Source organism: Gymnodraco acuticeps, unplaced genomic scaffold, assembly GCF_902827175.1.
Source record: "Gymnodraco acuticeps unplaced genomic scaffold, fGymAcu1.1, whole genome shotgun sequence".
NCBI classification, from domain to species: domain Eukaryota; kingdom Metazoa; phylum Chordata; class Actinopteri; order Perciformes; family Bathydraconidae; genus Gymnodraco; species Gymnodraco acuticeps.
The window spans coordinates 1,290,326-1,351,273 of record NW_022991443.1 but is presented as its reverse complement, the minus strand read 5'-3'; the positions used below and the strand labels follow the sequence as shown (position 1 = coordinate 1,351,273).

Here is a 60,948-nt window from a genome sequence, read left to right as displayed (position 1 = left end):
CATTGATTGATTATTTCTTTTTTTCAGAAAAAGGTGGAACACATTGTCTAGTTTTTATTTGTTGGACTTTAGGATGATCAAGTGGTTCCTTTTTAAATACGTTGGGTCAGATTTCAATGCTTCTGTACTTGTATTTGATCAGGATATTTTGGTGCTGATCCTGGAGCTATAAATAGCAAACAATCTGGCAGACGGTGCCGAGGGCTCAGCGCTCCGCAGCACCACCGTCTTCGTTATCGCATCACTGACGTGGGCTTACTCGCCCCGCTATCATCAAGCCTGGATTATGTCCATCTTCCAAATTACTTTTCGGAGACAAATCTATTCCTCAATCTCAGGCAGATGGCCATCTGGCCCGCGTCATAATCGCCCCGTTTTCCCTCGTCTCCTTGTGACCATCTCCTCCGACAGATGTTGAACTGCATCAGACTCGCTGATTTACGAGGGCAGCCAGTCAAAAACTGAGCTGAGAGACGGCCATTCAGGAATCCTCTCCACCTGTTTCTGGTCAAATGTGGACCGCTATTACAATCTATCGATAAATCATCTTAAAATCTGTGGATGCTGCTCAGACGACTGTGCTCAAACGTGATCTCTTCCACCATAATGATTCTTTATAAAAGTATGAATTTGAAGAATCTCATATGTTACACAAATGTTAAGAATTATTGAAATAATGAAAATATGGTGATTTGAAGGACAGACATTTTCATGATTGAGTTTATACTCAAAGTGGGACCAGCTGTAGGCCATCCAATGACAGACAGGGCTGATTAATTTGTTCAAATGATGACCTCAAATTCTCACAGAGCACAGAACAGCTGATTTGCATATGCAGAAAATCATATGCCGTACAAACAAACAAATACCTTTTTTTAAAAGCTGAAATTATCATGATAAAACCTTTTGGAGGAAAGGGCTTGTTTGCCCTTCACCTGTGCCTCAGGGTCCTTCAGCAGGCTACGTAACGGTCCCTGCGATCACTCAGCGGCCACATTAATAACCGCCACAACTGGAGAGACCGAATGCCTCAAAACAGTCTGAGGCTCAGGCTCAAATGAAAGATGGAGAAAGAGGAATAGCGAAGGTGAATTCTGGCAAGGAGCAGACAAACAGCTTAGCTTTGACCTCTTCACAGGTCCCGTACAGTTCTGTTCTATTCAGGCCAGGGGAACACTCCTAATTTTCCTTCATCCAGAGCAAAAACAACTTTGATTTCCAGAATTTGGAAAAGTGGTAAAAGTTGAGGGGGAACAGCACGATTTAGAGGGATTACAGACACATCCTGAGTCAAGGCACTTACGCTGAGAAAGAAAGGAAGTGGGGGGAGAAAGGGGGGAGAGTCCTGAGCGAGAGCATTATGCTGTGGAGTCATCCTCTCTACGGAGGGTAAGCTTTGACTCGGTCCAGCAGGAGAAAGGGGGTCGGCTCGCAGCATGCAGCCCAGGCAGGGTGCACTGATGCTGGGTGTAGTCAGAGACTCACTCCCTCCTCCCCCAGAGGGATTCAGGCGCTGATGAAGCGACACCTCCGCTGAAACTGAAGCAAACACAAACAGACAGGAAGACAAGTGGAGTTAATGGCTGGTGTCACTTTGAATCATGAAATCAGGACAGGGTGTACATCAGGATATGGAGCTCAAAGCAGCATTTATATAGCATGCAGTAGCTACACACTAGATCAAATCCAAAGTTTGGATTTCAAATGTAATTTGATTTTAAATACGTTTTAGATTGACTTGAAATGCTGTTAAGCAGTCAGAAATGTAGCTCTGTTGTGATTGGTTAACGGCTTAGAGATGCCCTGCCCATTAGCCTATCGGGTTATAATGTGTTGTAGCGCTAGCAAATAGAAGCGTGAGTGTTACTTGGAGATATACAGTATCATATATAACTTCCAAGTGAACAGAGGAGTCCAATAAAGGCGTTTCAGGCAGGGGGGAGTTGGTGGGAGAGAAACTGCCAATGGTGGGAACTTTGGGATGTTTGCCTTTGCAGACCATTTACATGCACAGAAATAATAATTAATAATAATTCCTTACATTTATTATAGCGCTTTTCCAGATGCTCAAAGCGCTTTACAAATACACATTACACGTATCATACATGCAATGGTCATGTACTGTGGACAATACCCACAGGAACAAGTTCAGGTGAAGTGTCTTGCCCAAGGAAATGTGTATATCACAGCTCAGGAAAGGGAAAACTCCAAAAAGCAGTATAGGGCCCCTTTAAAACCATATTGTATGGCTCTTTATGGGCCATACAATATATAAGAAAAACACTTTTTTTTAACGCAATGACATGTAAAAAGGATGAAAACAATATGCATATTTTAATGCCCCATAAATAACTTGAATTCCTGCCTCACAATGTATGCCTTCACAGACCATTCAAGTCACAGTTTAAATCAATATCTGTCCAAAATGCCATCATTTTATGAAATGATCCTATAAGTTACCAAATGATTATCAGTTCGTACTTAAGTCTAAGAGGATGTTTGTGCCAAATTTACAAAAAATCCCTTAAGGCATTACTGAGATACTGGAACACATACTGTAGTTCTAATACTGTGGACATTGCTGTTATTTTGTCCTCATCGGCCCCCCATCCCGTACCAAAACCATCCAGAATTTTAACTTCACCATTGACAGCCACACTCTATGCCCCCCCCCCCCTCACATCCGCAACTTCGGAGTCATCTTCGACAGTCAGCTCAAATTCAATCACCACATCAATCACATCACCAGGACCGCCTTTTTCCACCTCAAAAATATTGCCCGTCTCCGCCCATCACTCTCCTCCTCTGCTGAAACCCTGATTCATGCATTCATCACTTCACGACTCGACTACTGCAATAGCATCCTCTATGGCAGGGGTTCCCAAAGTGGGGGTCGCCAGATGATTACAAATAAAAAATTGATAATTAAATTAAAAAAATGTCTATCCACAATTGTTTAATTATTATTAATAATAACGTGTGTGTGCATAGACATTTTGCAGGGGCGGACTGGCCATCTGTAGAATTTCCCCACAGCGAGGCGCCCCGCATTGACAAATCACTAGCACCCCCCCCCCCCCCCCCCCCCCCCCCCCCCCCCCCGCGTTCCAACATATCCAGAACTCTGCTGCCCGCCTCCTCACCCACACCCGCTCCCGACCCGCTCCCGAGACCACATCACTCCCGTCCTCCAGAACCTCCACTGGCTCCCCGTCCGTCACATAATCAACTTGCTCATAACGCACAAAGCCCTCAACAACCAGGCCCCCCCCGACCTGCTGCACCACCACACCCCTTCCCGCTGCCTCCGCTCATTAGAAGCCAACCTCCTATCCATCCCCACCCGCATCAAGCACCGGACCTGGGGGGACAGAGTCTTCTCCGTCGCTGCCCCCTCCCTCTGGCACTCACTCCCACAACCCATCAGAAACTGCATTGAACTCACCACCTTCAAAAAAAACGTACAAAAACTCACCTCTTCAATCTGGCTCTTAATGTGTGATTGTGTTTGTATTGCTTGATTTAAATTTGACTTTAACTATATTTATTTGTTGTTCTTTTCTTTTCACTATCTCTGTAAAGCGACTTTGAGCACCTGTAAAAGCGCTAACACAATAAATCTATTATTATTATTTTAGTATTTTTAAGCATAAAGAAAAATCTACTGAATAAATTATGAAACATTTGGTTAAATGTACTTTTCAACTGGAGATGAAAACACTGAGTATTGTGCTGATATCCCCAAAGCAAAGTCACTACTTGAACACCGCTGGGTTCCCCGCCTGCTTTAATAATCACTATGAGAGAGAAAAGAAGGGTTGATTATCATTTGAACCCTAAGTGAATCTTTTGTTGCTTAAAGGTTGAGCTCAGGTGTTTCCCTCCAGGCTACTCTATCATTTTAACCATGAAAATAATCCTTTTGAAAATAAATGAATCATTATAAAAGTTTTAACAGCATTTAGCGAGTTATACTGCGTGTATCCGTGAGGTTTAACAAAGCTTATTCCATTCCTCATTAAACATCCATAAAGCTCAAATATGAAGCATTTGAAATGCTGCATTGTTTATGTCCATCTCTTAATAGCCTTTGCTGGTGCATTGCAGAATATCATGGAGTGTGACTATTGGTTGTGTTTGTTGCCTCACTATGCATGTACATCTTTATGCGTGTGTGCTAGATACACAAACACCCACGGTACGCCAGCGATGGGAGTAAGGGCACCACACGCAGGCTTTAAATGTTTTTTATCAATCACACAGTTATGTGTTAATTGTTATTTATTACCTTGTTTTTATTTTGGTTTTTGTTTGTGAAGCACATCACTACATAACACCTGCGCTTCTATTGGCTAGTGCTCCGACACATTGTACCTTATCACACAGTTATGTGTTAATTGTTAAGGGCCGGGACATATGTAAGCGGTTGATCAATCAGAACAGAGCAGGCCAGCTAACCAATCGGAGCAGACTGGGCTCTGGTTTCAGACAGAGGGTGAAGAGAGGTGCTGCAGCACAGGCAGTATGAGACGAATAAAGAGCTGTTTGAACATTAAAGCATGGAGACATGTCCCAGTAGAGGAACACAATATGAATATGAAACCTGAAAATGAGCAGATAGGATCCCTTTAAATTCTACATCTAGTTCTTTATTTGTACATTTATTTTCTTATTCCGACAACTTACTTAAACTAGACAGATTTTGTCAATTGCACACATTTAATGCACTTTTTTATATTTCATTGTTGGAGGAGCCTGAGAATCAACATTTTACATGTCGAATAAAACCTTTGAATCCTTTGAATCCATATAGAAAACAGCGTCATAGTAATACAATTATAATACTTTACAGGGAACCTTCAAGTCAACGCTCTATTTTTCCAAAAAAGACAAAACCCTACAAAACAATTCTACCACATTTACTGTAATGCAGACCTTTTTACCACAGTGCTACAGTCAAAATGATTTTTCACAGCAATTGAGATGATACTACAGTTGTATTCACTTTTTCAGGAGAAAAATACCAAAACAAGTTTAATTTCAGAAAAAAGAGGCTGAATATATTTAGCAGTACTCACAGGGAGGCAGGCAGAGCGATGCGGAGGTCCACAGCGATGCTTTTACCTCCTGGTGTTGCTGCTAAAAGACGTCTGAGGGCTCTTAAAGTTGATGTTCTCGTACACACTCGACGCATCATCATTTGTCATCCTACAATAACAGACAGCAAATAAAATTCTCTAATTTTGTGATTAAATGTTTGGTAGTTGCCACTTCATTGTAATATGTGTTATACTTACACAGAAGAAGAACGCGAGGATGTCATGTTGGATTTGGACCTAGAGTTGGTCATCTGGGGATATTTGATGTTGGAATATTCCCTCTCCTTCAGCTTATTCCTCTGCAACGTGACAACATGACAAGAGGCAGATAAAAGACAAACATCTCCAAAAGAAATTGCAATACAAAATGTAGACCAGTGTATTACGGCCAGAGAATATAAATAATTACAGAGCCAGACAATCTGTCCAGGGATGAAAAATAGCCTCTTGGCTAACTGGCACATTTACAGAAATGTTGATTTATGTGCACTGTCCCTGTTGATGAATACATAAATAGAAGGGGGATAATAGTTGGAGAGTTTGAAAATGTCATTATTTAGTCACCCTAATTGACTTTTTACACTTAAAATGATCCCAACGGGCCTATAGCTCAGTTGTACTGCAGCAATGTCCCCTCTGTCTACCCCCTTCAACTTTGTCAATTGAATAAGGACACTGTTGACCCAGGAAAAAAACATCAACAGTGGGACAGCATTTTGCTGAGGTGTTTACTAAACTGATGTTTACCTCAGTGCTCTAGCTTTCAAACCATACCACACACTATTCTCCTTGGGAACTCAAACACATCTTACGATAATATTTCAAAGCCCTCAATACTGTGTCAAAAAGGGTTATTATATGTTTTTGTGTCTACAGTATTGTTGATTTCCTGTGTCGTGGAGTACCTGCTCTTCCTCCAGTCTTTTCTGGGCCGTTTCTATGTACTGCTGCACAGCCATGTAGATGAACTTATACTGGGCTTCTGTCTGCACCATGCCCGACCTCTGCTGCCGGACCCTCTGGATGGTCTTAGGGATGTCGATGTCACAATCTAGACCTAGAACGCGATCCGGAAAATTAACAGAGATGAAGGGAAAATATTCAAATGTATTAAAAAAAAACAGTGTTAGTTTTATAAAGTCTCCTACCTTGGCGGTTAATAATGTCAATAAGGATGTCCACGACGATAATGGTGCCTGTCCTGCCGATGCCTGCACTGCGGGGACAACAGAGGGAAATCACATTCAGTTACACTTACATTCAATAAGCGTCAATGTCAAGGTGAACAATAGATGTACCTTCATCTGAGAGCATATTTGATACGACCCAGACAGTTATGAAAAGTTTAACATGAGCATCAAAAGTTTTCTCATCCCGTACATGACAATCGGAGTAACACATCAAAGTCTAAGGTTATACATTTCATTTGCCAACAGCTATAAACTTGAATGTGTTGTTGTGTCACATATACAATGCTGTTAGATCTCCTAGAGAACTCAGAACAGCTCAGTGTTGTATTCACAATAATACATTCATTTAACAGCAGCCGGCGGATCAGTCAAGTTCATGAGCCAGATGTGTCTGCTTTCAGTCTGTCCGCGTGTTTGTAGCACACTGGGGGATTGGTAGCACGGAGTACAGGAAAACAGCTCTATCTTTTATAAAATGCCTCAAATATTCATAAAACCCTATAGTAGGTAAAATACTGATAATTCTGGCTTTGTTTTTTTTTTTAAGTGGTCACAGATTTATCGAATCAATCTCCTCTTAATAATAATTTAATAAAAGCTAATATTAGCCCACCACACTTTTTTTAATACCCTCTTGTATTCTTTTTTAATTTCCTTGCAGATACTCGAGTAATTGAGCTATTAATACCACAGAGTGCTTTTTTGACATAAATGTTTTCTTTGTGTTTAAGATTAAAAATATAATATACAAAAAAAGCATCTAAAACGCTTCTTTATTTGATTTGTGATTAGTGATTATTTTCCTTTGCAAGTAAAACAGATCAATATAAGTACAACTTGAAGAGCATTATATTAGTAAAATAGGTTATTTACACATCAGTAACATCATGTAAATGTATCTGCAATCGACAACATGGAGCTTTTAGTCAAATTACCAGAGTTTTAGTAATATTAATAACCTTGTTAATTAGTTTTGATGGTTCTAAACTGATGAAGACATACAGTAGCAAGGCAATAAGTACAGTTTTTACCTTAATTATAGCGCGCCCCAGTGGCCACTTGAAACAATATTTGATTAAATCCTGAATTACTCCATTTGTATTTAGTGATTGAATTGTCAGGTGTCCACCACCATTTAACCATCTCATGAGAAATGTAATCAACATGGCTAAGAAGAACAAAAAAGGAAACGAGCGAGTGGTGACCCACAGATCATTTCAGCAATACAGGATATCCCACCCCGCCTCAGAGGAGTTTATACAACATGAGAATGAAGTGATTGCTGTTCAGATCAACTTTAACTTTAGTAAAGATCAACTCTGGTGGGAGTAAAAACCACAACCTTTAAATCACCTCTCCTTTGTTCAACTAGAAGACTAATGTGCAGACAAAGCCTTTGTTGTTTGTCTCTGCTGTAGAGCCATGTGGCTCGATTAACTAACATGTGGCTCGATTACAGTGTCTGAGGGCCAAACTTTTTATTTCACAAAATAAAACTGGTAGTACCTGCAGTGGACGACGATGGGTCCGGTGTCTGGAATGGTGCTCTGGGTGCGGTTGACCTCCTCCAGGAACCAGAGGACCCCGCCGGGCTCGTTGGGCACGCCATGGTCTGGCCAGCTCAGGTACTGGTAGTGCCACATGTACCTCAGAGGCTCCTTCTACATACAAAAAGATGATGAGCTGAAGTAGTCAAAACACTTCCCGTACCTGTTGCAGTAATATTACAATATTAGTGTTGAAGCAATTCATGGTTGTATTAAATGTAATAGGTATAGAGTGATATCATCATTATATCAGTGTCATTTCGTGGTTAATTTGGAGAAGTTGTCAATGTTTTTTAGAGCAACTTAAAGGTAGGGTAGGTAATTCACTTCAGATACACTTTTTGTTATATTCCATGCAATGCTCTTAACATCCCGATAGCAATGAATACATTAAATGCTTTAACAATAAATATATACAAATATTTCATCTGTGGATGCTGTGGCGCTGTAAAAAGCAAGTCCAATTATCTGCCTCGGCCCGGATCAGATAATTGGATGGCCTACCTGCCTGTCAGCCACAGACTTATCTCGTGCCCTCATTGGTCATGTGCGCGCTCGTGTGTGTTGGAGGAAGGGCTCTGTAAGGAAGTTTGAAGGAACGGGCAGATTTTTTTCGGTTGTGTATTTTCAAATTCTAGCGCACTCGAGCTGGTTTCTCCATTCTTACCTACCCTACCTTTAAAGCATTGGGTTAATTGGTATTCATTGGTTTACAGGACAGATCGGGAAAGGCATATTTGTTTTATACCACAGGGAAGGAGTTAAGTGGAGGCAGCAGCCATTGTTCTTTGTAATGTTTTAACGCCCAAAACAAAAAAAATAAACTTCCCAACAAAAATTATTCCCGGGACAATGGACTTTATCCTGCATCCTGCAAACATGTCATTAAATTCATAATGTAGGTAATAGGGGAAATAATCATCAATACCCAAGCATGGTTTTCTAAAGTTTAGCTAAAGCTAATATGAAACTTCAACAATACTATTAGATAATTTAAGTTGGTTTTCCCAAAGATTCCCAACGTTGGTACAAAATTCCATATTTGTGTTATCTCTGATTTGAGAACTGTAACAGATAGATAAACTGTGGTAGTCACTGGCAGGCTTTGTTGCTGTAAATGTTATAATTAAAGCAGTACTAATGCAGAAAATGGGGAAATAATCATCAATAGCAAAGCATGGTTTTCTAAAGTCCAATGCTTGAATCAGCTTTTATGAGAATTGTGGAGTATGTGTCTAATTTCTATCATGCTGAGTAACTAATGCTTAGGATGGGTTTAAAGTAAAGGATTACAGAAACCAGAAACCCTACTTTTACTATCTCGCTTTGCTATCGTGTTCTTGGATCCTTGAAAGCCATGCGGTCATCCTTCTCTAAGTATAAGCACGTGCTGTAGGATTGTGTGTGTGTGTGTGTGTGTGTGTGTGTGTGTGTGTGTGTGTGTGTGTGTGTGTGTGTGTGTGTGTGTGTGTGTGTGTGTGTGTGTGTGTGTGTGTGTGTGTGTGTGTGTGTGTGTGTGCGTGTACGTGTAAGTGAGGGGCTAGATAATCCGACCCCAGGTTAGTGGGTCGACTTTGATTGAGTGCAGTGCTTTCCTTACCCGGTCGAGACGGGTCACCTCCAGCTTCCTCAGGATGTAGTCCTGCGCCGGCCGCTCGTCCACGTTCCTCACCAGAATCTTCCCAAACTCCTTAGTGCAGTGGAGGTCGGGCCAGTAACGGACACATTTGTTCTAAACCAGGAGGGAATCGGAGGGAGGAAGATGGAGACGGAGGGTGGTATTAGACAATCGAAAGAAGCAGCTCATCTCAAGCAGCTTTCCAATCAGCTTAACTGTCATACTATCCATGTCAGCCGTCTACCTCCCCACCCCCACACTCTGCCAACCATCATCCCTACTACACTCCAGATAATGCCCTCCCATTCTGTCTTCTAAATGAGAATGCAGGAACAAAATGGTTGACCAGCTTTTGGAGCACTGCAGATTTGTACAGTTCAACACCAGGACATGGTTCTGTGATTAAAGTGAAACAATACATAAGAACCAGTTTGTTCTTACAGGATGTTGTCTTTTGTAAAGTATTTGTTATCAATCTGGTTGTTAAGGCAAATCTTAAATGAATTGCATTTGAGTATTGTAGTGGATTTGTAACATTTAATTTTGTAGATGTGGAGTGTTTGGCTCAGGCCTATTACAAAACCTTAAGCCTCCAATCACAGAGCACCCTGGAGTTCACAGATCTCCATCATTACAAGCAATCAACAGCAATCAGCTCAAAGAGGAGAGACAACAGAGAGCGGTTAGGACTAAATGCTAGAGAGAGCAAACCAAATAGAACTGGGGAGAGTGCTTTCATAATATAATCTATAGTCCTTTTTAGTACCACAATAAGGTTTTCTATGTTTTTAGTCTTTATTCTTCTGTGTATCGATGTCTTTGTATGTATGGTAAAAGCTACCAAATACCTTCATTTCCCTCAGCTACACCAGCTATACCAGCTACAATCTACCTCTCTCTAGAAAAACATAAATATTTCCACTGAATTTGACTTCTAAAAATGTGCAGTGTGTTTATCACCACTTGCTCACCCTCCCCCGCTCCATCTCCTTCGTGGTCATGACGATGACGTGTGTGTTCTCCTGATACAACATCTTCCAGAGGTCCACGGCCGTGTTCTGTAAGCACCCTTGGGTGGCGATGAAGACTTTGCCCTCATCCACGTGGATCCCATCTTCATACACACTCTGTACAGTGTGGATCATTATACAGTGGATTAAGTAACATAGACAATAGAAATATATAGAAAGTGATTGTTTAATGTCTTGATTATTACATTTTCTGACTAAAAGAAAAAAAGAAAGACAGAAATAAATATTTGAAATGTTAATTCCTTGATTAAACATTTCCTAGATTACAGGGACAAAGGAAGTAAGAAAGAAAGTAAGAATGATGGAAATAAATAAAATAGGAACTCAAAAAAGAAAGAACATAAGATAATAAAAAGAAGGAGAAGGTAAAGACAGAGAGAAAGAAAGAAAGGATAAAAAGAAGGAGAAAGAATAAGGAAAAAGAATGACAGGAAGAAAGAAAGGAAAATATATTTTTTTTAGCGATTGTTGAATACGGTTGATACTTAATATAATACTCTCCTCTATCAACATGTGTTTTACGTTAAGGTGAACTATCTTGGGTGTTTGCTGAACGTTTTGTATTACTGCCATCTTTGGATAATCTACAGTTCAATAGATAAATGGCCTGTTCAACTGCTCTCTGACTCACTCTGATGTAGTTGGCATTGATGTAGTCCGAACCAGGACAATCTGGATCTGCTTCCCTGAGTTCCACCCGAGTTGTGTCGACTGAAAACACAAGGTCAATATTATACTAAATATACAAAGAAATGTCAACAATTGACTAAGATCACACTTTTAAAACTAATGTGAATTGAGGGGCTGAGAGCTATCAAAGCAAAAGTCTTCACACTCTGCAGAGGCCTCTAAGTTGCATATTTGTGTCATTCTTTCCACAGGAAGCTGGAGAGACAGGAAATGGCAGGTTGTTGCGTGACTCACAAGGGAGGATATTCTTGTATCTGTTTTTACTCTTGTTTTCTGGCTTCTGGCCTTCTTTCCGGGGATACAGCAGTTTGCACTCCTGCTGCTGAAGTACCTGGTAGTAGAAGAAAAGGAAAAAGGAAAAGTGTGAGGTTTTTTTGTAACCCCTAGATTCCACCGGGTCCGTCTACGCCGCGGTTTTGGTCCGGCCTCCTCTAGCGTCATACCCTACCGGGCGCGTTTCAGAAGCATTTCAGAAGCGGAGCGTCTTGCCTGCCGGCTCACAGTTTTTGTTGATTTGGGCATATTTCCTGGACAGGCTACTTTGTACAGACAAAGTTAATAATAATTGTACCGTAATATTCCAGTTATAAACGACATGAATCAAAAATGTCTTGCTGTATTTTAGTGGTAAAATAATTATTCCATATATATAATTTACACAGTGCCTGTAAACCGGAGGAGAACGCTGGCATTTCTCCTCCTACTTGAAAGACTACGGAGGGATAGGGTCTGCAAAATTAGTTTGTGTGTGTGTATATATACAGTGGGGTAAAAAAGTATTTAGTCAGCCACCAATAGTTCTCCCACTTAAAAAGATGAGAGAGGCCTGTAATTTTCATCCGAGGTACACTTCAACTATGAGAGACAGAATGGGGGGAAATAATCCAGGAAATCACATTGTAGGATTTTTAATGAATTAATTGGTAAATTCCTCGGTAAAATAAGTATTTGGTCACCTACAAACAAACACGATTTCTGGCTCTCACAGACCTGTAACTTCTTCTTTAAGAGCCTCCTCTGTCCTCCACTTGGTAACTGTATTAATGGCACCTGTTTGAACTCGTTATCAGTATAAAAGACACCTGTCCACAACCTCAAACAGTCACACTCCAAACTCCACTATGGTCAAGACCAAAGAGCTGTCAAAGGACACCAGAAACAAAATTGTAGACCTGCACCAGGCTGGGAAGACTGAATCTGCAATAGGTAAGCAGCTCGGTGTGAAGAAATCAACTGTGGGAGCAATTATTAGAAAATGGAAGACATACAAGACCACTGATAATCTCCCTCGATCTGTGGCTCCACGCAAGATCTCACCCCGTGGGGTCAAAATGATCACAAGAACGGTGAGCAAAAATCCCAGAACCACACGGGGGGACCTAGTCAATGACCTGCAGAGAGCTGGGACCAAAGTAACAAAGGCTACCATCAGTAACACACTACGCCGCCAGGGACTCAAATCCTGCAGTGCCAGACGTGTCCCCCTGCTTAAGCCAGTACATGTCCAGGCCCGTCTGAAGTTTGCTAGAGAGCATTTAGATGATCCAGAAGAGGATTGGGAGAATGTCATATGGTCAGATGAAACCAAAATATAACTTTTTGGTAAAAACTCAACTAGACGTGTTTGGAGGAGAAAGAATGCTGAGTTGCATCCAAAGACCACCATACCTACTGTGAAACATGGGGGTGGAAACATCATGCTTTGGGGCTGTTTTTCTGCAAAGGGACCAGGACGACTGATCATTGTAAAGGAAAGAATGAATGGGGCCATGTATCGTGAGATTTTGAGTGACAACCTCCTTCCATCAGCAAGGGCATTGAAGATGCAACGTGGCTGGGTCTTTCAGCATGACAATGATCCCAAACACACCGCCCGGGCAACGAAGGAGTGGCTTCGTAAGAAGCATTTCAAGGTCCTGGAGTGGCCTAGCCAGTCTCCAGATCTCAACCCCATAGCAAATCTTTGGAGGGAGTTGAAAGTCCGTGTTGCCCAGCGACAGCCCCAAAACATCACTGCTCTAGAGGAGATCTGCATGGAGGAATGGGCCAAAATACCAGCAACAGTGTGTGAAAACCTTGTGATGACTTACAGAAAACATTTGACCTCTGTCATTGCCAACAAAGGGTATATAACAAAGTATTGAGATGAACTTTTGTTATTGACCAAATACTTATTTTCCACCATAATTTGCAAATAAATTCTTTAAAAATCAGACAATGTGATTTTCTGGATTTGTTTTCTTCTCATTTTGTCTCATAGTTGAGTTGTACCTAGGATGAAAATTACAGGCCTCTCTCATCTTTTTAAGTGGGAGAACTTGCTTAACACTGATTTCTTATATAATCTTTGCTTATTAACAAGAACACCTATTTTAAAAGGGGCCCTATTATGCTTTTTGGGGTTTCCCCTTGCCAGTAGTGAGTTATTTACGTTTTTGTGCCTGTAAATCAGGGGTGTCAAACTCAAGGCCCGGGGGCCAAATCCGGCCCGCGACTTCATTTTATGTGGCCCACAAGAGCTTGCAAAGAATATATGTTTATTATACGATTACATGCCGATTTACAGAAGCACGTTGGCCATAATTGCCCAAATTTGTCCCCCTCAAATTTGACTTTTTTCTCAGAATTTGACTTTTTTTCTTCTAAATGTCACTTATTTTTTTCAAAATGTCACTTCTTGTTTTTTATTGTGACTTTTTCCCCAAAATGTGGCTTTTCTTTTTAAATAATTTTGTGACATTCACACTGAAGAGACTTGCAATTATTTGCCCAAGACTTCTGCTTTCAGTCGTAGTTAATCATGAAGTTATTATTACCTTATCCGATAATAATCCAATGCAGAGGCAATAATGTAATATAATACATTATTTTATATATATGATATATTTATATATGTATTTTTATATAGTCTTAAAATTACAACCGCCCCTTTGAGTGCAACCATAAAGCTGATGTGGCCCACGATGAAATTGAGTTTGACACCCCTGCTGTAAATGGTCTGCATTAGGGCTGAACGATATATCGTGACATGGCGATAACCGCGATATTCACATTGCAGGGACGTTCATTTTTTTTTTTTAGGACGTGCGATATTAAGTAGGTAAATTAACTCAAACACGTCATGCTACAATTATTTTGCTGCTTGCTACAAAAGGAAAACTTGCACGGCGCTCATGTCAGGGCTACTTGAGTGAGTGACATGCAGGCTCTGCATGCACAGCAAACCACCAATCACAATCATTCTTGATCAGATCACAGCGGGCCCCGTCCCGCTAGTTTGCAGACCATCAAAACACCGGTAAAAAATGAGCGAGGCACAGGAGGACAATACCGGCGAGAATGAAGATTTACTTCCAAAAAGAAAAGCAACATCTGGAACTATTTTGGATACAAAGAGGTTCTTCTCTTCTTCATTCACAGATGAACCCCCTTATTTGAGGGTAAGCAACAAGCATTATCATGACATGTTAGATCATGACTTAAGGTATGATGAGTCAACCAGTTAAGATCCAGATGTCCGTGACTAAAATCCTTCATCTGGTTAAATATAGTTAAAAAAAACGCAATATATATCGCAGGGGAAAAAAATATCGCAACGTCAGTTTTTTTTAATATCGTGCAGCCCTAGTCTGCATAGACTAATAAACCCAAAGCCCCCCCCCCTCTGCCTGAAACGCCTTGATTAGACTTGGGTGTTTATTTCCGTAACATAATGACAGCACTAAAAAAAAGAAATCACGCTTCTATTGGTTAGTGCTCCAACACATTGTACGAGATCGGGGTCGGGACAGCTTTAAGCGGTTGACCAATCACAACAGAGCTGTCCAGCTAACCAATCAGAGCAGACTGGGCTCTGGTTTCAGACCGAGGGTGAAAAGAGGTGCTGCAGCACAGGCAGTATGAGGAAAATAAAGAGCTTTTTGAACATTAAAGCATGGAGACATGTCACAGTAGAGACACAACATACAAATATGAACTAGAAAAATGAGTTCATATGCTCTGTGTTAAAACAGTTTGATAGGCCTTTTATACAGTAGGGGTCAATCTGGAGTGAAATGGCATGTGTGTTCAGGTTTTAGGCTTAAAAGAAAGCGTTTCAGATTGAAAGGGCTCAAAAGCTATACTTTCTAACTTTCTAAATAAACTAATTTTGGATCTACATATAGGCTCTTGAAGGGTAAAATATGTGAAGCAAGTACAGCACGTATCTACAGTCCTTAAATTCCAACACTTATGCCATAAATACAAATTGGAGACAGCTTAATAGTGTGTTTGTCATGTATATTATGTCACTCACACACACTTTTACACAGAACATGCAGTAAGCAATTCAAATTCATTTGAAAGATGATGATCTAAATCAAGATTGGAGCCTAGGGGCAAGAAATCCAACGACCACACATTGATGAGTAACAGCGATACTGTAAACAAACATGCGCAGTAAACAGCTGGGATTGTAACACCTACAGAATAATAATCTGACACTATGGAAATGATTCACATTTATTGACCTGCAAGTTGTAAGGAGATGAAAAATACAGGAACATAAGAGCATGACACAAGATAAGCCTCTGCGTCATTACTCAGAGATTAAGCTAGCATAAACACATTTCCCCTGATGAGCAAGAAGACAAATAACTCGCTGGGTAAAAAAACTGATGTAATCCTTCACAAATGAGATGGGTAAAAAAAAGTCATTATAAAAATTGCATTTTATATGTCTTTAATATTTGAAATTCTTGCTATGGAAAGTAATGTACATACTCTGTACTCTATGTTAGCAATATAGAAATCACAGGTAGAATTAGTAACTGAAATGTAAAAATCTGCTTCACAAAGGTTGTGTGTACAAAAGCTATTAATAAACCTTCATCCTAAGTAAATGTGCAACCCAGCAGGGCAGATGGCACTCAAAAGAGTAATTTGCACAACTCAGTTATCTCATTTGTTCTCCTAAATATGGCTAGACTCATCCAATGTAACCTGAGCCTATTTTTAAATACAACTTTTGGACACAAAAACTATCCACAAGCTACATACCTCAAATTCTTCCCAGAATCCTTGTTTGGGTTTCTCAGAGTTGTCTGCCACTTTGTTGAGCTCTCGTACCCTGTTCTCAATGTTGGCTGCATTTATCCTCGTGGCATTAAAGGGCTGTCACGTCGGGACACGGAAATGTAATTAGTCAACAGAGCAAAACAAGTGAGTTGATTAAATTAACAAAAATATTGCAACATCATTAAAATACTGTAAGCAAAATATGTTTGTTTTATTTCTCTTCCATACCTGTTTTAGATGCACTACGATGCCACTTTTCTCCACCATGGGGTTCTTCTTGTAGTGATCCACCAGGTCAGCCAGGGTGTCGAACCTCTCGCCGCCTCCCACGTCGTATTTACCGTCCTGCTGGAGGCAAACATCTACAGTTCAACCACAGTAACAGCTGCTCCGTGGAGTTCCGAGAGCGCTTAAAAAGACATGCTGTGGAGGTAGTGTGAGTGGTGAGGGAGAGTTCGCTCACCTGGTAGCGAATCATAACGTGGGTGACCTTGGTCTTGCGGTCCAGGTTCTCGTGTTTCTCCTCGTTGGTGAGAACCGAGAGGACGAAGTCGCCCGGTTTACTCTGGCTCTCCCGTACCAGGAAGCTCCCGGCTTTGCCTTTGTCTGTGAGCAGCTTCTCTGCATCTCGCCCAGAGAGGTGCCCATGGTACCACCTGAAAACAGAGAATGGACGTTATGATAGAATGTGCAAAGTAACACGTTAAAGGATTGATTATTTATGCCAATTGATTTTATGAACAGTAAATCCTAAAATAATGTTTGTTTTTGGAGTTTTTTGGCATTCAATAATTGAATCGGTACACTCTGTTTTATCTTATAGGCTTCAGCATTCTTTAATGCTACATTATAGAAGTGCTCTGATAAGAGGGGAGAAAGAACTGTAAATCCTGATCCAACATTGAAAAAACGAATAACTTTTTTGTGTTAGGTTTAATAGCCAAGATGCAGGCACAACAGTGCGATGGACCATTTAGAATTCACCTTGTTTGATAACATTGTTATTGTGTAAAAATATAAATTATAGCCACTTTAAATTATGTTTAGGACATTCAGGATCGAAATAAAAATGATATAAAGAAAATGCAGCAGGTTAGACCTTTAAAAAAAAAAAAAAAAGTTAAAATCAGCTTTGATTATTTTATACTGCGTTCACCGTCTAGAGCAGCTCAACCTCAAGAAGAGACAGAAGAGAGTTCCAAGAAAGACACATTATCAAGATAAGGAACACGAGTTGAGAGAGAAGTTGGACCAACTGAGGGGGAGGAGCAGCAATATGCATAGTGAGCGTAGACTCCTACTCGAGAATGAAAGTGTCTCTTGCATCGGTGCAGCCTCACTCAGCCGCTGATGTTTAGATGAAAAACCTGCATGTGTGTTGACTTTATTTTTCCTGTGTGGTGAGTGTGAATGTGTGGAAGGCTCTGACAAGAGACGTATGTAGAATGGAAAAACTAAATAAACCACAACCACAGATCAAAAGTCTTAAACTTAAATGGAAACTGCATTTGCAGATTTGTATGCACATAATCTGGACAGTATGAGAGGAAACTGAGCTCAGCTGAAAAGCGACTATTTGATAATGATTATATAATTGTGATATAAATCCAATAATACACCAGCTGCCTTAGTCTCCCATTTAAATGAAGACGAGTAGGTGTGATGAAGTTCATAGCTGCGTCCCACCTTTGTGTACTCTCTGGAATAATGTTTGCGTGTGGATAGTCTGTGAGCATATACAAAAACAGCAGCACCACCCACTCAGTTTGTTTGAAGATGCCTTTGGGAATATAACACTATTTATGCATGTGGATGTGGAGAGCATCTGAGTCTCATGTGTGGGAGTGCGTGTATACAGAGCAATGCATCCTCCCTATAAACAGTATGAGTAAACACGTGTGTATGGGTACACCGAGAGCGAGGTAATAAACAACACTTCTCTATTTCTGGCCTGTTAAAAGTGTAGCTTGCTGGTAATGTAGGCCTGCATAATCATTTTATATTATCTCGTAAAGGCTCTCAATCGAACGGCATTGTAATAATCACGTTTTACTAACAATTGATGGTCCTTCAATTGAAATTAGATGCTAAACAATAAATAAACCTTTTAAAGCTGGACCCCCCATCTCAAGGGGCCAACCTTAAATCAGGTTTTTTTGAAGCTGCAATAATCAACATTATAATCAACACTGGATCATGTGTTGTATGAAAGTCGTCATTTGGAGATAATTGTTTTATTTTTGCTGCCAAAGCAGGCAGCTGCTTTCAGTGAAAAGAGCTCTGATCAATCCACTACAAGATACTTTCCATCTCTAAACAGCAGACAAAGTGAGAAACTAGTATGTGAACTAGGGGTTTGAAATGTAAACATAATGTTTTGTGATACTGTATCAATTCTGTAAAATATAAGTAACAGCAAAGATATGTACCTTCTCAAACTAATGCTATAATATTGGATTTTTGGGATACACATCATTTGGTAGTGTGTTCTTTATATTTTTTCTCTTACCTAAAATGTATTTGAAAATCATTATGCATTGCCTTGTTTAAACTTTAAGGTCGCAATATATTTATCCATAACCTCTGTAAAATCATACGGACAGTATTGTATTGCCAGATTCTAGCCACTATGAACATAATGAAATGTGAAGCAGCTAAAGATCCAGATATTTTACCTTGGCTAAACCAAAAGTGAGCTAAAACGACAATTTGCCGATATTTATGTATCACTTCCCAAATGTACTCTATAACATAACATGACGGTTTTATATAAATATATGTTTTTTCTTTAAGATATTTCAATTTCTTACAATACCATTTCTTTTGGTGTTGTTCCTGCATTATGGGCCGATCTTACCACGGAGCTATCCAGTGGCCCCACAATACGATTATAAGAGTATCAGTGAGGCTTTTCATTTGATAGACACTCAGTCATTCTAATCTCCCTTGTACCTTATATTAATAATCAATGTAAACCTTCTTAGTCAACTATAGGAGTATTGGTTTATTTGATTTCCCCAACTGTACATGTTTTGTTCTGGTAGAAGTGGCTTCCCAATACACACTGTAATTGCAATTCTACACTGATCTCAAAACAACCTCTTTCAGTTCAGTATGCTGGAAATGCATCATGAGGACGCAACACTTTAATGCATAATATTACATTTAAACATTTTCGTGCCCCCAAAACATATTGAAGAAATTACAAGGATTTAATATTTAGTCAAGAGTTGTGTTCTCTGCAGGACGGAAAAGCCTCACAAACATCACTCAGGCCATAACAGGATACTGCGACTGCCCTGGAAGCTAGACTAATAACATTTCTCAGATGCTTTAGCTGCTTCTCATGGCAGGATGAGGCTTTACTGCCTGACAACCCTGAAGCTGTAAGAAATAAAAATAACTGTCTGTCGTCGGGGAGAAACTTCCATGCAGTTTTAATGAGTTCAGCCAGAAGAGCATCGTATCCATCTGACCTTAGATAAAGTTTAAGTATATTTGTATCCATCTGCCTGCATTTATCTGCATAGTTTATCTGCATGTGTGGGTGTTGGTGTTTTGTGGGCACCTCTCAGAGGTGGGGTCCTTGCAGTTGAGTGGGTACTTGAGCTCGATGACATGGCCGTTCCTCTCGCGCAAGAGGTCCTGTTGCTCTGTGTAATACTGCACCAGCTCGGCCAGCGTGGCAAACTTCTCGCCTCCGTACAGGTCGTAGTAGTCACCCTGGTTCTGGATCTTAATGTGGGTCACCTCATCGTTGCGCCTGAGGGGAAAAAAACACAGTTAATGACAGTTAACACAGTTAACACAGTTAATGTATGTTAAAAGAAAAGTGGACCGAAGCACTCAACATTTTTTCCCTGGTGCCTTGGACCCTGCAGATATTTAAACTCACACACATAAACAACCACCCACACACGTTTAGAAATTCGAGACCATACACACTTTCGCACCCACACTCACTCACAGAGCATAAATGCATATACACTTTAAAAATGCTCAGCTTATCAAGCCATCTGCTCCCATTAGAACCTGATTTTCTTAAAGACACAATCTGCAGTTCGTGGTGATTCTCTTATACTAGTTTGTAGTTATGTAATGACAGTATGTATACTAAACAAATGTGATTGCCTTTAAAGTGGTGGCTCCGACCCTGTGGAGTGCTCTTCCTATAGATTTCAGATTGTTGTCATTATGTGTGATTGCAAGGTCTATCATTTTTAACCATTTCTATTCTTGAGAAGCACTTTGTAAACTTTCTCTGGGAAAGGTGCTTACTTACTAATCCACCGCATTGTGTTTGTGACATTTCTCTGCAACAGTGAAGATTTCCTTGCAAGGCTGAACATATTTGCACATTGTATAAGAAGTGAATATCTGCTAAATATACTGTAACAAAGTGAATGTGTCAACACCGGAATGATTAAATAAGCTAGCGAAGAAAATAAAATGCAGAAAAACGCTAGGAAGCTGTAGTGATTTCAAACATACTAATCCATTTATCATACAGAAGGTTTTCACTTTGCCTTCCTTACACAAAATCTTCTCGCAAGGGATCATCCTTTTTTTCTCAACACTAAGTGTGTGGAGGAACGCTGTATTGTGATTGCGGAACAATACAACAGAAACGCGTGCAGCTGGAAGACTGATAAGCCAGAAAACATTTGGTACAACTTTGCATATTCAATGTCCTTTGACTGCTTTGAATAGGTGAACACAAATCTGATAACACACCGACAAAGACACACAGATCTTCTCCGTGAAGTTATTCGCCTGGAAGCACGACATGCAGCTCAAGCTTGATTGCAAAATGTTTTTCCATTTCCTATCTCCAGTGACTTTGCTCAACATGTTAGCAGAGGTAAACAAAACATCCTGTTCACGTATCAAGAATGACGACACGCATACTACAGAGGGGGGAACTTATGCAAGCAGGCAGTACTATCTGATCTGCAATGTATATTACTTAGTCGATACAATCGGATTAGCGGCTAATGGTCATATCAAATGGCACAAATCCCATTTCCCTCCATCACTTTTCTTGTTGTCCTAATGAATTTCACATTCTTCCTTTCCACTCAACATATTGTAAATCTTCTCCTTTCTCTCCATCCCGCTCTCCCACTATTTCCTGGTAATTGCTTTATGGTTCTATTAGTGGCTGTTGGCAGGGAGCCACAGGTCTATGGGCCTGTTAAAGGCCTCTCCTCAACTCTCGGGGCCAAAGCCCCCTTTTCTCCCAGAGTTTAACACCATTAACACTGGAATGAGCCAACCACGTGCTATTAGATTTCCATCCCGCTATGCCTTTTTCAGACATTAATAACATGTATGGATTTATTACGATATGGCAGTCTTCTTTACAGAGAGAATATAGGGAGCCACGGTCAGCATCATGTCCGCTCGGCTCTGTCTTATTACTGTTTCGATACATTTCAAATACTAGCAAGATTTTCTGTATTTTTCTCGTTTTATGTAAAAGGATAAGAGACGTAACTTTAATTAGGCAGCATTCACCGTCAGATGAAAATCTATTGATCTTTTAGTGATAACTGAGCCACTGTTCTTTTGATATACAGCATAAATGATTAGATACCACAGGTCTATTTCCTATCAACTATAAAACTGTCTGTTTGTGCCTTATTAACATCAAACTAAACAAACCAGCAGAAAGTACAGCTATAGTTTGAAACCAACAGCATCAGACTGGACGCGTTAATGAAACTGCTGAAATACAGACACCATGACTGATTGATTTCTACTCAAGTACAGTTCATTTACATTATTTTATGAATAATATTTTATAAAAAGTAAGTCACTTTTTCTCAGGAGGGGTTCTATTATATTTGAATGTTATCTTACATGTATATAGGTTACTTACTTTTACCTTCACACATATCTGCAATCAATTGCACAATGTTGTACTGCTTTTTTTAAACAAAAAATACAATTTATTATATATGGCAAACATATTGTATGTTGCACTGTTGAGAGTTTGGAATATTTTCATTGCCAACAAAACACTAGGTTTAGTGCAAGTGACAAAAAACCTAGAATCTTTAAAAATACTTTTTGCATCTAAATATACAAATAATATCCAGCTTAATACTGCAAACTGGTAGCAGTGACTCTTAAAATACACATGTGAATACACATTTAATAAAATGCCTTAAGACAGTTCCACGCTGTTTATATATATATATATGTATATTATAAATACGTATAAAATGGAATAAATTAGCAAATGTAAAGGGCTATATAAAGCATTATATTGTATAGATATGCTACACCGTGCCTAATTATGATCATGTGAAGGTTATAAATATTGACAATTTTGCAGTGCCTTAGGGTGTAGGGTGTGAAAGAATTGCAGTTTGCCATGATAGTAAACTTACATTTAAAAAACATCACTGACCAACAAAAAAACAGCACTGGAAAATTGCACAACACAAAGAGTCCTTGACACCACAATGTCAAGAATACATGCATTTAGGCCGCAGAGTGTGTTTTGGGGCCTTTTGGAGGTTGTTTTTGCGAAGCGTATCGTTTAAGGCACTTTAAACCCTTTTGAATGATTCCTTGTGTGTTAGTAACCTACCTCATACAGTATATCAATTAAGTCGCTCTTCTTTAGCAAATTGTTATGGATGTTTACAGTACAAGCCATTATCACACATTTAATAAAAATAAGGCAGGTTTTCCCTTCAGTTTGATGCCAAGTAATGGGCAGTAATGTGATTCACGCAGGAGATATACAGGCTGTTGTTGCACACCAGAAAGACTCAATCACAGGTATGTCGGGAAAATACCGTTAACTCTGAAAGACAAACAAGCAATCAAGGTGTTCCCTATAATTACTACAATACAAATTGTAGTACAACAGCAATATGAGAAGTACAAGGTTGTTCCTCCTTCAGACAGAAGTTCTGTTTTTTTATTATTAAGTGAAAGCAACATAGTGTAATTTTATTTGACATGCAAAGCAGTGTTGGAAATAGAACTGGTATATTGTTCTGAAAAGGTGCTCACAATTGGTTGGATTCACTGATAACATGATATATTAATCTCAGATATACTGCTTTGCTTTGCTTCATTAAGTAGCAAACCGTTTTTGAATCAGTTTGATAAACTAACTAGTAAAATAAGAAGTTTACAGGGACAACTGGGACATGCACTTAAATACGCAAGTATTCTGGCTCAGAATATATCATATATATATATATATATATATATATATATATATAAAATATGACTCGCTTAGCCCTGAAGCTATTCCAAGAAATATGTTTCACTCAATACAGCCTGAAACCACTGAGAAATCCCTTTGACCATATCCAGTCAAATTGAAAGTGATAAAGTTTGGGCCCCTTATTCAATTCCCCTTTTGTATCTCCACATACTGCTCTGGTTTTCAGCCTAAATCCTAAAGAAGGCATGTTCAATATCTGATTTAAAATGTCAGAAGTTATGTCAAGTGAGTGTGTCCCAAAAGCTTGTGAACAGGAATACATTTAAGGCATCACATGGTCAAATATAAATCCTTTTGAACTTCTTTTTTTCCTCAGTTTATTGGACTCACTTTTGAAAGTTCTGCAAATTAAGCCAACCAGGAACTGTTTTAACTGTTAAAACCACCAGTATCATCCAAACTGCGTTGTACAATAGACGACGGACATCACAGGGCTACACTTTGAACAGATTGCTATTTCTTGTACAGTTGGGAGAGTTCAATGTAAAACAAACATCCCTAGCAGATAATCATACACCTTTTGATCGCTATATACAAACACCTGCATACATTTACATTTTCTATTTCACATCTTTTTCGCAAGCAGTACATTTAAAAAAAGAAGAAGAAAAATAAAGCCTGCACCGAATTAAAATATATGGTCTGGATTTACTACACAATTTGTTAAACATAACAGCTAAGTGACAACAACGGGAGTTTCTGTAGGCTAATGCCACATTGGTATATCATAATATATCATATATACAAAAAAGTATCTTTTAGCATGCCGGCTAGAAGAAAATAGCATACTTAAATGTAGGGTAGGTAAGAATGGAGAAACCAGCTCAAGTAAGCTAGAATTTGAAAGTACACAACCGAACAACCCTTCCTTCAGACTTCCTTACAGAGCCCCTCCTCCAACACACACGAACGTGCACATGACCAATGAGGGCACGAGATAAGTTTGTGCACGACATGGAAGGCCATCCAATTATCTGCCGCGGGCCGAGGCAAATTATTGGTCGTGCTTTTTACAGCGCCACTGATGACATTTGTTTTATGTATTTATTGTCCAAGCATTTAATTTATTCATTGCTATCAAGATATTAAGAGCATTCCATGGAATATAACAAAAAGTGTTTCTGAAGTGAATTACCTACCCTACCATACTCACTTAATCTGGAGCAGTAAGCATTGTTAAGTAGCATAGCTCAAATAGTTGTGTTGAATTTGCTTTAGAATTTCTGCTGTTCAGGAGGTGTATATTGTTCATAGTACATGCATAAGGCCTAATGTATTGGCAAATATCAGGAAAGAAGAACACTGACACCCCATGGTTGTTGCCTTTGTCCCTGTTGACCTGCAGATCTAGAGGGTAGCACATCTAATGCCAGTATTTGCAGAGGGTTTTTAAACTAGGTAGTGTCACAATGTCAGAATGCAACATTCACATTTAACAGAGGAATCGAGAAACCGTTGAAAACCTGTTAGAAACACTATTTGGAAACAATTGTTGTTTAAAAACAGTTCATTCAAAGATTGAAATTGATTGTAAGGATGATGCAATGGTTCTCGACTGTGCTATAAATAGCCTGGCTGCAGTGGAAACATATCATAAGCTCAGGCTAGCATTATATAATACACAGGCAGGGAGATAATCCATTTGCTCTCTGCGGAAACTTGCCCTGTAAAATTCTCTCTTAAGAGTGCCCTTAAAATTCTTCCTCCAGGACTTTGGAGTCTATAAAGAGCATGAAAAATTAGAAAACTTGAAGTTGAAGTAAATTATAGCGAAACTTTCTCTGCTTGAAACTTTCTCTTTTTCTTCTCTTTGAGTTTAAGCAGCCTCTAAAATATGACATTTTCAAACCCTTCAAAAAAGCCTTCAGATGCTTTTCAGCAGCAGCTCTGTCCGACCCCTCCTCTCTTCTGTTCACCTCGAGGACCGGGGAAGAGAGGTGGTGGAGATAAGAAGAGCAGAGGCAGGGAGACGAAGATAAGACTGAGAGAAAGAACAGAGAGAGGACAACAGACTCCCTCAGCGTCCATTACAATCTGAATGGCCTCTGTAAAATGAGACCTGGCTAATGACTGGCTAATTAGCCTCCCCTGCTCTGATAAGACACTGTATGCGTGTGTGTGTTAGGTAGCATGATACGCTAGCCAAGAATAGCTTCTCCAGTTACGGGATAATTAGGTAATTATCTTCAGCATTTCCCATTATTTGTATACATTTTACAGACTTTATTTGGCGCAGTACAATTTAAAAACTTTTACACAGGTTGAGTAAAGTTTTGCCTCAATAATTATCTGAACTTTCTGAGACATAGGATATTGTGGCAGGACCAGCATGCCTAATGCAGTATTCATTTATATTCCATGTTGCCCCAGTGTCACTTTAAGGTGGTAGGTTTTTCTTGACTGTTGTTCAAATACACCAGATAACTTTTTGTGCTAAAATATTTATGTATGCCGACACAGCAATGTTTTAATTGTGTAGGTCTTAATTTTTTGGTTATTAACATCTAAAGATATAAATATATTTCCAGTTCAATTCTTTTTCACAGTATAATGACAATAAGAGCTAAACAAGTAATCTTGTTATCGCAGGATAATCAGTTTGAAATCCATGTTTAAAAAATGCAAAAATCCTTTCTCTCCCACACACCAATGCCTGAACGCCTCCATTGGACTCCTTTGTTTAATTCCATAACATAGTGACATCACTATGTCACACTTGCATTTATATTGGCTACCCCTCCAACACATTGGGCGTGTTATGCTGAGGGGCAGGACATATCCGAATTTTTTTTTCAAAGTGGGAGACCAATCACAACAGAGTCGGCCAGCTAACCAATCAGACAGAGGGTGAAAAGAGGTGCTGTAGCACAGGCAGAATGAGAACAATAAAGCACTCTTGTCCTCACTTATGTCCTCTTAAAGAGAGCCTGAGTAGTTATCACTAGATGCAGGACTAACCCCACTTTAATCAGCAGGTAAAAAAGTTAACTAGGCCTGGGTCTTTAGAAGTTCTAGTATTTATTTAACGATAAATAAACTGTACAAGCTGCAGCTGCACTTATTAGGTCACTGTTGACTTCATACTGGCGGCACACGCACAAGCTCTTTTTTTTCCTCTCTGACTGTCTACCACACCTGCTCACATTAAAACGTATAAAACCATTAAATGTTGACACGATGACGCAAGTGCATGTGCGTGTGCATGTTTTTGACCATGCAGCAGTCATGTATGTTTGCATGCACATATACAAGTATAAGGAATAAGGTGTTGTGTAGGTGTATGCAGATGTCTGTATCTGCTTGTGCATGTATTGTCAATATATGTTATAGTATATGTGGATAAGCTAGTTGTTTATTGAAAACAGAATCTCTTTAATATGAGGTTTACTTTCCTCTACTTTCCTCTTAGTTCAATTTGACCTACTGTCTGTAGCAGGTGTTGAGGTCTGCACACTGGCCACTTCACCTGTGTGCGTGTGCGTGTGCGTGTGTGACGTGTGTGTTTAAGGCCCCGTCCACAAGGAGACGATATCAGTTGAATCTGCTAACGTTCTCTATCGTATAGACCAGGGGTCGGCAACAGGCGGACCGCGGTCCGGATCCGGACCCAGACACCGACCTATACTGACCCGGAGCTATAATCAATACATTAATAGAGGATTTTTCGGCACCTCCCGCTTTTTTAACGCTGATTTGGGTGACTTGTGTAATTCGTGGAGAACCGAAGAGTTTTCGTTTTGGGGATGGCGAGTCCGTCCGTCAGTCTGACTGACGGACAACTTCTCACTTCAAAAAAGAAGAAGAAATCTAGACCGCAAAAAAAATTAAACAAGCGAGTACCTGTTTTTCCTGGCCATAGACAGGTTCCTTGAACACAAGACGAGCGTAACGTGTCTTCATGTGGTATATGATGTGGTATAAGTGTGGTATGCACTTTCCCTCCTCACCTCATACCTGAAAGACCGTACCTACAGGGTGACTTGGAGAGGGTCTGAGTCCGACCCTTGTCAATTAACTACGGGGGTCCCTCAGGGCTCTGTTCTTGGTCCCCTCCTCTTCTCCTTGTACACAAACTCGCTCGGATCAGTCATTAGCCCGCATGGTTTTTCTTACCACTGCTACGCTGACGACACCCAATTAATTCTGTCCTTTCCCCGCTCAGAGACCCAGGTCGTCGCACGCATCTCTGCTTGTCTAGCTGACATCTCTCAGTGGATGTCTGCTCACCACCTCAAGCTCAACCTTGACAAGACTGAGCTGCTCTTCCTCCCGGGAAAAGATTGTCCAACTCTTGACCTGACAATCAACATCGGCACCTCAGTTGTTTCCCCGACTCAGACTGCAAGGAATCTGGGTGTGATCCTAGATAACAACCTGTCCTTCACTGCAAACATCGCTGCTACAACCCGCTGCTGCAGATACACGCTTTACAACATCAGGAAGATACGTCCCCAGCTGACTCAGAAAGCGACTCAGGTTCTGGTCCAGGCTCTCGTCATCTCACGCCTAGACTACTGCAACTCCCTCCTGGCTGGTCTACCTGCATGTGCCATCCGACCTCTGCAGCTCATCCAGAATGCAGCGGCTCGTCTGGTTTTCAACCTTCCTAAATTCTCCCACACCACTCCGCTCCTCCGCTCCCTTCACTGGCTTCCGGTAACTGCTAGAATCCACTTCAAGACACTGGTACTTGCTTACCGTGCTGCGAATGGATCTGGCCCTTCCTACATCCAGGACATGGTTAAACCGTACACCCCAGCGCGTGCACTACGCTCTGCATCAGCCAAACGACTCGTTGCGCCCTCGCTGCGAGGGGGACCCAAGTTCCCATCGGCGAAAACACGTGGGTTTGCTATCCTGGCTCCAAGATGGTGGAATGAGCTCCCCATTGACATCAGGACGGCAGATAGCTTGCACATCTTCCGGCGCAAACTGAAAACTCATCTCTTTCGACTCCACTTCGAGCGTTAGAACGATTAACGAAGCACTTTTATACTAATAAAGGACTGGATTACCTAAAGCCAGTTGAGTAGCACTTGAAATGTTTGGCTCTATGAAACCTGATATACTTATATGATTCTGTTTTCTTCAAGGTTGTGTCTTCCTGGTCGAATGTACTTATTGTAAGTCGCTTTGGACAAAAGCGTCAGCTAAATGCAATGTAATGTAAAAATGTAATGTATATATCTCGTCTGAAAGGAGTGCTGACAGAGAGCACCGGAACGCCGCTCCAGCCCTTCAAATATTGCATTATAAGGAGCCGTACACATGCCGCAGTGTTTGCGTGGCTGTGTCTTTAGTTGTAAGCACAGTGGCGATCTGTTGTTATTAACATCTGGTTAGCTAGCTATGCTAACGAATTTAAAGAGCTTTTCTACAACCAGGTGGAAGAGAGCTCTCTCCTGAGAGGCTCAAATAACCTCAGCTCAGTGAGGTTAAGGCACACCTTGATATGATCATTAGTTATTAATGAGACTAAATGAAAAACAGGTATAAAACAACAAGAATAGAGTTTAAAAGGAGAGTGATTTGTAAAATATCCAAAAAGAAAAATCTGCTTACAGTTCTGTTTCATATGGGTGTTGAAAGATGTATCCATAGATCTCTTCATGTTGCTCTCAAAGTGCACCAGATTGATGCTTTTAACTTCAATATTTAAAAAAAAATCTTCCCGGGGAAACATGCCCCCGGACCCCCCTAGAGGAGGTTAGGCCCCCCCCCCCCACTTAAATCATGTTCACATGGATAGGATACTAAATACATTTGCACACATCTTGTGTCCATATCTTTCTGTTTTGGTGGGCACGCCACACCCTGCACATGAAATGAATGGGCTGTGATTTTAGTTTTTTTAAGCAGAGGTTGAGTTCAATAATTTGTAAGACCCTCGGAGGATGTTGTAAAAATTGAGATGAAAAAGGTTCCCCACCCGGCACCCCTTCTGTAAATAATAATAAAAACCCTTGATTTATAACTTAACATCTCTGTCTCCTATTGATCAGAGTATATTATAAAGAATAGCAGTTAATTGAAGCATTATAGCACAGGCCTTTGTCAGATGGTATATAACGCTGTTTTTTTCTGCTTCGAATAGTTCTCTCTTTTTTCACCATACCTGTGTTTGCATCACTGTAACCAATGAGCACCTGCATGTGTATGAGAATGGCCCTGACACCATTTCAGCCCAGATCTAAACTCCTGGCAGGACAAGCTCCAGCTCAATTCTCGCACTGAATTAAAAAAAAAGTGAGTGAGGGACTGCAATATAAGAGGGAAAGAAAGAGCAACTTTAAAACTGCTCAATTGTTATGATGTGTAAAGACTGATATTGTTCTATAATCGTCTGAAACTGTTAAGTCATGATGTGAAACGGTTAACAAAGAAAAAGGGAAACTCAAGCTGCTGCTACACTTTATTTTATTTATCTAAAATTAAGCACTTTAACCCTTTGGAGTCGACCGTCACGCCGGCGTGATCAGATCACATGACCTGTTCAAGCCGGTGCCGCATAAAAACAACAGTCCGGACAACATTGCCGTGTGTTTCTGTCGAAAGTACTGGCTTGAAACTATATCCCAGTCTTTGTTTCATGCAAAAAGACCCAGTAAACACGGAGATACGATGATATAAAGTTAATATATTTCAAAAGTATGAAAAATGGAAGCACATATTTGAATATCTTCGCCGTATTTAATCATTTTACGAAACGGAAAATACTGGAAACTGTAGATCCTGCTCAACAGGATGTATATGTGTATTTCTGTCGAAAGTACTGGCTTGAAACTATATGCCAGTCTTTGTTTCATGCAAAAAGACCCAATAAACACGGACATACGATGATATAAAGTTAATACTACTATTTCAAAAGTATGAATAATGGAAGCACATATTTTAATATCTTCGCCGTATTTGATCATTTTACGAAACGGAAAATACTGGAAACTGTAGATTCTGCTCAACAGGATATATTTACAGTACCAGGGAGGGGGTGAGGTAATCAGGTAAACGGAGTGATACGAAGCGAGACGAAAAGAGACGAAGAGGGACGGCGGGAACCGAAGAGAGATGGCGGGAAATGGAGAGAGACGAAGATATACGAAGACAGGCGGCGAGAGACTAAGAGAGACGGCGGGAGACTGCGATTGAAGTAAAGTGACAGACAAACATTGAGAATTTAGATATAGTTAGATAGATTTAGAGTTTTGAAGATTCAACTATAATGAAGAGAACTCCGAACGTGAGTCAAGCTTTAAGCTTGTTTTTTGACATGGAGGAGGAGGAGGAGCCTGTGATGTTGCCCTCTGTGTCGTATTGACAGAAACTGCTTTGAAGCGTGGCACAGATAAAGACAGAAAAAACAGATTTTTGTACATAATGTGTATATATATATATATTTGTATTATATTTATAATAACACTTTTGCCATATCAGAATGAAATCACATGTACATTATTTAAGCTTTTAAATGTTTTGTTGTGCCTACTGTGTCACTGTTGACAGAACTTGAGAAATAAGGGGAAAAAGCCTATGGATACACCTGTTATTTGTTCATAACATTTGTATATAGGTTCATGCTACCTAAATCAAACTTTCACATTATCATAGTGACATCCCATGTATATATTTCCAGCTTTCAAATGGTTTCGTTGTGTATGTTTGTGTTACCTATATGAAAAATAATATCATTTTCAAAATCTGTTTTTACGTTTTTTTGTGATTTTGGGTCCAAAATGTTCATATAGTATCTCAAAATGACAGAAATAACTATCAGGGTATATAGGTGAGGTTGTCCTTAAAAAAGAGATACCAAACATTGACATGCCAAACATTTCTTAATGGGGTTTTGTAAGACAAATCAAAAGTATGCGAAAACGGCCAAATTAGCCCTGGACTCCAAAGGGTTAAAGATGCACATATTTTCAAAAGCTATTTTATTTATTTTCTCTATTTTATTTTTAAATGCAGCCCGAGAGGAACATTACACATATCCACAGTATTTACTGTATATCTGTATTGTTCAATGTTAATTAACTATAAATATTGTTGTTTTTTAATTGTACTTTCTTTATTTGATTGGCAGTCAGTTGTTGATTACATGCATGTTGATAAAGCTACAGGTCACTTCAATATCACACTAATTCATGAAGAAAGTTAGACATTTTGATGTTCCGGACCTTTGCATGGGGACATTTTCTCTAACTGGACCTCGTTGAATTTTAGTTGAATACCCCTGGTATAGACGGTTCGTCCACATGAGGCCGACACGGAAACGCGGATTCGGAGCCCCGAATCCGATACACGTTGATAACGGCTCCCAAAGTGGGTAGGTCTGAGGACGAAACACTTGCGGCTCTGTGTGTACGCCCTATACGATCATTCCCTGAAAACGATGACGCCATAGCCCCATCTCTCCCCACCTCTCCTGCTCACCCCCACGTCATTGCTGATGCGTTTCGCCAACAACAACAACAATGGCGGATCACTGGGTTGCGTTCGTGCTCCAGACGCGACTGACCATGATACAGATTTTAGTGCAAAATCTACAGCTCCTCTACCACAACCATCAGCAACAATAATAATATAATATAATAATAATAATTGTCGTCATCGGTTTTATTCGCTGCTTTTGGTGTATTTTGTGGCGGAAGTCCAGCTCCACTTATAGGCCCGGCATATGTACTACAGCGCCTCCAGCGGGTCGAGCGGTCTCGTGTGGACGGACACGTTTCTTGAGCCGATTCCGTGTGGACGGAAGACTTTTTTGATATCAAATTGGTTAGTTTTCGTCTCCGTGTGGACGGGGCCTAAGTCTGTCAAGACAACAAACTGTGGCGACAGCTCTCCCCACCAACCCTCCTGTTGTGTGTGATTTACGACACTCTGCACCACACACACACACAAACAGGTAGTGAAGGTCAAAGCCTTAACAGGTTCTTCACTCTTTAACATTATTTTAAAAGCTGGCAGCTGCCTATCCCATTGTCCCAACTTTAGCTTCCTTTTCCTCTTTCTGTCCCTTTCAGAAACAAACCCTCCCCATGCCGCCATGCTAGCCAGAGCTAAAGTCACTCACTGCGTAACAAATGTGTTTGGGTTTTCTTCCAGGCGCTTGGCGTCTATGATGTATCTCTTAAAAGCTTCCGTTGCCAAGGAAGAGCCACTCTTCAAACTCTCTCTTCTTCTATCTAAGTTTGTTTCCTTCCTCTCTGTAATCACCACAGCGTGCAGTGCTGAGTCCTACTTACCAGAAATGTCGATTCTCTGATACACACCAGGGTTCACATTTGAAGAGAAAATGTTTGGAGTATTTTGTTTGTCAGACTCATCTCAGCTTTAAAGCCATAATCTTTCCAAATCGCACAAATATGTTATCCAACATGTTCCTAGAAACACTCACACAAAACAACTACTGTTCTGCAGACAAGTCGTTACATCACCTGCCGAGCCAGGGGTAGGAATCTCAGCACCTCCAAGGCATTTCCCACTCCTGAGCGGTGACCTTACTACTTTCAGTCAAACACTGAAAACCAACTAAATCCACAGTCACATTTTTATTAAAAGGGTGCTGTGGCACCCTCAAGTTCATTTTGTGTGATTACTTTTTGATACAGGGCATTAAGGCTTATACAGTTGGACTCATTTTAATTGTGCAGCCCCACTCTTTAATCAAGTAAATAATAAATGGTGAGGCTGATGGTGAACAAAATCAAATTGAAAAAAAGCAAGGGAGTGAGGCTGAGGCCTTACCTGACAGAGAGGGTGAAATCCCCCGGGTTGCTCTTGCTGGGCCGGGCCAGGAAACTGCCGTGGACGCCCCGGGTCAACAGGAGCTGCTCTGCCTCGATTCCGGTGATGTTGGGGTGGAACCACCTGAACCGCAGCCAGGGGACAGAAGACAAGACTGGTTACTGAAAATGGTCCATGTGTCCATATGAGAAAAATATACACAACCTGTGTCCCCCAAGCATGGAGACAAAACAGGCTCGAAATTCTAAATAAAAAAAATCTTATGTCCAAATGTTGTTCACATAACCATCAGAGGTCATTATTATTATTTAAATTTGTTTGAGTGCTATTTATGTACAGGACCCCGTGAGAGTCTATGACATATTTCATATGCAGCAGTCATGGTTGATGCAATGTGTCATGTTTCATGTGTATAGTCTAAATCTGGCTTTATTACAGTGTGTAAAGTAAAATGAGCAACTAGCTATTAGTATAAACTAAAATACCATACTGTACAAACAACTTTAATAGCGAAATGTTAATACATTTATATTGGACGAACACAATCAAATGTGTTCGTTTTTATACTACTTAGCAAGAACAGAAATGCTAAAGCCGTCCGATTGTTTAGCACTGATGAATAAAAAGTATCCTGCTGAGAAAATCCAAAGAGGCTCTAAGCTGGCCTTTGCACATTAGGTTCAATAAGTGCACCCTATTAGCCTGTCCTTAGATTTGCACTAGCTTTTCAAGAATGAGTGCACAAAGAACAAGAGGATTGAGACACATTTAAGCTCTTTGTCATATGGCTTATATCTTTGTAATAAATTAAGATAATGTTTATCTTATGGTTTTTTTATTTGTCGTATACCATAATATCATTTAACAAAAATGTAAAAGCCATAACACTTACTTTAGTTAAAACAAAAGATATATAAGGTCTCACATGTTGCAGTTTCCTGTTTTAATTGAAAACTCTGGTTAAAACGACATTAACATAAAATAGTCCTCCTCAATGACACTTATGTTAATATTAAATCGCTATTAAAGTGCGCTGTATGAAAAGACAACTATGATCAGATTTAAAGATGAATTGTGAGCAATAGTGTTGTCAAGTTATATACCATTTATTCTGGGTTTTTTTCATGTATTCACCGACAGTTCTTAACAATATCTGTAACCATGATTATGGTGGTGCATTAGTCCATAGTCCATGTTTCTTTGTATATTAACCCACACTAACCCTGTCTTGTTAAAGCAGTGCTTTACTGTATGTCCCGCCCTGGTTTAAACAGGAGGAACACTCAGGTTTACAGTACCGCAAAGCTAATGATTACATGTTACTTCCCCTGTTGCAAAAACACTGGGGGGAAATATTTATCCAAACAACCTCTCAACTATGTTTTGTGCACTGTCAAAACCAAACTATATTCACACATAGTCGTAAGAGTAAGTGAGCATGTACAGGAGCAATGTCCCGGTGAATGGCTGAACGTCAGCTGTGAGGATTTAAAGCTCATGTTTAAGCAGGGATCATTGGGTTCAACCTCCCTAACTACTGTGTGCCTTGGTGGTCTAATCCAACGCACCATTAGCCACCCGGGGCTCCGTTTGTGTGTCAGGGAGACTGACACATGTGTGCAGTAAGGTCAAGTGAATCGTCTATCATCGGTGACACACAAAAAAAGGTTTCGTGTGCAATTTTAGTGAGAAGCATGAAATAGCAGAAACTATTAAAACGAGCAACAATGCCACATTGTACCAACAAGGTTTGTTTTATATGCACTTTGTGTAATAATTGTAGAAATAATAAAAAAAAATGAAAATATTTCTGACATTTCAAAGGAGTATTCAAACAACCAGTGAAGTATGTGATCAAAGAGATCCGGTTATTTTAATTTGATTAGTCAATTGAAGGAGACAATTAATAAATGAGGATATTTCAATTACAGGGTAACACAACCACACATTTTCTGGTTTCAGCTCCTCCAATGTAATAATGTGTTGTTTTTGTGCTTTATAACCAGACATACAATGAAATAAGTATTGATAAAAAAAATCCATATGGGCTTCTATCATCCTATTCTGAAGGCTACACTTTTAATTGATGAATGAAAACAATAGCATGATTTATTAACTGAAACTCTTAATCCTATATGCAGTAACATAAATGTGTTTTATGGTTAATAACACAGGGGAACTATGCATAACAATAGTCCAATCGTTTCACGCTGCAACCTACATTTACACCCAGACAACCATGTATGGAGATAAACAGGTTTTTCAGGGAAGCAACACAGAGACAGTTTCTCGCTACATTGAGATAAGAGAGGACAAAGCTCGACTACAGAGACTAATCTGGCTCTTCTAGGTCGTCTTACACTGTCGTATCATCAGACTCTGATGTACAATCCATTTCACAAGATTGCTGTTTTCTTGTTTGCTACTTCTACCTTTATTAGTTTCCAAGACAGGCTTTGGACAAGAATACAGTTTCAATCGAAAATAAAGCAATGTTGTTGTTTCCATAAATGTTGATGGGTTGAAACAATAGGGCCCCTTTCAATTATTTCAAGCAGTTGTGTTTCAGGCATTTGGCTATAATATAATAATGCACTGTACATTACCACTTCCCCCTCACCTGCCAACACATAGAGAATGTCTGAATAACAAGCATTTTGTCACTTTTAACTAAATAAAAAAACAGTTTTTTAAAATCTATTTTCTGTTATGCGAAATCAAACTAAAATAAGAAATGTACGGTGCATGTTGAAATGTTAAATAAAAAAGAAGTCCCCACATCCTTAACAAATTCCAAAATAGTTTTTCGCTCTTGACTTTTGATTTGGAAATAAAAAAGCTGGTTACTGTCAATGACTCAACAAGAATGGAAGTGACATATAGACCAAATGAGTCATGGAAATCAGGCATTTCACATCCTAAATCATAGCCTTTCACCAGCACCTCCAACACATTACAAAGGCTTATTATTGATGAATATAACCCAGCGGAGAGCGGACAGATGGTGACACAGAGCGCCTTCATGAAGCTCATGCCGATGAGATCATATCTGCAAGCTTCAAAATAAAGCTTCAACAGTGGGTTAGCATTTAGGCCTTTCTGTTGTTGCCCACTGCACGACACAAACCCATGACAGTGAGATTAAAATAAGACTCATGTCAGCTCAGCAGATCTTGTATCACTTCAGAGCAGCCAATGCATACAAAAGATCAATCTCATCTCCTGTTATGGGACACAATGCTTTCAAATCATTTCTTTAATAACTCGTATGACCACAAAAGCATAAATATAAACACTGAGCAACAACGATATCTTAGCCTGACATTCTTATTGTTAATAGATTGAGTTTCTGTGTGTCAGAACGACTTAGAATAAATAAGCTGGGACTGACATTTACAGAAAATAAATGAAAAAGGATATAAATTGCCTTTTTGGGAGCAAAATGTAAATGTCAGACAAGTATGTGTTTGGACATGAAGCATCACTTTGCTTTCAACAGATGAATTAAAGACACTGACTGCTTGTCAATCACAAAGCTGCCTGACGTGTTTCGAGTGAAGGACATGAGACAAGTCATGATGCTCAAAGGAGAGGCATGATTTGGAGGATATAACTAATATGGATCATTTTACACAATTGAAGCATGATTCATGATATTGGAGGGATTCATAGTTTTTCCAACATCCTTCTTATTATCATAAAAGCATGTATTTTAAATTAATATGTTTTGGATTTTTTCTGTACCAAACAAAGATATGTTATTAAAAGGAGGCCTACTATGCTAGTTGTTCAGAATGATATTCCTATTTGGTGCCCCTACTGTGACAAGTTGACATACTTTAATGTTAAAAAGGGCACCTCTTTTCACCCTCTGTCTGAAACCAGCGCCCAGTCTGCTCTGATGGTCGGCTGGGTAAGCTTGAGTGTTACATGGTGATGTAACTACTGTATGTTGGGGAAGTAAACAAAGGAGTCCAATGGAGACGTTCCAGGTGGGGTGAGAGAAACTTTGGGGTTCTAGCCTTTGCAGAACATTTACATGCACACACCTATATCACACATTACTAATGCTGAATGTGTGATTTGGTTTGTATATGGTCAAATACAAGACATTTATTAGAATTTCGACCAAAACTGCGCAAAACACCTCTCCATTGGGATCATAAGGATCCTCTTTTGTTGAAGGTTCACTAGTTAACTAACAGGATTAGTCCAGTGATTAGTAAAATGTCAAAGTCTGCTTGATTTAGATTGAAATATAAGTCCAGCCTGCATGAGCAGAGAATCTCCATTGGACAGACCAGACATCTGACCCAGACTCCACCTGGCCTGCTTTTCCTCACCGAGGGGGGGGCAAAACCGATCTGCTGCCCTTTCTCTCGTTCCACGAGCACAGGAAGCAATTATAGGAGGAACTTTACAAATAAAAAATACTAACCGATTACAAGAGGATTAGTGTGTTCGAACGCAGGGTGAATAGGACATGACCCTCGCTGTTACGCTAGAGATATCGCTGGAAGCGGTTGAGCTGAGGACGGAGCATTTGTGGACAGACAGGAAATGACTCATCAGGATGGAAAGAAAGTGTTACAAGCATTATCCACAGTATTCAAAGTGAATCAAGAGATGGATTGTCATTGAAATTGAATTCTGAAGAATGCATAGCAGTTGCTTGGTGTAATTCTTTCCCATTTCTAATCGTGTATAACGCCACCTTTTTCCTGCTTTATCATCGTTTATATATTTCTATGTTTCACAAAACAAGATCCGACTTCAAAAGACCTCCTGATTACAGTGAGGAAACATTTATTTGGCATAGCTGTGGACCACGGCAAGATATCTGACATGGTTTCAGGTATCAAAGATACATTGCTGGTCAACTACAAGCAGCTTAGTTGACTTAAGACTTAAACTGGCAAGACTTCAATCAGAAACCTTCCAATATAAAAGCTTAAAGGAATTTGATTGAAATCGCAAAACGGACTGCTGATTGCAATACCAGCGAAAAGACATTCCAATCAGATGAAACAGTATACAGCTGTATTATCTGACAATCATTACTTTAAAAACATGTTTTATTGTCTTTTATTTGACAACATGTGTTCCTCCCGTCAAAGCCCTTCACAACAATGGTACTGTACTAGAGAGCCATTGACATGTCATGTGTGTCAGCTGGTGGACAGATTACTTGTAGTATTGCTTTTAATCCTACACAGATTCATACGGAGAAATAATAATAGTGGGGCAGGAATGCCTTATGTCATCTAATCCCTCCTCACAGTGCTGTCACTCGTCAGATTGTCCAAACAATGGAAGACGGGCTGGGACCAGGCACACACCGTGGAGCAGCAACTGTGTCAGGGTTACAGACGGACCCTATCTTCACTTGCAAAAGCAAACCCTAACCCTTTTTAAAACTGGACCAAATGTCTATCCCAAACATTCTGAAACACCAACAAGCACACATCAATGCACGGAAGTGAAATGCTCTACAAATGGATACACTTCTACATTCACTTGTTATATTTATGTACTGTATTCTTAAAGGCATTATTTACGGAAGGAGGAGGAGTTAAAATAATTGTGAGGGGTTTCCTAAAAGCAGCAGAACGTGCGGCTGAGTTTAGTTTGGATCGCTTTTGCCCTACCTCACCATTGTGGTCTAAGCCTGCCACAGCCCCCTAGCTTGGGCTGCCTCACAGTTTAGTAATCCAGCACTGGGCACAGTTACACAGGAGAGGCGGGAGGGAGCAGGGGAGATATAGAGATGCGGAGGGTGGAGGGTAGCTTGTAAAAGTGTTACTGGGTTAGATAGAGTGAGACAGTGAACAAAAGAGAAGGGGGGGTGCTTTGTAAGAGTGTTAAACAGAGAGAAAGACTGCAGGAGGGAGAGCGAGGGGGTGGGGGCCTTTTAATCTGGGATTTGGGAGAGTGTGAGCAGGCCTGATACCAGCGGCCGACACTATCAGTCGGCCCCTGCATCCCCTCATTCCCCACCTCGGACCAATGTGCTGGCAGGCTGGTCCGACCACCCTCTGTTCTCCGCATCACCCTCACCTTTCCTCCCCCTTTGTAGCCGTAACGCCTAGCGGCTGAGCGATGGCTGTAAACCACCGCTCTAGAGCTTTCTCTGGCTGTGACACAGATCAGACCAGGCCAGCTACAAGGTCCCGCCTGCTATCCTGTCGGAGGCCAAATGCAACAGCTGTGTTGCCCGTGCCTGGAGATTAGACCTCATCGTACGTGGCGTAGTTACACCGGATCATAGTTAGCCCCTAGCCAAAGCTAAACCCCCCACAATCCAGCCAATTCAGCAGTACGCCATTAGGGTATTCATTTAGCAGCTTGCAGATACATTTGAAAAGAAATGCATAGGAAAAAGATTCATGGCAATAGTAGACTGCAGAGTAATGTCTAACAACCTGACTGTGACCTCTGGATGGTGTGACAATCTAAGGACATTTCCAATGTGGTTGATAAAGGGTAAGACACAGAAATTGTGATTGATGATAAATAGTTTGGCAATCACCAAAGTCACATCCATTCTTCCTGAGGGGAACATGAACACCAACATTCATGGTAAATAGTTTTTAAGACATTTCACTTTAAAAAAGAAAAATGTCAACTCCATTGTGGTTTGAAAGGAAATGTCAGGATGTCACCAAAGTCATAATGAATGATCCTCTGGGGACCATGAATGAGTGGAAGCCTTCCTACCAATTCACCAGACATTGCCATCGCTAAAGCTACAACAGCTGGAAATGTAAAGCCACGTTAAACTTACCCAAGGTAAATTACAAAGTGACCTAAAACAATTGTGAGAAGATATGAAAAGTGTAAAGCACATTGTAAATCCTTTAACAGTTGGCAAGATCAGGGCATGAGAATGCATGTGTTAAACACAATATGAATATTGTTGAAAGAAGCTAGTTAGTAAGCTAGTAAGTCAGTTACATTTTCGGTGAAATAAGACCTTGGTGAAGACAACAAACATTTTGGATGCTCGGTAAGACTTTTTTTAATACAAGACATTCAAACAAAACATTTTATTTTCAATTATGAAAGTCATTGCTCTAAATGTCACTTGTGCAATCGTGGCTGCAGGGCTTTGGATAGATTTCTTGGAAGCATTTTTTGAGATTCGCAGTGAAACTATTATTTTGTGATCTGGGTGTCTGTGTTGTCACAGCGCAGGACAACATGTATTTGCCCTTTCTCTTTCAGTGTGTGTTACTCAGTGTAATGATTAACCTTTGGGCCATCACTCACCAAGAAACGCTTGGAGAAATGGCCTGGTTATTGGGACCCGGTGATAAAGAGTATTGAACTGCTCATTTGCTTGGAAGTGTTCGGGTGTAAAGTCAACCAAAGGTAACATTGGAAGCGTTCAACAGTTGGTGTACTTTCAATGATCTTATGTCAGTTGTCAGTTAGATTATTATTATTTTTTGTGAATGCTATAGTTCAATACATATCTTGACATGCATATTGAAAAGACAAGTTGAAAAAGAATGAATCAATTGCAAATATCTCTCTTTTTGTTAAGAATTTCTGATTGTTCCCCTAGGTTTTACTAAACCTCAATAATAATGAAGCTCACTAGGAGCTAATCATGTCTACATGCCAAACTATATATAAGACATTCTTTTACGTTTTTGACCTTTTAAAGTATAGAGTAGGTCATAACATGCTTTCAAAAATATTAAGAAAACCGCAATAGTCTAAATAATCTACAATACACTGTAAAAGACCATTTATAGCATCTCCCCTCTTGAGTGATGTAACAGAAATAAATAAATAATAAATAACCCAACAAATATGTGTAGCTTTTTACACGTCAAATCATTTGTCTGTGTAGTACTGCACTACTGTCAATTTTCTTAGAAGTCTTTAATACATACTGAACAGCTTGCCCCCCCCCCCCCCCCCCCTTAGATCATGACTGCAGGAGTGACTCAGAGCTTTCCAAGAATAGGATTGCCTTTGATAACCACCAGGCGCCCCATTTTCCTGCAACTGGCCTTGGAGCAGAGCGAGACAGAGACAAGACAAGACAAAGAAAAGGAGATTTCTAACGCCTGGCTTTATCTGAAGAGACGTGGACAGGAAGGGAGACGAGACACAGGTTGTGCTGTGGGAGAGACGGAGGCAGCTGGGGGCTGCAGGTTAGGCCTGGTGGAGGAGAAACAGACGGGGTGTGCATCCAGCCACCACTCTATCCTCTTACATAATGTCTCAAGTTCAATATAGCCCTGGTTGTCTATTTAAAGCGTGCATGTCTAGGCCCGCTGACAAAAAGGTGATATACTTAGTAGCCGCAGCGCAGCATGAAAGCCCCTGCTCGGGCTAAATTGGTCACAGACAAGCTCAGGGTGTGGGTTTTGGCAATGTCGCGGATATTTTTAGCCCGGCTGGTGATCCGGGGTATTTACATGAGGTGCAAAACTCGCACACCCCCCATTGCCAGATGCTTCACTCTGTGTAGCACCAGGAAGGCAGCCTAGCAGAACTCTGGCAATCACTGCGAATGTTTTGCAAAGTGTGTCAGCAAGCAGAAGCCAAATAAATCAATAGCGCTGGCAATGATATGACCAGTGGTGAAAAGCTTTGAAAGCAGTTCTTTAGTGGTACGATAGCGACTAATAGCACATGGTATCCATAGTTTGTGACTTCTGTATTTACATTGAGTCAACAGTACTTATCAAACACAGAGTCAAAGTGGCTCTGGGCATTCATGGTTAATAAATAACTAGTTCACAGACACATCCAACCTTTTTTTAAACAGACAACATGAAAGTTCAACTTGGCGGGAAGCAGAAAGTAGTTCAAACACGACAGAAAGAAATTGAGGATACAGAGCGATCACTTAAAAAGTCTTCATAATTGTCTCTCTTTAACATAGCACTCTGCAATTTTCTTGCAAAATGTATCAGCAGGCAAAAGATTAAAATAATGGAATAATCCCCCTTTCAATTTGTATAGAGTGATGAATTGGCAGAAAAGCAGTATGTTTGACATTCAACTAATGTTTCTCACTAAGAGGTCATATTTGCATTTTGTGAATAATGTTTTATAGGCTCTCTTTTAAAAAGGCTCTTTAAACAACCGTCTTCCATTAGCATATTACAGCTGTGGTTCAGTTAGTCCATTTCCCATGCATCACAGGAAAATGTTACCAAATGCAATCTTAGTATTACAAGCAAATGCATCATACATTTGCATGATGATACTTTGCTAAGATTTTCCGCATCTCATTTGACTATGCAAAACTAAGGGCTTACTAGATTGAATGTGTTGATGGAAAAAACATTGAATTGAATGAGGTTTTTCTGCAGAAATTGAAGACTTAAAAGACTAATTCAAAATAAATTCTATGTATTTTATTCCACATTTGCCATTATTTTCTGTAACAGTAGGATCACTTTAAATTACAATAAAAAAGTAATATGTATACCATTAAAGTGGTGACACTCCCTTGATGTAGAGAAATAAGCAGATACAATTAGAGTACTTCTTCCTGTAAAAAAGAAGCCATAGGCGATAATATGTCGGCAAAGAGAAGTTATTATTTGTATTAGCAGCCAAAGCTAGCGAGACCATTGTACTTCTCCCTGAAGTGAAATGAGCATGATTTGAATATTCAAAGAACAGTAGGCATGACAGTATTAACCGGGAACTGGGTTTAGTTCTGAAATGTTCAAATCAACGTTTCCTACAGAAACCTGGAATAGCCTTTATACCTTTTCAAACACTTTTGACCCTTGACCTCATTAGCATTAAGTGCTATTTCAAGATCCAAAGTAGGGCTGAGAAAAACTTTATTGTTGTGTCCAGTGGTTGAAAAAGTACATTTACTCAAGTACTATACTTAAGTATAACTTATTCACTTGAGTATTTTTCACTTTATGCTACTTTAAACTTTTATTCTACAACAATTTAGAGGCTAATAGTACACATTTGACCAGGGCCGCCACTGGCCAATTTGGGGCCCCAAGCGACATTGTGAGATGAGGCCTCCCCCCCCCCGACAGGAGTGAAAAACAAAGTAGGCTACTTTGCAAATATAATTCCTGTTTATTATTATTATCAACAGTTACTTTTTTATACAGTGAGGTAAATGGTAAATGTGCATGTCGTTCAGTATGCGTTTACAGGTGATACGTCTGCATTTCCTGCCAAATACTAGCCTCAAAAAGATTCAAATATAATTAATGCAAATAAACTACTTCTACTAATAATCATAATCAGTTCAATAATATAAATACTATATTATTTTATTATAATATAGTTGTAATATAGTCAAGACAAAACATGCTTATGACAAAAACTGATATTTCTTAAATCTGTATTCTAGTTCCCTCTGTCAGCAATGTATCAACAACTACACACACATTTCTATCAGTGTTTCTCTGTGTTGTGGTTGACATGATGATGACTGCAGGAGTTAAGGGGAGAGGCTGAGCATCACCATGAAATGTGCAAATTGACATACAAATGAATAAAAGGGGAAAAAATGCTCCATGTTTTTTAGGCTGTAAACTTTAACTGTTATGTAAGCCAACTAGACAGACAGTGTATCACTCTTCCTCCCGTACATTAGCAGATAAAAGGCATAACATACTTGAATGAATGGTAAATAAAGAATGCTGGAAATAACTGCATCTCCATTAGCCTATATGCTATGCAGAGACTGCCTTCTTCATGTCGTGAATTGCAGCTGATGTTTTAATATGGCAATTTGACTTAAACAACATTCGCAAGTTGTACATTTGACTCATACAAATGTACAACATTTAAGAGCAGCAGGTTTCCCTTTTATCTGCAGTCTCTATTGGCGCATTTCCACTACAGCGCGGAGCTCGCTTTAAGCGTGCCGAGCCGTGCGGGGCCAGTTTTTGGTTAGGAAGGGGTGATGCTCTAGTTTCTTCATGTTTTGTTTTTTTCCCCTCTTGCTTGCGCCAGACTGAAACTGTCTTTTCACCGACATCTCTTCACCTGCACTAGTGGCCGTATCAAAGCCGTGATTGGTCAGATGTCGATTCATTGCAACGGTGTCGTTGCAGCTGAGGCCCTCTGGGCGGGGCCCCCTGCAGCCTGCGTGATTGGCCTGTAGGGAGGGGCGGCCCTGCATTTGACCCAACTTCATGAATTTAACAGCTTTGGTTACTAGCTACTATAGAGATACAGATCATACATATAAAATCATTTAGTATTTTATGATATATTATTGTAGGTTAAGCTGCCCAAAGTAAGTCAAATAAACGTCACCTTTACTTTGCATCACTAATTATAATACAATAAATGGAATTATATGATTATGAAATGTGCTATTATGCATAATAAGAACCTTTATTGTTGGTACTTTTAATGCTACTACTTTAGTACTTTTACCTGTATTTTTACACCGTTGTATTTTTTACTTTAACTCTTTTTTGACTTTTTCACCTCTAGTTCTGTTTCCCTACACTATCTGTATTGTTTTGCGTCTGAACAAAATGTGAAAAGAAACCCTGACAGTAGTTCGGACTCGGAGCACTCCTGGAAATGTTGCTGTGCTATCTCATTCCCCCACATGGGCTGTTGTTTTCCTGTCGGCTTATCCACAACACTGACTCACTGCTCTCCGCTGGTCAAATGACTTTCAGTGACAGATGAGGTCTCCTCTATAAACAAAGGGGGGGGGGGGGGGGCAGAGGTGATTTCCAATAGTGGAAAGTTTGATATACTACACACAATCAACTGGCGAAATAAAAAAGAATCAGCAATGTGTGAGAGATTCCCGTTTATCACAGCGTTACTCGGAACTCTGTCATGGTACTAAAACAATAAGGGACATTCCAAATGGTTCCTTCAAATAATATTGACTATGAGAATAATGATCTAAAAAACCCTCATGAACTGGAGAGTCTGAGTGATTCTGTTATCAACAGGAGAGCAGGTCTGTCTGATCAACATGGCACGCCATGTAACATTGTTCCCCTGTGGTATTTCAGCTCAGGAAGTAGAGAACGAGCCACAGAGCAACAGTCCTATGTGTTTCTGCCGGTGACGAACCATGGAAACAACTTCAAACTCTGTCTCAGTGTTTTCCCACTATCTCGGATCGTAGCCTGCTGGTGGCTTCTGTCAACTCACAAGGGTGTTTGATCAATGGTTACCAATTTAAGGCTACATTTCTTAGAAATAGATTTCATAAAGTGAGAAATTGTGGCACTAATAGTCAATGTTTTTTAACCAATATTCCTATCAGTTCTCAACACATTTTACTCACTGGTCTTATTAATGTTCCAGTTTGGAAAACCCCGCTAAACCCCACTCACATCTGGCTTTGTCTTTAGTGGGAAAGGCTACAATCGGCATTCATTCCCAGAAAAGAGACAGAAATGCATACTCTTGTTGGCAACTATTTGTTTTTTTATAGCTCTAACATTATAAAAAGCAGCATACAGTACAAGCTCATTTAGATTTATTTTAAAAGGGTACTATTGCTATTTCAGATAAGAAAGCAACACTAGACCAACATTTACATCAGTAGGTCCTAATAGCGACAGCTTTTAAGTCCAATTGAGTCCCGTCATTTCCCCAAATTCAATATTTGGAAGTGAAAATAAAAGTGAAATGAGAAGTTTAAGGTGATTACCCAAATGGTCTATTGCATTAGTTAACTGAACCATCAAACGGAAAGGACTCCCCAACATCCTTGCAATCGTCTGAGGATTTACAAGTTACAATATTACTGTCTAAGACATACCTTTTGAGACTCTATTGTGAAAACAATTTCAACTTAGCATTCTACGAAGCATCACAGACATGACTTTGTGTTTTGTGAAGATTATATTAAAATCAGTAGAATGGCTCTTTAAACTCGATATCATTACACCATCACAACTTTTAAGAGACATGACAGTCACATGTCACCCTGGCACGACACATGTGCAATCTTTTCCACCCATATCGTGCTATTTGTATCAACTATAAACTCCCTGATTGCTGACATTGCATTTTTCTTGAGTCCGAAACAGCCATAATGTACAAGAGACAAGGAGATAGCTGGAGTCAACATTTCTGAGGTCACCTTTCAGATCTGCACCAGTTGTTTTATACCATTAATAAAGTGTGTGCTTTACACCACTGTGTAAATGTGTGTATTTTACCACAGCAAACAACACCAACAAAACACATTTCTATTATGATAACTTCACTTATTCATGTCTCGGGTTACTCGCTGGAAACCACCTAGAAAGAATAATCTGACATTATATAAACAAATAATGTTAAGTCTACATAACTGCATGTACACTTATCTACTCGTGTTTATGCTGTTCATCACAGCTCCTAATTCCTCGCACTAAGCGGGTCAATGTTTCAGGGAGATCTACAAATCATTACTAGCCCACAGACGCACTCGAGGTTAATAATATAAAGGAAGAATAGTGAGTTATTGTAAGAAGAAATATACATTCTATTCACACTAAAAGTATACATTTTGTACAAGTATTCAACAGAAGTTTAGTATGGTTATAAATAAAGCATTAATAAAGGTTTTGTTTAAAGGAACAATAACTAATAACATTGACACTTAATGTTGTGGTTCTTGACAATACATTAGTGAAACCTTTGTTGACTTATGGAAATGTGTTGCAGGTTTACTATAAGACCCTTTCAGGGCTTGGATTCACAGGAAGCTTTAAGCCAATTTCCTGCACTGTGCACGAAGAGAAACAAAGAGAAAGGGCAGACCGAACAAACCTAGTAGTAGAAAAGAAAAGTGAGGATACAAATGTGTATGATGCACGACAATAATGGAGACACATTTAGTTGAACTTCTCTGACTTAGATGCTACTCAATAATGTAAGAACACTACAATAATAACTCACACCACTCATAAATGCAAGTCAATGCAAAACATGAAAACTTGACACAGGTTTTTTAAACTGTGAGTTAACTCTGCAGCGCGTCTCCGCTTTAATTTGTCACCACACGTTTAGCAAATATAGTGTAGCTCTGTGCTAGTTCATAATTTAACCGGCAAACATTTAAATATATTCTTTAAGTGAAGTTTAAATATGAAGCGTCAAGTGCGTCTCTCACAGGGGTCTGACAGGAGATAAGTTGAGGCGCCCCTGTTTTCTCTCGCGAGGAGCCTCACTTCAGTCTCGCCAGGACAGTCTCTGGCGGCTCGTGCAGTGTGGAGAGGTTTTTAAAAAATAACGGTGTTAATAATGAAAGTCTAGAAAAGTAACGCGACTTTACCTGCGAGATGTCATAGCAGTCTCTGGAAGCTGTCAAGTGTCCACAAACGTTTCCCTTTAGCCTCTGCCGAGTCGCTGTGAAGAGTGAGAGCTGTGGAACCTGTGCGAAGAGCTACACATGACTACTGACACCGTTTCCGCTTAATGCCTTCAAAACAAAGCCTCGTCTAAAAAAAAATATCACATAGATAAAGACATCATTTTCATGATCATTATCAAATGAATGTTTTTATATTAAGGCGTCTGCACAGGAATCTTTATTTTGATGTATTTTAAGATGATGTTTATTTGTTTTGAAGTAGTAAAAAAAAGATGTGAGAAAATACTCTTTTTTATATCAATTATTCGGCTTGGCTTTTTAGTAAACTCAAAAGTAACATAACAATTCAGTGGTGTTTGTATAGCACAACATCTTGTTTTAACCCATTATCACCTTTAAAAGGATATTTAAAAAGTGTATCACTTTTATTTTGACAATCAAGCTTCTTTTCCTGTCCAGCTCTGACTAAACCCAGCTAACTTGACGCATCTTAAGAGAACATTGTTGAAGTTCCATGGCATATTTAGGTTTATGAGGGAGGCTTCATAAAGAATATACAGTTGAAAAAAACAAACCCAATGAATAGAAGGTTGACTCCTCACTAATAATCGTCTGAGTCACAATGGAAGCTGAAAGCAGGGACACACCCCACTGCACACCTGTTACTGTATAGGCTAACTGTTCATTAATTAATGAGCCAAATCTACACAGCCTTGTTGATCAGCTGCCTGCTGCCCATTATGAGACGTGGAGGAATGGAATCTGCTTGAGCTAAAAGTATTATAGTGCTATTATTGGAAGCAAAAATGAAATAACTCCATTATAAGTATATATTATGATATTACTGGCAACCCAATGACAAAGCAGCCGGGTAGTGTTCGCAAACTGCTTCTTTTCTTTCAGTTAAAGTTCCTTTGGATGAAAGTACATTAGTGTTTTTACCATTCAAAAAGTGTTCGTATGACACAAAACAAGACTACCAGAAAAAATGTACAGCATTATCTCATCAATCAAATCATATTCCCTTTTTAATATTTAATCAATAAACCCAATGTTATACAATAATATTCAGACTTTTTACTCATACACTCACCTCTATCAAGAAGTCATACACATGTCTACTGGTGGTTAACGGTACTGAAAAGCAAAGATTGGTTTTCAGTATTTAACAAACATTTTCTTTCCCATTCAGGTGTTTTGTGTTCACCAATGATGCAATAGTAATTACCTGTTAAAGGCCATGATAGGTAAGTCTTTATACTCAACTGTAAATCCAGATATGTGTCAAAACAACAGGGTAAACCAGCAGGCAATCCAAAATAAAAACATTTAATAATGAGTAAGAAAAAATATTAGAAAACTTAGTGGTTAAATTATTAAAACAGAACAATAAAATGTACTGTGCGGTGCTTTGCTATTGTACATTCCTGCTATTGTCTTGTGAGAGGTAAGGCAAGTCTAAAAATATATACCTCCTATTCAGTTATACCCTCATGATGGGACAGCCTTCCAGCTCTGAATCTAGGTGGGGGGGGGGGGGGGGGGGGGGGGGGGGGGTGGGTGGGGAGGAGTAAGAGAGGCTGCATTGACGTCACCAGCTTTGTGGTTATCAGTGGAGGTTAATCTGGGGGATGGATGGGTTTATGCAATTGTCTGTGCGCTCACAGGCTTCACATCTATGGATTTACTTTTTCCACTGTTTGACCCAGAGTGCTGCTGCAGCCTACACTGAGATAACACTGAGCACTGAGATGATGGAAGAAGGGAATTTCGATCTCTCTGTATGCATTTCTGCTGCCAGAGTCTAAGTGTTGATTTCTCCGACCAAATGCAATGTGCTCCAGGCAGGATACATGAGTTTGAACATAGGCTTTATTGTTTTGGGTCTGGTGCGCACTTTAAATGATCCTGTCACACAACGGGAGGGGCTTTTACTCTCCGATCGATAGAAAGTGAATTGATGAGGTTGAGAAAAGGAAAAAACATTGGAGTAACACTGAGTGCACATTTAGTGTTTAATAGCCTACTAAACGTGATTGATACAAGACTGAGAAAACAAAGTCATTACCGTTTATAAGCTGCTTTGGATACCGTTTGTAAAACCGTTATTATGCTTGCACCCTAACGCACGTACTTTATGAAATAGTTTTGGGAAATTAGATGACTTTGGCTTCTGCATGTCTGCAAAAAGTCAATCAAAGTTTCTTTTAGTGTGGTTGTGTAGGGAGGGGGATTGAACTTAAACACTGTAATAGCTTGCTATTACAAATGGTGTCTTGGCCAGAATTAGATTGATGTAATAATATTAAAGGTATGATATCTTAAAGTCAGCTCTCTACCAGTAGCACTGTATGGGAGAGTGTTTTCTTAGCAACCAGGATGTAAAAGTGATGGGAGTTTCTTAAGCATTGATTTTGTGTAGTAGACAATGATTGATACAATATTGAGTTTAATCTTGAACAATAGTAAGAATGAAAAAGGACGACGCCAATGTGGTTGTGAATTTTAGGCTCATTACCTCGATAACAGATCCTGTATAATTTTAGTGCCATTTTTGCTGGCTGTTACCGATGCATGTTATTCAGTTTTAGACTTAGGATATACTTGTGTTTTTAAGCCGCCCAAACACTTTCATGTAGTATACAAATCAATAATCTACGGAGGCCGACCCGTGCAAACGTGCTTCAACTGACCGAAAATTTCCATTAGGAGAAACGCGCTGCAGTTTAAAAATAGAAGCATAATAAAAAAACTCAAATGTGCCAAAACACATGCAAAGGAAGAAACAACTTCCAAGCATTCAGAAAACATTCACCAACTTGACGAAACATGCGCAGCGTTTGCTAAAAGCGCTGCAAATCCAAAATGCTGCTGGAAGCTAAACACAACAGAAACAGGGACATTAAAAAGTGACGCGCACAGCTGGGACCCGAGCGCTTGTTGATGTTCAGGAACTATAAAGCTAGCACATTGGTGTTTTCATATTTTCATACTTTCTTGAGCTGCAGCACATTTCTCCTAATTTTTTGGCTACCGTAATTAGCAGACTCTTGAAACTTAAATGCTATAATTTGTTTGATGTTTATATGCACATTTGTTGAAAAACAGCACAACAAATCAAACAAATGTCCTAAACAAAACAGGGCCAAATAATGTGAAGAATACATCATGTGTAAAACTAAAGCAGGGAGGAAGGAAAGGTGTGACGGAAGTTCATGCAGACTGATGTCCCTGTTGAGTCTACGAGGGACAAAAAGACTCTAAAGCACAAAGCCTAGTCTCCCACCGCATGGAATGGAAACCAGGATGTCCCCTCTACCCTGAGGTGGCTGCTTCTATAGACCGTGACCTTTGACCCCTTTTTGCCTTGAGACTTGCAAATCTGCCGGGCCAAAAGATTGAAAACAAATCTGGAAAGGGAAACAAAGAGGACTTATACTGAGAGTGATGCAGCTGGACAGCTGGAGCCTCGTCAGAGAGAAATCACTTTTATTTCCACGTGGACATAAAAAGCTGTGAGAGAGAAACTTTATTTCACAAAAGGGGGGTGAGATGTAGTTTGGCACATGGCGAGGCTTTTCATTTGGAAGCTGTCAAAGGATTTTAGAAAACATTCTCAGAATATCATTGAGAGATGTTTCTAAGAACACTTTCCAGATGATGTGGAGGACTGGGGCCTGGATTGGCTCGGGTTCAGAGGTCTGATGAAATTCATCCAGAGGGCCTGACCTTTGTTGCATAATTCATAACTCCACTTTGACCTTTGAACAAACTGCATTCCCCGACATGTGTTAAAACGACACATCTTAAAACCTTCTGGACAGAAGGTTGCTCAACCCATGAATTAAGATTAGCCTTCTGTGAATCTTGTATACACCGAAAACACATATTTTAAACCGCCAACCCTCTTTAACTTGAAACTGATCTTTCCCCAGAAGGATTCCTCACTGAGCTAAACTATTTCATCAACAGCATTTCATATTTTTAATTAACACAACACGAGATGCAGCATCCTTCTCCGTCATTAGCAAGGAATAAATTAAACTCCGGGCTTAATGAAAATGCTCAAGAACAGATTTGGGTTGTACTGAATGATGTATGAAGCCGTGTGAAGAGTTTCTTTCATTTGAATCGCAAGCCTTTCAATTAGCGGTTAGGGCGCTACAGATTGCTGTAGGAGATTTGAATATAAGTGTAAATATCACTGAAATGCAGTGTATTGATGTTGCGTACAAGCTGGGGAAATGAAAATTGCTTTGGATTTGGAAAAACACATTTTGTCCTTGGACGTTTCAATCAAAACAATAAGCGGAAACCTCTCATTAAGGCCAAACACCAGACTGAAGTCTAAACTTGTGATTGCTTCTATATGCTGGAAACTAACAATGGAAAGAAGAAGGCTTCTGTGAATTCATACTAGAGCTGAGTTTTCCCACCAAATTGGTACCTAAATTATTCCAATTTCACTCATCTGCACCTGGAAATATATGGAAAATACCTCTGGGTGGGCTCTCTTTTCCTTCTAACAGCTCCTTTATACATACAGAAGGACCTGGCCATGACTCAAATGAAATTCTCTATCAGTATTAAACGGCCCCAGGGTTAAGGAATAAATATGAGCACTAAAAGAAGTCCTGGACTCAAATCAAGAATCTTTAGTCCACTAAATTCCACTTGCCCAGCCTTTCAAGGTTTCCTTAATCATAGTTTGATTATTCATCATAGTTTCTAGATATGGAGGTCTTGCTTTATGATAACACGTGGTCTTATGGGGGACATTTTAAACCTTGTCTCTGGTTATCAACTGTGTTTTTTCTCAAATAAGGGATAGTGGCACTGTGCCAAGGGGCTGCAACGTTTTAGATTACAAACAGTTCCAATGGCTTCCAAAAGAACCAAATGACAGTTAGCATTCACTTCAGGGGGATCCTTGGAAAATCTTTTCCCATGAAATAGATTTCCTGGCCCCAGTAAAAAATAAGAATCCCTGGTTTATTGCTCTCAGGTCATATGATGACAACTGAGCCCCTCATCTACTGATAGAGGCCATAGGGGAAATCTCACAGTTAACCTTGTGTTGAAATTATTATCAAACAAGTTTTCCCTTGATTTCCTGTAGCATCAGATGCAGAAATGTGGCAATCATTAGAAATGTCTCTGGAAAACAAATCCCAAGAAATCAAAAGAATGTACCCATAGTTCTGTTGGTTTATCCCAAAGCTAGATTAAGCTTTTTGGTCTGTGTAAAGGCCAGCCTTCATCTGCATCTGCACATTATTCCTTAACTGGTTTGAAAGCTCTGGAAAAGTGGACATTAGGTTAAGATTTGTAAACAATAATTTCAAGAATAAAATGTCATGTTCAACATGGCCTATGTCAATTATTTTCACTTGCTAACACATTCAGTTCTCTGGAGCAATTAATACTCTAGCACCCAAATGTGTATTAATCTACAGTCCAAGAGTCTCTACAAATGCACCTGAGTAACATTTGCTAAAAACTAGCATGCCCTACTTGAGAAAGACACTGAAACCTTACAAAAAAATAAACATATTCTTGTCATTGTAAATCCTCAGGAGTTTTGGGCTTGAGGCCGAGAGCCACAGGTGAAGGAGGGAAGTAAGAAGGCATTTAGAAATACACCAACAACATTTGTTTTTTGATCTGATCACAGGATTTGCTGACAGTTGTGAAGAATACAGAATATTGCCAGCGAAGATTGGTCGAAATGCAAACTCCAAATGGAGTCGAAATCAAGACGGCGGACAAGAAGGGGCTCCATTTGGTTGACATTTTATTTCATGGTGGTAGGATCACAAGACAAAGGTCATAGAGTTAGTAATGTTCAGGTCATGCCACTCGTACGCGGGGCACTGGCCTTTGAGGAGCTTTGCAGTCAGACAGTAGTTTACAGAGGCCGGACATGGAGGGTCATCCACATGTAGACATAAATAAGGAACAGAAAATAGATTCCAAAAACAGTAAATAGAAGATCTTTTCGTAAAAAGCCGGAGGGGGACATTTGCAGAGCCCCCCCCCGGGATATTTTTTGTGTACAGTATGAGCATTATTACTGATATAATTATCATTATTATGTATTACTCCTTTACATTATGGGGATGAGGCTAATACACTGGCTAAAATAAGGAAAACAGTTATATGGATGACGTCACCTGCTCAGAGAGAGGTGATTGGGTTTTTTAAGGCAAATAGTTTTCAAACCACAGGACTGCTATCGTCTTAATGTTCTCGAGTCCATCCGAATACACAGGGATTTCTCCTTTATTAATGTCGCCACCTGAGCTGATCAAATTCAAACACAATGGTACAATAAGACCAGTCCAAGGTTAATAGTGCTGGAATTTTAAACGTGTCTTGCATCAGAAAATAAGGGTTTTCCTGGTGTGGACACTCAACAACACAGTTTATAGCTTCAGGGCTTTCCCTCCCTACATGAGTATATCATCATGTGGGCGACATGGTTCCAGTGTATATTACTAAAAACATAAACCTCCACATATAACACATTTGCTAAGTTCACAAGGGCTGTACAAAAAACAATGATGATTTAAGAAGGGAAATTAAGAAAAGACAAAGTAGCACAAGACCATTCAATACTCGACCATGAACAGGCATGATTTTGTCTCAGAGTATTGCCAAAGTTCTCAATATCAAAACAAAGTGTCCCTTTAAGTCGGTCAGCGCGGGCTTATTGTGGACGACTTCACCACGTTGCATCAGTTCACTGAAAGTTAAGAATTCGACTAGTAATGAAATACAAAACCATGCGTCACTATGTTAATTTGCCAAGTACTGTAGATTATGCATCGGTTTCCCATGTTTGCGGCTGTTATGGCTCCAAAAGTCACAACAACGTCTTTCTCCTGGATAGCCGGAAACAACAAAAGGTCCTCCAGGAATGCTCCGAGTCAAATACGAACGAAATGAAGTCTCAGAAAGAGTTTTTGAACGAATTTTGTTTGACGGTGACATTCCCAAGAGTGGTTAGGCTCTCCTCATGATAAGATCTCTGCTGGCCTCCTTCCTGTCTGTTCCTTCTTCAGTCTTTGCTTTCAGCACCTCCTTAAGGTCAGATATGGTAACAACCTCTTCCCCGTATGCACCATTCAATGTCCTGCAAAACTAACTGCTCCCAGGAAAAATGTTTTAAAAAAGGCCATAAAGATACAGGGATATGAACAAATATAAAACATTATTCCGAGCTCAGTGGGAATTATTTTCAAAATAAAACTAGAAAACAAAAACCAGATTCAAACCAACACTGCAGAAGTGCATGCATTTATAGTGGTCATCATTAGTTTGGATTGTTAAAACAGAACGCACAATAGTATATGAGAAGCAAAATTCTCCAAAGAGAACCCATCTTACATATTCACAGTCTCAGGTATTATTTATATACTCTATATTTATAACATTTATTCATGTCTTGACTTATGACTAATGATATGCGCGTCATTGTGGAGCGCTCTCTCCGTCATGTCGGCTTGAAGTGTTAGTGAGTCATATTTCAAAACTAGAGGCTCTGATGGGATTCAGATTGAGCGGGAGAGTTTTTTTTTTTTTCTTTTTTGGGGAGGGTGCTCTGCGATGGGGGTGATGGAGTGGTCTCGAGCTGTGTACTTTCTCACTGTAGCAGCTTGACTGATATCTGAAAAGTCCCATTAGGAAAAAAACAGCGGGCTACTGGTGGCTGATTACATTAGAGTTTCTTGTGTGGAGTCGCCAGCTGGCCGCAGCATCAAAGAGCCGCAGCAGGGGGGGGGGAATGTATGTCTATCATGAAGGTACGGTATGGGCCATGCTTGGGGAATGTGGACGATAGATATGGCACCAAGACAAGGCCGTTACCAGAGATCTGCTGCGACGTCCACCAGTGTTCAAGTAATGAGCGAGGAGGGGAAAAAAGGAAGCAGGCAGCTTTTTTTTTTTTTTTAAGTTGGCGTTTGTTTTAATTAAAACAACAAAACTGACAAGAATAACATATCTCCCTTTCACCAGAGATGCCTGCTTTTTGAAAAAAAAGAAGATATATATGAAGGGGCTAGGGGCAGAAAGAAGTGTGTTCTGTTTATGTAGGTGCAGATAAAAAAAAGAAAAAGAAACAAATATATAAAACAAAAATTAAAACAACATTTTCTTTCCACATAAAAAGCAATGAAAAGTATACAAAAATAGAAAATAATTACAGCAGGAGACATGGCGCTATGGAGGGAGCGAGTGGGAGGTTTCTTATTTTTCTCCGTTTATTTCTCAAGATTCGGTCTCTGCTGGGTTATTTGGCGGCGGAGCAGTGTAGTATTTTGGGGCTTGTTTAGGGCGTCTTTCCACCGGTGGAGCTCCACGCCGGTCCACCACCACGTCCTTGATGCAGCCCATGTACCCCGTGCTGTAGGCTTTGGGCAAACGACGGGCCACCCGCCAGCTCCTCCAGACCACCGGGGGGGGGGACAGGGGGGTTAATACAGGAAGTTCAGAGTAACACTATACACACATATTAAAGAAAATAAGAGAATATAATTACTCAAACTACAATTCCCGAATCTACCATAAAACATTGTCACTGGCCAACTTTGAGAATTTCACACATTTTTGAATGTTTTCAGACAGACTAAGGGGATGAACACATTCGAAATACACATTTATGTCAATATCCAATGTTCAAATGCGTAATTTGCATATTTAAACATTATATTGCGGAAACTTGAATTAGCAGAAAGTATTGTTTTAATATCAGTTATCAACTGGAGTAGTTTAATGGTGAAACTAGTATCTGTATTTGAATATTACCATATTCATATGCAGTATCCTCACTCTAACGGGCCCGTCCACACAGCGGCTTTGGAAAAAGCTTGCCGGCGGGCGTGTCTGAAGCTCGACCAACAACCAATCACATGAAATCTCCCGCCCTGACACACAAGCAGCGGTTTGATTGGCTAGAGCTTTGTACTGGCATATGATTTGATTGGCTGATGCTTTCCACCGAGAGCTTCAGAAGCTTCAAAAGTTGAACATTGCCTCAACTTTTGCAGCCTAAACGCCAGGAATGCTCCGCCTCTGCTTCCCACAATGCAGTTCGGCGAAAAGTGACGTCACCCCATTCAAGTGAATGGGCAGAAGCGTTGGAAGAAGCTTCCAATGCCACTGTGTGGACGGGCCGTAAGGGCTACTGCAGTTATTGGACAAGCACTCAACCTCTAGTTGCTACATTTCCCATAGTGCATTGCATTCCCCACCCAGCTTCTCTCTTACAAATGTTCAAGATTGGAGCCAAAAACAAAAATCCCCAGATGATATCTTCAAGGGTGAAGGCATTACACAATTATCATCAAGGTATGCCCCTTTAAAGATAAAAAAAGATAAAGGATAGGATTTCAGTTCAAGATGAGACCTTGGAGATGCCTTCAAAAAGGCTGTACCGGAAATATATTTTCCTATAAAAATGTATTTCTGGGTCTAAATGAGTTACTTGTGTCTTTTATTCTCATGGCGACGCCAGCGGATGTACATGACAGGTTGACACTTTATATGTCAAAGCGCCGTGATCAAAAGCAGAAAGCTGCATGCCAGCCAGAGTTAGTTAAGATAGACGGGAGTGAAGGTTCCCTCTCATTTGAAACGATGAACAAGTGCTCAAAATGTTCCACTAATGAAAGGTGATGACAGAAAGTAACATTATATATACCTGACATCCTCATTATATCTAATTTGTTTCAGTCTTAAGTGCTAATCGCTCATTTCACTCCCTAAATATCACCTGTCCATCAAATACTCCGACAGCTTTTCTTTAAGATTGACTCCTTATAGGTGCTGCTCTCTTCTGTGCTAACCACTCACTTCTTCCTGTATTAATTCAAAACAAACCAAAGAGATCAAATAAAAGCCATTTTCTGTGCGACTGTTTTCTGAAAAGAGATGTTGCTGTTTCATTTTATTTAAGGACCCATGTCAACTCTAACACAGAAAATACCTGTCTATGCTGCCCAAATGGTCCCATTGGTCCAAATGGACCAATCCGTGGAGCCGTGAAAATTGCACAGTATAAATCTATTTTAGTATACCTCAACAATGGAATTATGATCAGTAGAAACGGCCATGACATGGGACCTTTAAATCAAATGTTGTAGAGCTGTAAAATACCAAGTACCATTCACCTTTGTAGTGAGGTGGAGAAAAAGACACAGACAATAGATATGTAGTTTAAGGGGCCCTATTATGTTATTTTCGGTTCATATTTGTAGTTAGTGCCTTTACTGCGACATGTTTACATGCTGTAATGGTTCAAAGAGGCTCTTATTTGCCTCTCATATTGTCTGAGCTTCAGCACCTCTCTCACCCTCTGTCGGGAAACCAGAGCCCAGTCTGCTCTGTTGTGATTGGGCTCAACCGCTTAGAGATATGTCCCACCCCTTAGCCAATCACATTATGGCCCAATCCCAAACCACGCCCTACACCTACACACTACCCCCTCCATTTGCGCGTTCGAGCAGAGGGTCCGCCCACATTAAGTGCTTTTTCCAAACCAACGAGTGTGGAGCGGTGTGGAGGGGGAGTGGGTTACTCAAGCCCTCTAACAGCGAGTCTGCATCAGTGCTGACTGGAGACCGGCCTCTCTACCCTGACCGGTTCTCAACGCTGTGTGTGTCCGTCAGGAAAACACGCTGTTCACAAGTAGTTCCAGCAAACATCCACTGATAAATTGCGATGTTAACAACCTCATGATAATCTCATATGTTTTTAACTTAGGATCATAAATGGGGCGAAGCCTGCGAGCTAGTTCAGGAAGTCAACTCGAGCACCAATGATACATTAACACGTGGCGCACCTCGTCCCTCTTACAACCAACCAAACACATTCTCCTAAACATGCCACTCTATTTAAGCTGCCAGGTCTTCCTGCCTCTGCCTCGCTAATGCTTCTGCTGCCATTGCTGTGTTCACTTGCTATTGCTATGTTCATGTTCCTGCTGCTGTGTTTCATGTTGCTGCTGCTTGCCCCCCCCCCCCCCCAGCTTCCACCTGTAGGCTCGGGGGTAGTTATCTAATCATCACTCAATGTTCTTTGTAAATCTGTGGAGTGATGAGGCCCGAGCCTAGACGCCAAACTCAAACGATATGCTGCTTCTAATAAACATATTAAGAAACACGTGAGTTGTCTGACTGAACTGCGGTTAGTCTAGAAAAAGATAAATGTGTGCATTTTATTATAAAGTTGTGTATATTTACAGACTGTTGCAAAAACTAAGAAGCTTATAAACATCAGGTTTAAAACACAATTAAAGATGTTTGGAGATTTATTTGAGTTATTAATTTTTATTTTGTGTCAAAGAGATGCTGATTTGAAACCGTTGTTACATACAGTTAAGGCATTTCCTGTTTCTGCCGGAGAGAGGGGAGGCCGTCCCAAAGCTTGCTGCTGTATTTACTCCCTCCATCTGACAGGAGTCGCGAGTGTCACTCCACGGAGTTCCCTCCGTCACGGAGGGGTAAGTGTGTAGGGGTAGGGGTGTAGGGCCTGGTTTGGGATTGGGCCTATATGTGTTGGAGCGCTATCCAATATAGGCGCTAGTGTTTCATAGTGATGTCACTATCTGACGTAAGTAAACGGAGGAGTTTAATCGAGCAAGAAACTCTCTCTGGAGGGACCTTTGGGATTTGAGTCTTTGAAGACCATTTAAATGCACAAACATCTACATAACACACTACAGGAACGAGAAACACACCAACAAGCATGATAGGACTCCTTTAAATTGATTCTTTATGAAAACATGTTAGAAATGGCAGTCTTTTAAGCCTCTTAAATATGACGATTTCTTGATTTTCCCTATTTTATATCATATCAAAGGATCATTTCTTTGGGTTTGAGACTGACGAAATTAGACATTTAGTCGATTTTCCTGTATTTCCTGACATTTTGTATGCCAAACGATTAATCTAGAAGATAATCAGATTCATCTGGAATTGCAGCGCTACAAGAGATAAAAGGAAAAACTTGTATTTTTACTCAAAATGAGCTTTTGAAGCACTTGTGCGCTGGATGTAAATTGTCTCACTAAAGCGTTTTATCTATCAGTCATAGAACGTTTTAAAAATGGAAATCTCTTAATATGAAAATATTGTGGATTTGTACTTCAAAGCGTTTCAGCCCCTTACTTTCCATTCAGCTTTAACTTTCCTGCACTTTTTATTCCTATTTGAAGTCATCCAGCGCAATCTTTTTCTTCTTATAGTCTTATACCGTCCTTTTGAAGAGACGTGATGACCTAATTGCTGGGTGTGCTGTTTGCCTACTTTCTCCTTTTGATGATGTTTTTCAGCTTCCCTTCTTTGAGCCAGCACGCTCAAAGTCATTAGTGTCTCTCTCAATAAATCAGCGTGAAACGTCTTATGGAGAGTTTGAGATCTGTTACTGGGAGAGTTTCTGACCCCAGGTTTTGATGTTTTACCTGCTCTCGGTCTCCCTCTCTATCTACACTTCCAGAACTCTCCAGCATCCCTCCTCCTTTTCCCCACATCCCATATCTCCTCCCTGTTTTCTCTCTTTCTAATCCGTCTGTCTGAGAGTTCATTTCCCCGACGAGCTCTTTACATCCCCTATCCCTGCCCCCTCTAATCGAATTGCGCGCCTCAGAATCGGGGATCGACAGACAGGGCTAATTTCATGCAAGTTACAGATGAATTAATGATGAACAGTCCTGAAGGGGATTTAAAAAGGAGAAGGGCTCTCGACGGGGGGGCTGTGGTGAGGATTATGTATTCCTGCTGCAGGCTCTCAGCACCTGTTCCGGCGCTCTGCCTCCCTGTGAGTGTTTGTGTACCTGAGTACACCTCTACATGCAGCCTCTCTTCTAAGTCACTCTGCACTCAAAAGGAAAAAAAACCTGACTTTATTTCAATGTTATTTCCTCCGAATGCTCCATACCGCTGTGCCGTGTGTGTTCTTTCAGAAAAGCCATTTCTCCGAGCTAAGTTCACCGAATATGAGAAGCAGATGACAAGGCAGCTTGGTCATTTTCAATTCAGGAGAGCGGACAACTTTTCACTCAGATAGCCTTTCATTTCTCAAGTCAATACCTGAATTGGCTCGGACACTTTTTTTTTGCCCAAACTGCAATGTGTTTTCCCTGTCTGAGACTTTGCTTATCCTCTGCAATGCCAATGAGTTCATTGCTCATTTTTGGCAGCGCGTCGGAGTGGGTACAGAATTACAAGTATTCCCTTGACTTTCTTTTACATTTGTGGGTACCAGTGATGGGTCAAATTGGTTCCTCTAATCTGATATGTTTGAATGCTTAAATGTTTGAAAAGTGCTTTATGCGAGAGAGAAACTCTGTCTGGACAGAACTTTTCAGATTTTAGCCTTTCCAGACGATTTACATGCACAAAAACCTATACAACCTATGAAGGAA

The 60,948-nt window shown here is 40.0% G+C and overlaps 2 protein-coding genes across 3 annotated transcripts in view; both read right to left on the bottom strand.

The window, feature by feature from the left end:
- Positions 1-1,242: 1,242 nt before the first annotated feature.
- ptpn11b (protein tyrosine phosphatase non-receptor type 11b) lies at positions 1,243-47,598 on the bottom strand. 2 transcript variants are annotated; one of them, XM_034196369.1, is made up of 16 exons: positions 47,484-47,598; positions 33,230-33,352; positions 19,802-19,996; positions 16,697-16,889; positions 16,462-16,581; positions 16,216-16,329; positions 11,410-11,506; positions 11,117-11,196; positions 10,426-10,581; positions 9,437-9,568; positions 7,796-7,950; positions 6,248-6,315; positions 6,005-6,156; positions 5,298-5,398; positions 5,079-5,208; positions 1,243-1,539 (listed from the first exon to the last, which is right to left on the bottom strand). In XM_034196369.1, the coding sequence occupies exons 1-15, from the start codon at positions 47,495-47,497 to the stop codon at positions 5,121-5,123; spliced, it is 1,788 nt and encodes a 595-aa protein (XP_034052260.1). In that variant the 5' UTR covers positions 47,498-47,598; the 3' UTR covers positions 1,243-1,539; positions 5,079-5,120. The 2 variants fall into 2 exon arrangements, with proteins under 2 accessions (XP_034052260.1, XP_034052261.1); XM_034196370.1 differs by having other exon boundaries at positions 16,462-16,578.
- A 5,701-nt stretch (positions 47,599-53,299) lies between these two features.
- The window catches only part of agrn (agrin), a 269,713-nt gene continuing 262,064 nt past the window's right edge, over positions 53,300-60,948 (bottom strand). Inside the window, 1 exon segment of the mRNA XM_034196403.1 lies at positions 53,300-55,981. Coding sequence (XP_034052294.1) covers positions 55,855-55,981 — 127 coding nt within the window. The 3' untranslated portion in view covers positions 53,300-55,854.

What these genes read in the sequence shown, in the direction of transcription:
- ptpn11b (XM_034196369.1), bottom strand. An exon ending in ACGTTATGATTCGCTACCAG is followed by an intron (nt 16,582 to 16,696) that starts GTGAGCGAACTC and finishes GTTTGCCTCCAG; the next exon opens with CAGGACGGTAAATACGACGT. An exon ending in GATTCTGGGAAGAATTTGAG is followed by an intron (nt 11,507 to 16,215) that starts GTATGTAGCTTG and finishes TTCTACTACCAG; the next exon opens with GTACTTCAGCAGCAGGAGTG.